General features: G+C 33.7%; 1 protein-coding gene and 1 pseudogene across 1 annotated transcript; one reads left to right on the forward strand and one right to left on the reverse strand.

Annotated features, from left to right (window-relative positions):
• Positions 1-1,713: 1,713 nt before the first annotated feature.
• Positions 1,714-28,254, reverse strand: LOC149555841 (uncharacterized; annotated as a pseudogene).
• An 8,143-nt stretch (positions 28,255-36,397) lies between these two features.
• LOC149555842 (putative UPF0481 protein At3g02645) lies at positions 36,398-37,153 on the forward strand. Its single transcript, XM_089829562.1, has one exon. It carries the CDS (start codon positions 36,398-36,400, stop codon positions 37,151-37,153), a length of 756 nt encoding a protein of 251 aa, XP_089685688.1.
• Positions 37,154-54,271: the final 17,118 nt, after the last annotated feature.

The raw sequence follows: 54,271 nt of genomic DNA on the forward strand, positions 1-54,271 counted from the left end.
AAAGTACAAATCATTTTTATGAAAACCTGAGCCTCCTACTGACACCGACTTAATCGATATTTTCCCCAACACACTAAAATAGCCTAGTCGCTACAATATCAATATATTTTCACTTCCATTTATAGTTATAGTCTTCAAGTTTGTCAATCTACCAATCTCATAACTAAATTTTGAATAGCTAATCTATAGCTAGACTAGTGAGTATCTTCATTTTCCACCTGATTGTTGTACCCATGTAAACATTTTGGTCATGTTCATATGGCTTGCCACTTCCTCCGAAGTTGTTTTTGTCTGCATGATTAGTTTGATTTTATATGATTAGTCTGATGTTTTCATTGTATTTTATCTCTTGATCAGTCCATGGGCCTTTTAATGACTTGGTCAAAAATCCACCAATTATTTTGGTTCATCCAAGTTTTATTTATTCTATTCAACTTTCGTTCCATACTAGAGTGGGCCACTTGTCAGATTTCATGATCTTTTTGAGATACCCTAGTAGGTGAACTATAGCTACTTCTGCAATTCGACAAGTACCCATTTTCTATAAAGGAATCTCATATATGATTTTAATCTTTAATCTTGAATCTGCTTATGGTAACTTGCTTTTGAGTTCTTTTGTCTGCCTACATTTGAGATTCGATTTGCCGCTTATCCAAACATCCCATCCATAAAGCTCCATTGACATGACAAGTAACCCATGTTCTTGGATACCTGCATGCGTTTTGAAGAGTATATAGTGTTTTCCAACCTCCTTTATCTCTCTTCATCCTCTATGATTCGTAACTAAGCTTTTATTATTTAAGATTAGTCCTATGCATAGGTATCCTTATTATGTCATGATCTCCATGGAGCTCCACATAAGTGTGAAAGTTTGTACGTTACCACATTATGTTCCTTTTTAAGTGAAAAGACCAACATCTTGGTTTGTTGAGATTTAGTTACATCCATGTTTCTTTGGAAAATAGATGTGTTCCTTTCAAATCGTCGAGCTTAAGCAACACACTAAGCTTTGACTGCTTAGGTGGTTGTGGGCTCGTTTCTTCCCCTTGCTTCATTTCAGTTTATGAAATAAATGTCATTAATGTTTGAGTTTGTACAATTTTTTGTTCCAACCTGTTCAATTGCATAGAAAAAAGCGAATGACAATATATTGTCATCTAACTTGCCACTGAGATATTTTCAAACATTTCCTACTTAATGCAGCGAATACAAGCCATGGGCGTCCTAACAATTCAGTCACATCAATAGTTTGGTTGGATGCCCCGTGGTCTCATGAAAGGGTGTAGTTACAGGTTGCAGGTCATGGTTTTGCCAAACCCAAGAAAATGTAATATGCGGAAAAGAAAACTTTTGATCTACTAATTTCTTACTCTAGGAAAACACGTTAAAGCACGAGCGAAAGGATTTAATTGTTGCTCAGGCACAATTTACCATGAAAAGAACATTGCAGCATGATCACTCGTGTGTCTGCTGTAGCTAGGGACTAAAACCCTTAATAATTTAAAAACTAAAACATATGACATAAATACAATATTGACGGTAGTGCTAAGCACTCTGTGATCTTGCCATAAGTTTAAAGTGCATAGATAGAACTCCAACCCCAATGACACAAATGGTCTTAATTTCTAACTCCGCTTCTAAAACTAGAAAGAAAATTACTCAACCCATGGTCCACAGTCACTGTTCACAATATAAATGATTGCCAGAGCAAAGTTATGTGTCCAGAAACTCTAAACTAAATGTTGGTTCTGCAATTATCACATTAATCGACTCACGGAAACGAGACCACTCTTTTTTCAATTGCTCATCGTAGATCACATCTGACAAAGACGTAAGGCCATTAACCATTCTAGGAAGTTTCTTGATTTTTTTGCAGTCACCCATGTTGAGAATTTTGAGTCTCTCCAACTTATTGAAGTCACGTGGAAGAGCCTCCAAGCCTTGACAAGGAAATGTAAATTTCCAAGTTCATAAATTGAGGTTGGCAGTTCTTTGAGATTCAGACAAGCAACTAAGCTCAACACTTGAAGAGATCCTGCAAGCTTCCCCAGATTCTCAGGAATCTTACGAAGTTGATGGCAATTTGTTATAGACAGTGTTTTCAGTGAAGTGCAATTGCAAATACCAACAGGAAATTCCACAATATCCTCACAGTAGTCAATATTAATCTCTTCAAGTTTAAGCAGCTTTGAGCACACTTCAATGTCCAATCGTCCCTTATCAGTGCTGCAGAGACTCAGTGAGAGCTTCCTGAGATTTCCTAAATATTGAAAATAATCTAGATCAGGGACAATCAAATTTTCAAGCTGAAGGCTCTTCAGTTGAACCAATGAACAAAAGGTTGACATGCCATCAATTTTAGCCCTACGGGATTTCTGGTTGATTATGATAAGAATTTTCAATCGAGACATTTCCTGCACAAATGGTGGAAGGAAGTATTCATTTCCAACAAATATCAATACAAGAGCACGGGCCTCCGGAAACTCCAACTTAGGCCATTTATTCTCTTTCATTGGACCTGCAAAAGTATTCAAAACCTTTTAAAGAAGGAATATATATATTTTGATGGGCCTCACTCATTTGCTTGAAGCCTGATACTTGTGAATATCAATAAAAAAATTTAAAACAATCAACCTGTGCGAATGGCAATAATCTCAGCGGCTTTTATATCTCCATGTGAGGGATCTTCCCAGCAAGATAATGGAGATAATCTCAACCTTTTGCATATCTTGTCATTTTGGTTGTTGTCCGCAGATTCCGCACAATAAATAGCCAAACGCTGCAACATATCATGTTGAACTGAATATATCTCACAATTGCTGGGAAAGCAAGAGTTAAGATGCATTCAATCTTCAGTGAGACATCTTTTTCAAGTTCTCAAAATGAAGTAGCAACATCTCAATGATTACAAATTTTGAGTTGAAGTAAAACGATTACATGTCCAAACTCCATTTAGATGATGCTGGAAGAAATGGGAGATTTACTCATTCGGCTTGATGATCACTATCTATATCTTTCTGCTACATATTTCAACGCAATTTCAACAAAACAATCTAAAAGAAGACACTCACCTTGAATTATGAGTTAGCTGTACCGAATTCAAGAGCCCTCTTTTTTCAAGATCAACAAGAATCATCGACGCATGCTCTAGGCTTAAGTTGTGAACATGAATCCAAATATCAAACAAAGCATCAACAGGGATTTTTTTAACTTCAGGAAACAATATCAGGTCCAAAAAGCATTTTTTTGTATCATTGTCCAGATCTTCTATGCTCAGTGCTAGGCGCTTGAGAACATCCTCTTCATAAGATCTAATATTGATTCGTCTTCCTTGTGAAAGCTGCCTTTTGGCGTATTCCCAATATGCATTTTCACTGTATTTATGTAAATAACGTCCAATCACCTCCAATACAAGTGGTAATCCTAGACATTCTTTTGCTAGCTGTTAGTACAGACTAGTTAGCCGCAATATAATCTCAAAGAGTGGCCTTCAGATCTACACATATTGAACTAAATGAACCATGCTTCTTAAATTGAAAACACGGAATGGATAGCAGATCTACACAATATCAGCTAGCAAAATATAATGTCGTATTATGGAAAATTTAGCAGACTTCAGGTTCACTAAAATCAACAAATGAGACGTAGATAGACATAGGTATACCTCTTTGACTAGTTGCTTGTTGAACCATCCATCTGGAATGCTTTCTTGTCCAAAGGCCCAATAACAAAAGAGGGATAGAGCATCTCCCTATCCAAGCGAAGACATATAATGAGTGCTATCAAGGTGTATGAAATTGACACTGTCCCTGACTGTAACAACAATCTTGCATCCCTCTGCTTCAAACAACAATTCTTCGAGATTAACATTTGGCCCCACATCATCTAATATGACTAGAATATTTTCTCGCTTAAGCTTTAGTATTTCCTGAAGAGCCTCATGAATGTTCTCACTCTGAGAATCAGGTAACGGTTGATCCCCAGTAATCATTTTCCATATGCTCTCAAGAATCGTCTTGTTATCCGGTAGCTGTGAAACTCTTTGAAAAATTATCTTGTCTCCAAAACGTTCTAAGAAGAAGAATGGAGAACGTAAGGTCAGGGAAATCAGAAAAGAACGCAAGGGTCATTTCCAATAGATAGACAAGTATAAGAAAGGTCTCATTAGTAATTAATTAACAAACATAAATAAATTTATTTGCTAAATTGCTAATTCATTGAGTCTGTATCGTATTTGTGTTGTTTTTTCTTCTCCTACTAAGGGCAGTTTTTTCTGCGATGTGGTGGCCAATAAATTGCAAGGGTTAAGCACATATGCAGATTCGTAATCACCATAGCAATATATGAATTCTTTCAACTCTCCCATTACTACTGTCGTTAGAATGCATTGGGAAGTAAGTTAGGATCAAGATATTGAAATTTGACTTCTTTATTGAGAGGTTGACGGGCAAGTCTAATCACGATTCGGTGATGTTACCAATATACACAAGTGTGAACACAAAGAGCATACTACAGTAAGTGAGATCAGGTCTTATGTTCTAGTCTCCCTAGAAGTTTAACGCAGGACTGTAGGCAGGCTAAAAATCCCCACGCAACTTTGCCAACCAGACTAGAAGCTCTAAACACACCACTTCCTCATTGGAAACATTTTCTAACTTGTCATTTTGATATGAGAGGACAAGCCCACTTCCCAGTGAAAATAAAAGCTATCCTAAGCATAAGTATTCTGCATATTGGCCACTTGACCTGATAGTAAGGTCTTGATAGATCAGGGGCTCGAATGGATGGATCAAAGATGAGAAGGGGAGGACAGATGTCTTCACAGGAGTGACCAAACAGGATAGCTTAAGAGGAAGAGGAGAGCAGAGCAGAAAAGAGTACAAATTAAGGGGAGGAAGAGAGGACTACACCAAGTAAAGCAAGATGATGAATAAATGATCTTCATACGCGTAAAAGAGGAGAAGAGGGGGTTATTGAAGGGAAGAGAGGAGATATGAATGGCCGTTAACCTCTTTAAGAAGAAGGAGAGGAAGAGGATATATTGAGAAGATGGGGGAGAAGATTGCATTAACATAAGCAAGTTGAGGATTTAATTGCCTTTAAGCACTTCAACGAAGACAGAAGAGAAAGAGGGGAAGGGGAGAGGATTTCACATCAAAGGTGGAGGCATGAATGGTGTTCAGAAACTTCGAGGAGGCAAAGACATATCGAGGGAAAGGAGAAGAGAATCCAGAAACCACATTAAGGCATGAATCATTTTTAGGCACTGTGAGGAGTAGAGGATGGAAGAGGACTATCTAGCCTTGTCAACGGGAGATGGTTCAAACAATAAAGAGCTCATCAATAGTAGACAAGACACGGTTAACAAATACCAATGGAAAAGGATTCCCCTACTTGACTAACTGAGGAAGATTTACATGCTAGAGCAGCTCCCTAACTTAAGCATGAGATTATATACTTAAAAAAGGAGGTCGAAACATAACCTATACACAGAGATCGCCACAAACCAGAGGTAAATTGTCTCGTCACACCACGGTTAAGGTTGTGGGTATGATTGATGTTTTGAATATAGGCTTATCTGAGTGCGATGGAACACATACAGTTCCTGCATCTGATTGCTAAAGTGATGCACATTTTACCTAGCAGTGAAATAGGTTGCCCAGCACTTGGGTGAATATAGGCCAGCATTAAAATAGCCTCCTCTTCTCAGATCTAATTCCTATCAAAGCCCAGACAATACAAAAACAAGTATTTAACAAAATTCCTTGATTCCGCACGAATTTTTGTGTGGGTGTGTGTAAATGGTTAACTTATGGTTTCAGCATCCCTCCCTAGAGCAACTCCCAAAAAATGCATTTTACGAGATTACTTGATTCAAAGAGTAAATATATGGTCTACTTACGTTGGACATCAGAATCCCTATAGAGAGCAGCAACCAAGGTCGTTTTGCCACTGCCCGCAATTCCCATCACTCCGATCTTGTTGAAATTATCTTCAAATAACCACCTTTTCAAATCCGCTACTTGATTCTCCAAACCCACGCTATGTTTGGGTAGTTTTGGAATGTATGAGTCTGCAAATGACGATGAGGGTTGCAAGCATAACAACCCCTCGCTCACCCATTGTCCCAATTTTTGATAGCCTGAGAGAAGGGTATCGCCACCTGCATCAACAGCCTAGAGAGAAGCACTCTAACAACCTCTCCAGCAGCTCCTTGAACAAGCACGAGAACGTAGGCGAAAACCATTTTGTTAGCGTATCGGGGGTGATTAGGGCAGCCACTTATTTATCAATGACTCCTAGAGTGAAGTGGAAATGGTAGGATATGAAAGCTGAGAGGAAACTTCTTGCAGTGTTGATTCCACGTTGAATTGTACTCATTTAGCGAGCAAGCAAACAAATTGAACGCGGGATGTTGGAAGCAGAGTGGAAATTTCTCGCACATTTTTCCACGATGAATTGTCTGCATTTAGGGAGCGAGCAAGCAAATTTTCCACATATGGGGCCCTTCTTCCCGTCTTTACCTCTCTTCAGTTTACTGTCTAGGAAAACCCGAAGTCTTTCAAGAAAATTAGAAAAATAAAAGTTTTCAAAATAGTACAAGAGAGGGAGAGTCAGTCAACCATTTTTGTAATTATTAATTAATTAAAAATTAAAAGCCAGAATAGAATCATAATTATAATAATAAATATGATATTTTGAGCACCACAATGGTTTAGCGGGTAATATTATAAACCAATTTAATCCAATGAAATTTTTTTTTGACAAATGACAAATAAAAGAGCCTACTAATAACTTAATAAGGTCGACTGCCATGGCATTCATTTAACCTTTTGTATACCTTAGTCCTTAAAGTTAAATTCTATTAGTAGAAAATCTTTGGAAATCTTTCCCACATATGTAGGATTATAGTTTATAATTTTTCTTCAACACTGAAGAAAAAGTGAATCATTTGAAGTGAATGGTAAAGGGAATGTAATTGACAGTGATGGGACATATAATTAATGCCAACTCACATTACAAGTGTGAAATGGAGGTGGTGGTGAGGATAGTGGACACTTCTCACCATTATGGAAATTAAAATTATATCGATGTTTCATTTCAGGCATTTGACCCGAAATAAGACTTCCACCATTGATATGTAATCATCAAACGATATATTATTGTTTGGTACAACTCCACTGTGTTGTATTTATTACCCATTTCCAATTTGTAGTTGTTACGTAATACATTTTAATATGTACTTTTTTCCAAACAAGGAGGGCCTTCCGAGATAAAGTCTAGTAGGCAAAAAATACCTTGATCAAACATCATCCAGTAAGGCATAAAATAGTCTGGATTTATATTAATTTGAAAAATATGAGTACAATCAAGCTAGAAAATTGAAATAGTTGCATAACCTTATAAATTATATTCTATGAATATTTAACAAACTACAATAACTTATAACTATACGTATTATATGTTGTATATCCTATAAATACAAGTCCCAAAGGGTCTTGGTAACCCTTCTTATGGAAAATGAAGGGGTGCATACAAGCTTCAGTACCTTTGGTAACTAATAACTAATTTGCAAAATTTTCCCAAAAATTTTACAAAATGATTTGGGAAACAAGCAATTAATGAAGTACCCACCGCATAGCTTGAAACATTACCAATAAATTGTCAATGTGTTCTATGTTTGCAGCATGTGGATTGAGCCTCTCTTGTCATCACAAATCATAAATTGCCTGGTCCAACACCTCCCTTTCTACCTCCTGCTCTAGTTCATGTTGGTCACTGATATACCTAGGATAATTTATCTAGAGATTCCACATAATGTTCATCATGCTACTAATAATATCATACTTATCTTCTTCAGACCCAACCTACCCTAGGTGCACTATAGGGTCTGGTGCCTGTCCTTTTGGATGCTCATGAATATGAAGTCCTGGGATGCTCATTAAATTTCCCAACCGCAATTGTTAATCTAGAGAAAACCTTGTGCTTTGAGTACACGTTCTCATTTTTGTCAGCAACTTGGTTTTATAAAGCATGCATTTAATGCCAAAAGGAAATTAATTGTCATGTTTCACATGCTTTGAAAACAATTGTACAACATTCACCAATGTGTTACATTTGTTTGCATTAATCGCCACCAAATTGCCTCATTAATTATGTACCCTTTCTAGCTAAGGGGTAAAATTGCCTCATTAATTATGTATTTTTTTCCATCAAATGGGGAAACATCACCTCATAATTTATATATTATTTCCATTCAAGAGGGAAAAAATTCCTTCCTAGGTTATGTATTTCACTAGAAAAAGGAATTAATCACACTGATTTTATGAAATTCTTCCACATTGGAATTAATCCATAAAAGTTCAAATGTTAGGGCTACAATTTGATCATATCTAATGATCTACCCTGTTAGAGGTATGCTCTATTAAAATCTTTTAAGACTATTAGGTCATACCTTAATTGAAGGATTTAATACTTACAATAAAGTAAGGACTCTGTTAGAAGAATTAAATAGGACTACTAAAACCACTTTGTTAAGAAATTTTCGCTGACTCGGTCTATTAAAATTGATTTAGTACTTGATCCTTTGGTTTTCTCTACAAGATATTTATGGATCTCCTCTCTTCAATATCTCTATTTGACCTTCTTATTTGATATACTCGATTTCATCCTTCACTGCTTTGGTTGCTTTGTCTGATCTCTTATCGGACTTAGCTTTCCTTACTCTGGTCTAAGTTTTTTCACTCCTCCGCTTCTCCATTCATCACACATAATGATTTTACGGTTAGAACCCCCCCTTAAATAGATAATTGTAGGAAGTTGTAGATCATAATCAACGATCCATATTTCATCTTTTTGTCATTTAATCCTTCTAATTTTTTGATTGGTTAATATGCTTATCTTGGGATTAATGTCTTCATCCAAAATGTGTAATTTTCTCCTTAACTATCTCTACAATCATTCAATATCATGTAGAAGTCATCTAAAATGATTTACATAAGTGTTTGCATCATTAAAAACTCATATGTCAAACCTGGTTTACTCGGCACTTGAATGTTCTAACGCTCAATCATAACTAACATTCATGTTGGCACTCAGCTTCTATATGCTCGACATATACTAATTTAATTGAAATTAATTAACTTTCCAAATTCTCAATATCTACTGTTCTACTTGGCATCCTGACACTTTTTCTATTGGGGTACTTGACAACCTTTGACTTGTTCGGCATGTGAAGAAATACAAACAAGTCCTTTGTAGCTTGACCTTCTCTAGATGGCTCAGCCATAGTGATGACTGACCAACACTACCATGGAAATGTCTAAGTGTTAGACACTAATAGCCAACTTGGGCTTAGAGATCAACACGATGTGCATCCATGCTTGACACCCATTTTTGTCCCCCTCTCAAGCCCTGTTCAAGGATTGATTTAAGGAGTTATTTAAGGTTTAGTCAACTTGTGGGATAAAGTTCACTTTGAACCCTTTATAAGCCCATCCATTTGCTCCATTTTGCATCATGCATTCATGACATCATCCCACACACACTAGCACTCAAGCACTCAAGCCTTCAAGTCTTTAGTTCTTAGTTTTTGTAATTATTTGAGTTTATTTTCTTACTTCTATTCATGTTGATTTTGCTAATTAATTTAATTTTTTGATTTCAAAATTAATTTAGTTTCTTTCTTAGATTATTTTAATTCTAATTTTTAAACTAGTTTAATTTTTAATTTTTTTAATTATTTTTTTCTCTTATCTTTATTTGTGCTATTTTGTTCATTTTATTTTTCTATTAATTTTTTGAAACAATTTTTTTACATAGAGGTTTTTTAAATGGTCATTTTATTCATATAAAAAAAAAATAATTAAATAACATATTTAATCTATTTAAAATATATTTTAGAATTAAATTTTTTACTTAAATTGAAAATTATAAATTACTTTCGTGTTAATAGATCTCGTGGGGTTAATCCTCTTAGATTCAACAAGAAAGGAATTTGTGGAAGGTCCTAGAGGAGGGTTGGATCAAAGTCAATTTGGAAAGGACTTCCAAAGGAAACCTGGGACCCTCTGGGATTGGTGTAGTTGTTAGGGATGAGACTAGCAATGCTAGCAATAGCGATAAAAAGGATAGTAGAAAAACCAATAATCAGGCTAAGTGTCTAGTTGTAGTAGAAGTTGTATTGTTGGGCATGAGAATTGGGGTCGAAGAATCCATTTGGAAGGTGAATCACAACTAGTGTTGAATGACATCGCCCAAGGTGAAATTGAAACTTGGTAATTAGATAAACATGGCATGTTGATACAAAGTTCGTTGGACAAATTTGATGAATTATATTAATCACGTGTAATAAGGGAAGCCAACGAGGTGGCATACACATTGTCAAAGTTGGGAGCTAATTTGAAAATTTGTATTTTAGAGGAGGATTTTTGCAACCTAGACCTGTACAAACTGATGCCACCATTGCATCAAAATCTCTAAAAGTAGACATTCCTTATGCAAATGGAGGTAGACGAGATCGTAGATGACTAAGTACCCATTGTTTTGGCATGTGTGGTAGATTGGCAAGATTGGGTAATAATGGTAGTTAACATTAGGAGTTGTTCCTTGTCACAAACTTTCAAATACTCACATTGAGGCACAGAAGAGAGGTGTAGTGGCGAGATGGAGGCAAACTTTTCCTTGGCTACAGATGGGAAAATCCTATGCTTCAAGGGGTTGATTTCAACCATGTGGCTCAAGAATGTGTTCATGTTCGATGGAGAATTTTTCTCGGAGGCGCTAAAGTTATTTTTTAGTGAAGAATATCTACAAAAAGATTAATGTCCAAGGTCAAATTTGGAGATTTCATCTCTGTTTTTGGCTTTATCACTTACGGTGGTTGATTTGAAACTAGAGGTGATGTATTTGGTGAGAGAATGTGTAGAGCCGAAGTGGGGTGGCGGAATTGAAGATATTTTCATAATGGCAGAGTTGGGGGTTATTATCCGCATGGAAAATCAACCTTGATCGATGATTGGTGGTGCCCCAAGTGAGTTGCAACCCTTACCAATGTGGTCGGCTAGCGCTCTTGTTCAAGTACATCTCCCATTTTCTCGAAAAGGGTGGTGCAAGTTGTTGGAGTTCTTGCATGCTATGGAGTTGGATCAGGTTTTCATTAGGTACTGAGTGGTGAGGAAGTGCAAAGTGACAATGTAGATGTCAAATGCGCTTATGGGTGAGGATAGGAAGTTGAGAATCTTAAGGAAAATTTTGGTAAGATAGAGTAAGAGGAGCTTTGAGCGGGATGGTGTTGGTTCTGTTGGGGCCAGGCTTAATCGACTCATACGAACATGGGCCTAGCCACTCTTAGCCAATAGTCTAGGGCCACAGTTATGCATTAGGCTTAGGCTATTGGCTAAGAGTGGGCTGAGCCTACTCTTAGCTAGTATTAGTCAATGGTTCGAGTGTGTCAATTAAGCCCCTTGTTTTGGGGGTGGTTTTTTGTCTATGAATTCATTATGCATTAGGCTTAGGCTATTGGCTAAGAGTGGGCTGAGCCTCTAGTTAGCAGGGAGTTGGGCCAGGTGTTGATCTAGTGATGGGTTCCCTAGCTAAGTTTATAGATGTCTCTAGAACAAGAATTGATGTGTCTTTGCTTCTTCTCATATGAAAGATTCTGGTGGGAGGTAGGCTTATTGCAAGGTTGGTGTTGTTAGGGAAAGCATTGGGTTTCTAAATTTTACCAAAAAAGATGTAGGGAAGTGGTTTTAATAAGTTTAGGTTGAGTAGCGTTTGGTTTGGTTTTGGAAGTCTAGGTGTATGGATCATATTTATGTAAATTATGTGGTCATTTTGCTATGATGTATGTAAAGGGTTGGATGGCAATTTTTGTTGGGAAGGTTTTTTTTTCACTGGGTTGGCATGAATATGTCCATGACATGTGGAAGGGTCTTCTTGCCTCTAATGGCATATCTTGATATATAATTTCTTTTTTAGTATTAATTTAAAGACTTTATTAATTATTAAAAAAAATAATTACAATTTAATTTATTCACATTAAATTATATCTAAAAAATAATTGTATTATTAAAAACGTACTAGTTTATCATTGTAAGCACAAAATAATGATATAATAATTTTTAATGGTACTATATTCTTCATGTACTAACAATTTTAATTAATTGATAAGGAATTCCCTATGTGGGCACTATCCATTGGATTTGTCTCGCATTGGAGATAAACAATGTTTTTCGACCTCTTTCACACTGCCGACAAAAGCAAATGGTTTTTTTTCTGACTTGTTTAACTCTCCCTACAGATGTTCGGGCTGCTAAAGTTTATATATTCGTTTTAATTGTTTGTCAAGTTTCATATAGTAATAAATGCATAGTGAGCAATTACAAAATGCATGCAATTGATTATAGAGAAGTTGAGGAAGCAAATAGAAATGGCAATACATGCATGACAAAAAATAAATATGAACAAGATTAAATCATATTAGTTTTATTTCAATTTATATATTATTCAAATCATTTTTGATAGCCTCGATTTGATTTGCAAATATGTCCATTTCTAAATATATGTACTCATAAATTTGTGTTATTTATGAAAGATCTTAAAAATCTATTATTTTTATTATCAAATATATTGGCAATGATTCATATTTTTTTCAATAAATCTTAAAAATAATAAAGATAGTTAATTTATATACACATTTTGATTTTAAAATTAAAAAATTAAATTATCTTAAATTAAAACTTGAAATGCATAAAGTAAATAGAATACAAAATTTTAAAAGATAAAAAAAGATTGCATTTGTATCTAGATTTTATATTTAGAACTGTTGATCAAGAAAAAATATTGAAAGCCAATTACAATTTGAAATTATATGCATGCAAAAATATAAAATAGAATACAAATATTTATATTGTTAAAAAATATATAAAGTTCGCATTACGTCTAGATTTTTAGTTTTTTGGTTTTAAATTTAAGTTGGTTCATTTTAGAAAATTGAAAATATAATTTAATATAATTCTAATTTTTTAAATAATATATAAGGAAGAAGAAAAATTAAAATATATATATATATATCTAGCACATATATATTTATATTTTTTGGATTTAGTAATTATTAAGATAAAAATAAAATGTATGAAAAAATGTAGTTTACATATCTTCAATAGATATAGACATATTTCCTTTGTAAGTAGATTTTAGTTTTAAATTTGTAGTTTAATGTTATCATTTGATTTTTTACATAAAAATAATTTCAAATTTAGAAAAGTTTGTTATATACATAGATTACTTTCTATATTTTTTATAAATTCTAATACAAATGTTGTTTAGATTATAAATATAAAATAATTGTTTTCTTATCAATATGCATGCAAAAGCATAAAATAAAGTAGAAATGTTTTTAAAAATAAATAAATATAGAAAGGTAACATTTAAGTATAGATTTCAATTTTTTAGTTTTTAATTTATGTTGATTCATTTTGAGAAATAGATATAGAACTTTGTTTAGTTTTAAAATTTGAAATGATTTACAAACTAGAAGAAAAATTAAAATATATGTTATACAAATTTATTTCTATTTTAAAATAAAATCATTTCTATTTCTTAATTTAGTAAGTATTAAGATAAAAATGAAATGCATGCAATTAAATATTGTTTACATACCTTTAATAAATAGAGAGATTTTATTTGTATCTAGGTTTTAGTTGTAAAATTATAGTTTAATTTTATAATTTGAAATTTTTTACATAAAAAGGATTTTAAATTTAGAAATGTTTGTCATATATGTAAATTAATTTGAAATGGTTGTCTTCCGCATACCCATGATCGCCCTGTTCTGGTTATTCCTCCAACGACTGTAATGGAGGACATTGATTATTGGACCAAGCATGCTTTGATATGCATATTTCTTGGAATCCGGATTTCCCTATCCGCTCTTGAGGCATGGATCCGCCGCTCTTGGCAGGTGGAAGGCAATATGGAGATTATGTTGGCAGGGAATAGTTATTTTTTTGTTGTATTCTCTTGCATGTCTGATCATGATCGTGTTTTTGAAGGAGGCCCTTATTTCTACAACAATGTGGGGTTATTTGTCAAACCTTGGCATTCAGGTTTTAATTCTGTTGAGGATCTCCCTTCAACAGTGCCAGTTTGGGTTCGCTTGCCTCGTCTTCCCTTGGAATTTTGGCGTGAAGACATCCTTCGACAAATTGCTACTTTGATGGGGAAGCCAGCTACGATCGCACATCAAACCCTTGATAAAAAGGTTATTTCTTTTGCTAGAATTTGTGTTGAAATTAATTTGAATAACCCATTACCAGATTCTTTTGAAATTTTTTTGGGGGATTCTTCTTGGGTGCAGCAGTTGGATTATGAATCCCTCCCTTTCCGTTGCCGGATTTGTCATGAGTATGGTCATTTACTGCGGTAGTGCCCCCGTAACTCAAGTTTCAAAGGAGTGGATCGGTCTATAGCTGGAAATGCTGGTGGTTTGGCAGATACTACAGGGAAAGGACAATCTCAAATGGTTAATACTACCAAGGGAATGAATCCACAAGATGCTACAGGTAAGGGTAAGGCTCCAATGCAGGATAAGGATGGATTTACCCTTGTTCTTCCTCAAGCTAAGGGACGTGGTCAAAAGAGGCCTTTGAAAGAAAGATTATCTGATTCAGGTTTTAACCGTTTTGAGGTGCTGGATAGTATGGTTCTAGAGGAGGGTATTCCTCCTCCTATCTCTTCTGATCCAACTTGCCCAGATGAGAGATCTGTTCCTAATGATGCTTGTGGGGCATCTCAAGTTGTAGTATATCAGAATTGTGAGGTTCCTGTAGCTCCTGTGATAGCGGCTCTGGTGACTCCTGCAGTGTTGGAAGATGATGATGTTGTTTTGGCTGACTTGGTTAAGGATGTGCTACCATCAGGTAAGGGCAAGGGATCTCCTCTCCCCTTGGGGTTGCTGCCTCAACCCTTTAAGTGGGCTTCTTCTTCTCCCCCTCTAAGGAGTGGGCGCAAAACAGACCAAGAGAAGATTAAACTCACAAGAGATATATTGATTGAGTCTGGTTCAGTGAAACCTTTGGATTATCATTTTCCCAAATCTACCCAATGATGATTATTCTCTCATGGAATGTAAGGGGGTTGAATAGCATCCCTAGACAAAAGGCTATTCATAACTTGGTGGTTGATCATAGTCCTGATGTTTTTTGTATCTAAGAGACTAAGCTCTCTGTGGAGTCTATGGTCCAACATGCCTCTAGTATTTGGTGTCATGGCCAATGCCAGTGTGTTGGGGCAACAGGCAGTGCTAGTGGTTTAGCTATATTTTGGGATCCTCAAAAAATTTCTCCTCTTGGCTGGATGTCTTCTCGCTTAGCTCTCTCTATGGTAGCTTCTACTCTAGACTCAGGAGAGGTAATCATGGTTACTAATGTGTATGCACCTGTTGATCTTGTGGGAAAGGAGGAACTTTGGGAACATATTCATTATGTTAGGAATTGTCATCCTTATCATCCTTAGGTGTTAGCATTGGACTTCAATTCAGTTTTAAGTCTGGAAGAGAAGCATGGTGGTTTGGCTAGATTGGGGCCTTCTTCTGCTCTTCTTCGGCAACACATATCTCTTTTGCATCTCTCTGATGTTAAGCCTTCTAATGGCCTCTATACCTAGAATAATCGCAGGACTGGTGTTGCTGCTATCTCAGAACGCCTGGATAGATTTCTTGTTTCTTGCTTCTGGCTTAGTGGCACCCTTACTATCTCTTCAAAAATCCTTGATTGGAGGGGTTCAGATCATTGGCCAATCAAATTTTCTGCTATAGGGGCTTATGTTCCGAAGCATCCTCCTTTTAAGTTCCAGTTGATGTGGCTTCGTGACTCCTCTCTTCATGATTTTGTTTTTTGTTGGTGGAAAGATGGTGCCCCTGCATATGGTACTGCAATATTCTCATTTTCTAAAAGGCTTCAATATGTTAAAAGGCAGCTCAAGATATGGAATAGGGAATGCTTTGGGAATCTTCACTTTATGAAGAGGCTTGCTCAAGAAAATCTTGATGTCATCACAAGGGAGATTAGAGATCGAGGTTTCTCGAAGGATCTTGACCAGGCTGAATCCCTTACTTCTAGAGCTCTAGAAGAATGGGAACTTCGAGAGGAAATTTTTTGGAAGCAAAAGGCTCGAGTTGATTGGCTCCAGGAAGGTGATCGAAACACTGCCTTTTTCCATAAAACAGTGCAATCTCGTCGGAATCAGAGCACTATCTCTTCTTTGGTTAATTCTTAAGGTATCCAACTGAATTCCTTGCCAGCTTTATTCCAGGAGGCTATTTCGTACTTCTCTATGCTCTTCTCTGAGGACTCTCCTCCTGCTGATAATGAAGAAAATATTATTTTGTCCTGTATTCCTTCCCTTATCACTCAGGAAATGAATGATTATCTCATGCGTCCTATCTCTTTGGAAGAGCTGGAGGCGGTGGTCTTTGGCATGCCTAAGGGGAAGGCTCCTGGTCCTGATGGTTTTCCAGTTGAATTCTTTCAAGAATTTTGGGACATCATTAATCATGATTTGTTGGAGGTGGTTAAAGAATCCTATGCTAGCAAGCAGATGCTTTGAGATTTGAAGTCTACATTCTTGACTCTTATTCCTAAGAGAGAGGGTGCTAATCAATTGGAGTTTTTTAGACCAATTGCCTTATGTAATGTGGTCTACAAAGTTATTACTAAGCTGATTGCTGAGAGACTGAAAAGGTGGCTTCCCATTATTATCTCAGAAGAAAAAGGTGGTTTTGTTGCTGGAAGACAAATTTTGGATGGTGTGGTTATTGCTACTGAGGCTATTCACTCTATGGCTACTTCAAGGGAGAGAGCCATGTTTGTTAAGCTGGATATGGCTAAGGCCTACGATAGAGTTAAATGGAGCTTCCTAAGGAGTATTCTTCTTTCTTTTGGATTTAGCTCTGACTGGGTGAGTTGGATTTTGAGTTGCATTACTTCTGTCTCTTTTTCTATTCTTATTAATGGTCAACCTTCACAACTATTTGGTGCTTCTAGAGGCCTCCGCCAGGGTGACCCTCTCTCCCCATATCTATTCATCTTCATGGCTGAAGGCTTGGGCAGATTCATTAAGCATCAGGTGTCCCAGAATTCTATTCAAGGCTGGCGGTGGGGTAATGGCTTACCTTCTCTTTCCCATCTTCAATTTGTTGATGATTCTGCTCTTGCCAGTCTTGCTAGGATCAAGGAAGCTGAAGCCTTCCGACATGCTTTGGACATTTATTTGGTAGCTTTAGGCCAGAAAGTTAATGAGCACAAATCTTTCATTTACTTTTTTAACACTCCTAATTCTATTCAGCACAGGATTGTTGGTATCCTACAGTTTCAGATAGGTTCACTTCCTTTTACTTATCTTGGCATTCCTATTGCTGTTTCCAGGCAGCCACGTCTCTTCTAGAAAAATTTGATTACCAAGCTTCAGGATAAGGTAAATCATTGGACTCATAGATGGCTTTCTACTGCTGCTCGGGTTACTCTTCTTCAAGATGTTATCCAAGCTCTTCCTACTTATAGAAGCATGGTTCATGCTGCACCTATTTACTTTCTCAAGGAGTTTGATGCTCTTTCTTGACAATTCCTTTGGAGTGGTAATTTGCATAGTACTAAATGGAGCTTGGTTTATTGGGCAACTGTTTGTAGGCCTAAAAAGGAGGGTGGTCTTGGTCTTCATTCTACTCTATTGAGTAGACAAGCTTTGGCTGCTAAACTTTATTGGCGATGGTGCTCTGGACAGCATCAACTTTGGGCTCGTATTATCACTCATAAATATTTTCATGGTGCTGATCCTTGCTCTGTTTCTGCACTTCCTCTTGAAGGTCGTGGCTCAATGGTTTGGCATACTTTGAAGATAGGTGCGATGTTGGTGAAGAGGGGTCTGTTCTGGATATGTAAAGGAGGTTCTCAGGCTTTGTTTTGGTCTGATGCTTGGGATGGATTCCCTTCCATTTTATCCATATACCCTAATCTTTAGCCTCTTTGTGACTCTTTTCTTGCCGCTGGATGGGATAAAGTCGCTCATTACAAGACTCCTTATCAATTGGGACCTGTTGTTGGTTATAGATGGAAGCATTCCTCTGATTGGCCTCCTGGAGGTACAGACATGGATCGTTAGGAGCTTTCTCAAATTCTGGCCTCTAGAGAGTGTTCCTCTTTGCTTGGTCCAGATATATTGGCTTGGGGCGGTACCTTGTCTGGTAAATATCATGTCTCTGCTGGGTATCAGGAGATAACTAGACAATTATTTGGGGATGCTGAGGTCCCTTGGTGGAAGCAAGTCTGGAATAAAGTTTCTTGGTCCAAGTGCAATTTTTTCATGTGGCTAGTGGCTCACAACCATTGTCTTACCTGGGATAATCTTTGTAAATGTGGATTTTAGGGCCCCTCTTATTGTGTTTTGTGTGGTAATGGAGAGGAGTCTGTCTCCCATCTGTTCTTCCATTGCTCCTATTCTACTCAGATATGGCACCTTTGGTGGAGCGCTTGGGGTTGCTCTTGTCGGCATGCTTCCTCTTTGCCTGAGTTCTGGGCTCGCTTGGGTAGTGCTCCCTCCAAGTCTTCTTCTCTCCATGCTGCTTGGATTGCTGGCCCATCTTTCATGCTTTGGCATATCTAGTTGGAGAGGAATCGTCACATATTCCAAGATGTTCAGCTTGGTGTTTTACATCTTTGGTGGAAAATATCACATTCTCTCCAGGAAACTATTCTTGTGAAGTGTGAGCTTGATGGGGGTATGGATCCGGTTGATCTTGCTATCTGTAATCGCCTCAATTTTCATCTGCAGGATGGGGTTGTGGCTCATAGGTTTCCTTCTATGTCTAGGCAGCTTCACCATCAGAGGAAGGGTCGGGTTGACCGGGATGGGCACTAGACTCCTCCTCCCTATGGAGTTCTGAAAATTAACACTGATGGTTCTTCTCGTGGGAATCCTGGTCCGACTGGTATTGGCGGAGTGGCTCATTGTAGTTCTGGGAATGTTAAATTTTTCTTCTCAATTCATAAGGGTGATTATACTAACAATCTCATGGAAGCTCAGGCTATTTTATATGCTGTGGAACAGTGTTGCTTGTGGGGATGGAGTAAGATTATTTGTGAGTCTGATTCCCAGGTGGTGGTGAACATGCTTTCTTCTGAAGAGCTTGAGGATGTTAGTTGGCAGCTGGCCACTGTTGTTAAGCAGATTCTTTTCTTCTCTTCCTCTTTTCAGTTCATTAGGTTCAAGTATATTTTGCGAGAATGGAATAGACCTGTTGATTGTTTAGCCAAATGGGCTTCTAGTCATGATCCGGGTTGGAATATTAGGGATAGGGGGCAACTATCCTTTGAGATGGTGCAAGAATTTGATGATCTTGTTGCTCAGGATCGAGCTCCTTATTGAGCTCTCCTTGTTGTATTCCTTTCTGTCTTAATAAATTTTTACCCCTCTTTTTGCATATATGTAAATTAATTTCTATTTCTTTTTTATTTTCATAATTTTCACAACTATTTATTTATTTAAAATAAATTATTTTATTTTAATTTCAACATAATACATAATATAAGCATTTATTTACCTATATTATAATAATGTATTCTAAGATCATCATATTCTCACAACTTATAGAGATATCCATTATGTAAATCCTAGCAATAACAATAATCTCAATCCTAACTATAGTCATAATCCCAAATTTAACAATAATCATTTTCCCAAACCCTTAAACCTAGGCTGAACCTTAATCCAAACTTTAACTATAATGTAACTACAATGTGACCTTAACTATGGCTTAAACCTTAAACATAATCTTAATCCTAACTTAATTCAATATTGTGTATGGATTGAAAATTGTATTCACCCGCTAAAAATATAAATCCATCTATCTTAATAAATTAACCATTAACCTAAAATTAAGCTTTATTAAATCATACTTAGAAATTGAACCCTTACTCTAGAAATAATGAGTTTTCAATATTGTCCAAAATCTTCTCCAATAAATCAAACTTTTAACCTAACTTGAATACTTACACATAAACAAGTTAACCCTAATCTTACACTATGTAATTGATTTTAAGAAATGTTAGTGTACTATTGCATTAATCCTAAGTGATATTAAAAATTTAAGATATATTTAAATCATAATCTTAAATCTAATCTTGGCCAACTTGAAACATGTAACCTCAAACTTAACTCTAACCCTAATTAAATATTAAGTTAAATTGTAAACCTAATCTAATTATAATTCTAAGTTTAACCATAATACTTCTTTGTTTCCTTTCATTCAATTACGCAAATCATTCCTATCGCTAATCATTGCACATACATAAATGCGCAACTGCTAGTTAATTTAATCTTTCAAATCTAATTGAAGTTTTAATTCAATTAAATCTTCTAAAATCTGAAAAATTAATTTTATGAGAAATGGAAATTTAAAAATTAGAAAATCTTCATAAACTGAAAAATCTATTTTTTCTAAAATTACAAAATCAGAAATGATTCTGAAGTATCAATTTTCAATTTTTTGAAACTTTATCTCTCTAAAATTGAAAATATCTCAAATTTTATCCTTTGTCTTTCTCAATTTAAAATTGGAAACTTTCCAATTTTTCCTCCAGTCTCTTTCATCCTTGTGCATTCATCATGATTTTCCCAAATTGATCTCAACCATTTATGGATTTCCAAAAAATCTATATAAACAATTCTCATATATCTTAATTTCATAACTGACTTTCAGATCGAACCTATGTCATTTTGCTATCATTTGAAATCATATCTTTTTATCATATTTCTTGGAGCTCAGAGTCTAAGTGCTACCAAAATCATAGCTGTGTGCACACTTCATATGACCAAAGAGAAGTAACAAAATCTTGGAGTATTTTATTGGTTTGCATATTTTATTATGTGATTCCAATTATTTAATGCTTCTTATTTTGTTGAACATTCATTGGCTCATGTTTGGTAGCTTATGTGATTTCATTATTAGATCAATTGGTGCTACTAATCCTCATTTATTGAGTGTGTAGATTTAAGCCTATACACTAACTGGTTTTTTTATAGAGGTCTAAATAGAGAGGGGATTGGGGAAGTTATGTCTGAACTAAAGTACAAATCATTTTTATGAAAACCTGAGCCTCCTACTGACACCAAGTCAATCTACCAATCTCATAACTAAATTTTGAATAGCTAATCTATAGCTAGACTAGTGAGTATCTTCATTTTCCACCTGATTGTTGTACCCATGTAAACATTTTGGTCATGTTCATATGGCTTGCCACTTCCTCCCAAGTTGGTTTTGTTTGCATGATTAGTTTGATTTTATATGATTAGTCTGATGTTTCATTGTATTTTATCTCTTGATTAGTCCATGGGCTATCTCTTGATCAGTCCCTGGGCCTTTTAATGACTTGGTCAAAAATCCACCAATTATTTTGGTTCATCCAAGTTTTATTTATTCTATTCAACTTTCGTTGCATACTAGAGTGGGCCACTTGTCAGATTTCATGATCTTTTTGAGATACCCTAGTAGGTGAACTATAGCTACTTCTGCAATTCGACAAGTACCCATTTTCTATAGAGGGATCTCATATAAGATTTTAATATTTAATCTTGAATCTGCTCATGGTAACTTGCTTTTGAGTTCTTTTTTCTGCCTACATTTGAGATTCAATTTGCCGCTTATCCAAACATCCCATCCATAAGGCTCCATTGACATGACAAGTAACCCATGTTCTTGGATACCTGCATGTGTTTTGAAGAGTATATAGTGTTTTCCAACCTCCTTTATCTCTCTTCATCCTCTATGATTCGTAACTAAGCTTTTATTATTTAAGATTTTTCCTATGCATAGGTATCCTTATTATGTCATGATATCCGTGGAGCTCCACATAAGTGTGAAAGTTTGTACGTTACCACATTATGTTCCTTTTTAAGTGAAAAGACCAACATCTTGGTTTGTTGACATTTAGTTACATCCATGTTTCTTTGGAAAATAGATGTGTTCCTTTCAAATCGTCGAGCTTAAGCAACAAACTAAGCTCTGACTGCTTAGGTGGTTGTGGGCTCGTTTCTTCCCCTTGCTTCATTTCAGTTTATAAAATAATTGTCATTAATGTTTGAGTTTGTACAATTTTTTGTTCCAACCTGTTCAATTGCATAGAAAAAAGCGAATGACAATATATTGTCATCTAACTTGCCACTGAGATATTTTCAAATATTTCCTACTTAATGCAGCAAATACAAGCCATGGGCGTCCTAACAATTCAGTCACATCAATAGTTTGGTTGGATGCCCCGTGGTCTCATGAAAGGGTGTAGTTACAGGTTGCAGGTCATGGTTTTGGTCTTTGCATGGAGTAGCATCTATCACCTTTTTAAATATGCTTTATCATGTTTTATTCATATTTGACTAATCTAGAAATTTGTTTCTATTACAGAGTAAGTATTATATTATATTTTATTAGGAAAATGATCTAAGGTAAGGTAAGTGGAGAGATAGAGGGGTACTGAGAAATGTTGTTGGTAAGAGAGACAATATTAATTAATAACAATCAAACCAGAGTACTGATCCAAGTCATAATCTAAGATTGAGGATGAAAAAAATGTCAGTGTATCAGTTGTTATTCTTAGAAGAAGCAGAGCCAAGGCTTTTATTCTCTAATAAGTTAGAGCCACCAAAATTTAATAAGTGCTTGCAAAGTGTGATAATAGGAGGGAAACAATGCAAGAGAAAATGCACCCTCTAGTGGCAAATAACACTTGTGATTTCCTTTCACTTCTCCTAAAGCACTGAGCTTTTAAAAATCAATAGACATTTTGATTGACATAAGAGGACAGGTAAGAAAAGATACAAAACCAAATTGATTGCATAATGTATTGATCAGTACAAGGAAATTGACCAGGGTTCATAATTTTAAAATTAAAAATGTTGATGTTGAAAGAAGATTTCTTCCAATTAAAAAGAGAGAGTTGGACGGGGAAGCAGACGTTGTACCATAAGATTTGCTAATTGGGCTTCATATTAGAAGAAAGGACTTCTCAATTTTCAATTTACAGTGGCTGGTTTTGGGTTGAGGCTAGAAAATCCCCTACCAATTTAAGTGTTGTTTGTAAAAATGATTTGATTTGAGCACACCTAGTAGATTTTGGGTAAGATGTAAGTCCCTAGAATAAAATGATACAGAATATCCAAATTGATGGAGGCTTTTTAGTCCCAGAAAAAATACTTTTAGCTGCTAAAAAAAATATAACAATCTATAAGAATGATGAAATTAGTAAACATAAATATATTTTAAAAATAAATCATTTTCAATTTTGGACTATTAAGATATTTATTTTTTTTTAAATTAATTGTATGCTCGTACATTAATTTCCAAGGACTAATAACAATGTACAAAGCTTTCTAGAATAACAAAAAGATTAACTCACCAACATTGAAATATATATATATATATATTCCACTAATTGTCAAAATAATTTAAAAATGTTAATACAAAATTATAGTATACTATAAAATTAAAAAGTCAAATGTATGATTTATTGAAATAAAATAATAGTATATTAATTGTAAATGAATATATATACAAGTCCCTTATTCAATTAAATTATCAAAAGTAGAACAATGTTCTTAAATTTAGTTACATGATAATAAATTTAAAAATTATGTACCAATCAAAAAATTAAAAATTAAAAACTATCAAACATAAATATAGTCCAAATTGATTTTAATAATATGTTAAACTTGTTATAAAAGTGGTTCCTACTTTTAGAAGGATTTTGACTTCTGTCATACATAGAGTCCCACATCAGAATTTTTTTGGCAAAGGGCGTGATAGAAATTTTGCATGGAGTATTCATTTTTGTCCTCACTATGGATCTTCTTGTTCTCTTGTATCTTGATGATGGATCATGTAGTATGATCCAAAACATTGATGGTAAAAAAACTCTACACAATCAAATCCAGAAAGTACGTATTTATACTGATGAATCATGTACTATGATCCAAAACATTAATGATAAAAAAACTCTACACAATCAAATCCAGAAATTACGTACTTATACTGATTCTGTTTGTTCTCCACCATCTCCCAGATGTATGTTAAGGCTTAAGAATTTATAAATTCCTTTCCATTTGCCAGACCCAAGAAAATGTAATATGCGGAAAAGAAAAATTTTGATCTGCTAATTTCTTACTCTAGGAAAACACGTTAAAACACGAGTGAAAGGATTTAATTGTTGCTCAGGCACAATTTACCATGAAAAGAACATTGGAGCATGATCACTCGTGTGTCTGCTGTAGCTAGGGACTAAAACCCTTAATAATTTAAAAATTAAAACATATGACATAAATACAATATTGACGGTAGTGCTAAGCACTCTGTGATCATCCCATAAGTTTAAAGTGCATAGATAGAACTCCAACCCCAATGACACAAATGGTCTTAATTTCTAACTTCGCTTCTAAAACTAGAAAGAAAATTACTCAAACCATGGTCCACAGTCACTGTTCACAATATAAATGATTGCCGGAGCAAAGTTATGTGTCCAGAAAATCTAAACTAAATGTTGGTTCTACAATTATCACTTTAATCGACTCACGAAAACGAGACCACTCTTTTTTCAATTGCTCATCGTAGATCACATCTGACAAAGACGTAAGGCCATTAACCATTCTAGGAAGTTTCTTGATTTTTTTGCAGTCACCCATGTTGAGAATTTTGAGTCTCTCCAACTTATTGAAGTCACGTGGAAGAGCCTCCAAGCCTTGACAAGGAAATGTAAATTTCCAAGTTCATAAATTGAGGCTGGCAGTTCTTTGAGATTCAAACAAGCAACTAAGCTCAGCACTTGAAGAGATCCTGCAAGCTTCCTCAGATTCTCAGGAATCTTGTGGAGTTGATGGAAATTTGTTATAGACAGTGTTTTCAGTGAAGTGAAATTGCGAATACCAACAGGAAATTCCTCAATATCCTCACAGCAGTGAATGTTAATCTCTTCAAGTTTAAGCAGCTTTGAGCACACTTCAATGTCCAATCGTCCCTTATCAGTGCTACAGAGACTCAGTGAGAGCTTCCTGAGATTTCCTAAATATTGAAAATAATCTAGATCAGGGACAATCAATTTTTCAAGCCGAAGGCTCTTCAGTTGAACCAATGAACTAAAGGTTGACATGCCGTCAATTTTAGCCCTACAGGATTTCTGGTTGATTATGATAAGAATTTTCAACCGAGACATTTCCTGCACAAACGGTGGAAGGAAATATTCATTTCCACCAAATATCAATACAAGAGCACGGGCCTCCAGAAACTCCAACTTAGGCCATTTATTCTCTTTCATCAGACCTGCAAAAGTATTCAAAACCTTTTAAAGAAGGAATATATATATTTTGATGGGCCTCAGTCATTTGCTTGAAGCCTGATACTTGTGAATATCAATAAACCAATTTAAAGCAATCAACCTGTGCGAATGGCAATAATCTCAGCGGCTTTTATATCTCCATGTGAGGGATCTTCCTAGCAAGATAATGGAGATAATCTCAACCTTTTGCATATCTTGTCATTTTGGTTGTTGTGCACAGATTCTGCACAATAAATAGCCAAACGCTGCAACATATCATGTTGCACTGAATATATCTCACAATTGCTGGGAAAGCAAGAGTTAAGATGCATTCAATCTTCAGTGAGACATCTTTTTCAAGTTCTCAAAATGAAGTAGCAACATCCCAATGATTACAAATTTTGAGTTGAAGTAAAACGATTACATGTCCAAACTCCATTTAGATCATGCTGGAAGAAATGGGAGATTTACTCATTCGGCTTGATGATCACTATCTATATCTTTATGCTACATATTTCAACGCAATTTCAACAAAAGAATCTAAAAGAAGACACTCACCTTGAATTATGAGTTAGTTGTACCGAATTCAAGAGCCCTCTTTTTTCGAGATCAACAAGAATCATCGACGCATGCTCTAGGCTTAACTTGTGAACATGAATAAAAATATCAAAAAAAGCATCAACAGAGATTTTTTTAACTTCAGGAAACAATATCAGGTCCAAAAAGCATTTTTTTGTATCATTGTCCAGATCTTCTATGCTCAGTGCTAGGCGCTTGAGAACATCCTGTTCATAAGATCTAATATTGATTCGTCTTCCTTGTGAAAGCTGCCTTTTGGCGTATTCCAAATATGCATTTTTACTGTATTTATGTAAATAACGTCCAATCACCTCCAATACAAGTGGTAATCCTAGACATTCTTTTGCTACCTGTTAGTACAGACTAGTTAGCCGCAATATAATCTCAAAGAGTGGCCTTCAGATCTACACATATTGAACTAAATGAACCATGCTTCTTAAATTGAAAACACGGAATGGATAGCAGATCTACACAATATCAGCTAGCAAAATATAATGTCGTATTATGGAAAATTTAGCAGACTTCAGGTTCACTAAAATCAACAAATGAGACGTAGATAGACATAGGTATACCTCTTTGACTGGTTGCTTGTTGAACCAACCATCTGGAATGCTTTCTTGTCCTAGAAATTTAATGTAGGATTGTAGCCAGGCTAAAAATCCCCACGCAACTTTGCCAACTAGACTAGAAGCTCTAAACACACCACTTCCTCATTGGAAACATTTTCTAACTTGTCATTTTGATATCAGAGGACAAGCCCACTTCCCAGTGAAAATAAAAGCTATTCTAAGCATAAGTATTTTGCATATTGGCCACTTGACCTGATAGTAAGGTCTTGATAGATCAGGGGCTCAAATGGATGGATCAAAGATGAGAAGGGGAGGACAGATGTCTTCACAAGAGTGACCAAACACGATAGCTTAAGAGGAAGAGGAGAGTAGAGCAGAAAAGAGTACAGATTAAGGGGAAGAAGAGAGTACTACACCAAGTAAAGCAAGATGATGAATAAATGCTCTTCATACACATAAAAGAGGAGAAGAGGGGGTTATTGAAGGGAAGAGAGGAGATATGAATGGCCGCTAAGCTCTTTAAGAAGAAGGAGAGGAAGAGGATATATTGAGAAGATGGGGGAGAAGATTGCATTAACATAAGCAAGTTGAGGATTCAATTGCCTTTAAGCACTTCAATGAAGACAGAAGAGAAAGAGGGGAAGGGGAGAGGATTTCACATCAAAGGTGGAGGCATGAATGGTGTTCAGAAACTTTGAGGAGGCAAAGACAGATCGAGGGAAAGGAGAAGAGAATCCAAAAACCACATTAAGGCATGAATCATTTTTAGGCACTGTGAGGAGGAGAGGATGGAAGAGGACTATCTAGCCTTGTCAACGGGAGATGGGTCACACAATGAAGAGCTCATCAATAGTAGACGAGACACAGTTAACAAATACGAATGGAAAAGGATTCCCCTAATTGACTAACTAAGGAAGATTTCCATGCTAGAGCAGCTCCCTAACTCAAGCATGAGATTATATACTTAAAAAAGGAGGTCGAAACATAACCTATACATAGAGATCGCCACAAACCAGAGGTAAATTGTCTCGTCACACCACGGTTAAGGTTGTGGGTATGATTGATGTTTTGAATATAGGCTTATCTGAGTGCGATGGAACACATATAGTTCCTGCATCCAATTGCTAAAGTGATGCACATTTTACCTAGCAGCGAAATAGGTTGCCCAGCACTTGGGCGAATATAGGCCAGCATTAAAATAGCCTCCTCTTCTCAGATCTAATTCCTATCAAAGCCCAGACAATTCAAAAACAAGTATTTAACAAAATTCCTTGATTCAGCATGAATTTTTGTGTGGGTGTGTGTAAATGGTTAACTTATGGTTTCAGCATCCCTCCCGAGAGCAACTCCCAAAAAATGCATTTTACGAGATTACTTGATTCAAAGAGTAAATATATGGTCTACTTATGTTGGACATCAGAATCCCTACAGAGAGTAGCAACCAATGTCGTTTTGCCACTGCCCGCAATTCCCATCACTCCGATCTTATTGAAATTATCTTCAAATAACCACCCTTTCAAATCCGCTACTTGATTCTCCAAACCCACGCTATGTTTGGGTAGTTTTGGAATGTATGAGTCTGCAAATGAAGATGAGGGTTGCAAGCATAACAACCCCTCGCTCACCCATTGTCCCAATTTTTGACAGCCTGAGAGAAGGGTATCGCCACCCGCATCAACAGGCCTAGAGAGAAGCACTCTAACAACCTCTCCAGCAGCTCCTTGAACAAGCACGAGAACATAGGCGAAAACCATTTTGTTAGCGTATCGGGGGTGATTAGGGCAGCCACTTATTTATCAATGACTCCTAGAGTGAAGTGGAAATGGCGGGATATGAAAGCTGAGAGGAAACTTCTTGCAGTGTTGATTCCACATTGAATTGTACTCATTTAGCGAGCAACCAAACAAATTGAACGCGGGATGTTGGAAGCAGAGTGGAAATTTCTCGCACATTTTTTCCACAATGAATTGTCTGCATTTAGGGAGCGAGCAAGCAAATTTTCCACATATGGGGCCCTTCTTCCCGCCTTTACCTCTCTTCAGTTTACTGTCTAGGAAAACCCGAAGTCTTTCAAGAAAATTAGAAAAATAAAAGTTTTCAAAATAGTACAAGAGAGGGAGAGTCAGTCAACCATTTTTGTAATTATTAATTAATTAAAAATTAAAAGCTGGAATAGAATCATAATTATAATAATAAATATGACATTTTGAGCACCACAATGGTTTAGTGGGTAATATTATAAACCAATTTAATCCAATGAAATTTTTTTTTGACAAATGACAAAGAAAAGAGCCTACTAATAACTTAATAAGGTCGACTGCCATGGCATTCATTTAACCTTTTGTGTACCTTAGTCCTTAAAGTTAAATTCTATTAGTAGAAAATTTTTGGAAATCTTTCCCACATATGTAGGATTATAGTTTATAATTTTTCTTCAACACCGAAGAAAAAGTGAATCATTTGAAGTGAATGGTAAAGGGAATGTAATTGACAGTGATGGGACATATAATTAATGCCAACTCACATTACAAGTGTGAAGTGGAGGTGGTGGTGAGGATAGTGGACACTTCTCACCATTATGGAAATTAAAATCAGATCGATGTTTCATTTCAGGCATTCGACCCGAAATAAGACTTCCACCATTGATATCTAATCATCAAACGATATATTATTGTTTGGTACAACTCCACTGTGTTGTATTTATTACCCATTTCCATTTTGTATTTGTTACGTAATACATTTTAATATGTACTTTTTTCCAAACAAGGAGGGCCTTTCAAGATAAAGTCTAGTAGGCAAAAAATACGTTGATCAAACATAATCCAGTAAGGCATAAAATAGTCTGGATTTATATTAATTTGAAAAGTATGAGTACAATCAAGCTAGAAAATTGAAATAGTTGCATAACCTTATAAATTATATTCTATGAACATTTAACAAAGTACAATAACTTATAGCTATACGTATTATATGTTGTATATCCTATAAATAGAAGTCCCAAAGGGTCTTGGTACCCCTTCTTATAGAAAATGAAGGGGTGCATACAAGCTTCAGTACCTTTGGTAACTAATAACTAATTTGCAGAATTTTCCCAAAAATTTTACAAAATGATTTGGGAAACAAGCAATTAATGAAGTACCCACCGCATAGCTTGAAACATTACCAATAAATTGTCAAGGTGTTCTATGTTTGCAGCATGTGGATTGAGCCTCTTTTGTCATCACAAATCATGAATTGCCTAGTCCAACACCTCCCTTTCTACCTCCTGCTCTAGTTCATGTTGGTCACTGATATACCTAGGATAATTTATCTAGAGATTCCACATAATGTTCATCATGCTACTAATAATATCATACTAATCTTCTTCAAACCCAACCTACCCTAGGTGCACTATAGGGTCTGGTGCCTATCCTTTTGGATGCTCATGAATATGAATTCCTGGGATGCTCATCAAATTTCCCAACCGCAATTGTTAATCTAGAGAAAATCTTGTGCTTTGAGTACACGTTCTTTTTTTTGTCAGCAACTTGGTTTTATAAAGCACGCATTTAATTCCAAAAGGAAATTAATTGTCATGTTTCACATGCTTTGAAAACAATTGTACAACATTCACCAATGTGTTACATTTGTTTGCATTAATAGCCACCAAATTGCCTCATTAATTATGTACCCTTTCCAGCTAAGGGGAAAAATTGCCTCATTAATTATGTATTTTTTTCCATCAAATGGGGAAACATCACCTCATAATTTATATATTATTTCCATTCAAGAGGGAAAAAATTGCTTCCTAAGTTATGTATTTCACTAAAAAAAAGGAATTAATCACACTGATTTTATGAAATTCTTCCACATTGGAAAAAAATAGTCAATTAAAACAAAGTTTTTGTACATTGAAAATTTTGCCAAGTGAAAATATTTTTTTTCCTCTTGAAAAATGATGGATTTGCCAACATTTTATAATTTTTTTGGGTAGGGGGTTTCTTAAAGTTATCCTTGGATGAAACCCATAACTCTTTATTGTTGCAATAATAAAAGTTCACCTATTAGGGCTACAATTTGATCATATCTAATGATCTACCCTATTAGAGGTATGCTCTATTAAAATCTTTTAAGACTATTAGGTCATACCTTAATTGAAGGATTTAATACTTACAATAAAGTAAGGACTCTGTTAGAAGAATTAAATAGGACTACTAGAACCACTTTGTTAAGAAATTTTCCTTGACTTGGTCTATTAAAATTGATTTAGTACTTGATCCTTTGGATTTCTCTACAAGATATTTATGGATCTCCTCTCTTCAATATCTCTATTTGACCTTCTTATCTGATATACTCTGTTTCATCCTTCACTGCTTTGGTTGCTTTGTCTGATCTCTTATCTGACTTAGGTTTCCTTACTCTGGTCTAAGTTTTTTCACTCCTCCGCTTCTCCATTCATCACACATAATGATTTTACGGTTAGAAACCCCCCTTAAATAGATAATTGTAGAAAGTTGTAGATCATAATCAACGATCCATATTTCATCTTTTTGTCATTTAATCCTTAACTATCTCTACAATCATTCAATGTCATGTAATTTTCTCCTTAACTATCTCTACAATCATTCAATATCATGTAGAAGTCAGCTGAAATGATTTACATAAGTGTTTGCATCATTACAAACTCATATGTCAAACCTGGTTTACTCGGCACTTGAATGTTCTAACACTAATCATAACTAACATTCATGTTGGCACTCAGCTTCTATATGCTCGACATTTACTAATTCAGTTGACATTAATTAACTTTCCAAATTCTCAATATCTACTCTTCTACTTGGCATCCTGACACTTTCTCTACTGGGGTACTTGACAACCTTTGACTTGTTCGGCATGTGAAGAAATATAAAAAAGCTCTTTGTAGCTTGACCTTCTCTAGATGGCTCAGCCATAGTGATGACTGACCAACACTACCATGGAAATGACTAAGTGTTAGACACTAATAGGAAACTTGGGCTTAGAGATCAACACGATGTGCATCCATTCTTGAGACCCATTTTTGTCCCCCTCTCAAGCCCTATTCAAGGATTGATTTAAGGAGTTATTTAAGGTTTAGTCAACTTGTGGGATATAGTTCACTTTGAACCCTTTATAAGCCCATCCATTTGCTCCATTTTGCATCATGCATTCATGACATCATCCCACACACACTAGCACTCAAGCACTCAAGCCTTCAAGTCTTTAGTTCTTAGTTTTTGTAATTATTTGAGTATATTTTCTTACTTCTATTCGTGTTGATTTTGCTAATTAATTTAATTTTTTGATTTCAAAATTAATTTAGTTTCTTTCTTAGATTATTTTAATTCTAATTTGTAAACTAGTTTAATTTTTAATTTTTATAATTATTTTTTTCTCTTATCTTTATTTGTGTTATTTTGTTCATTTTATTTTTCTATTAGTTTTTTGAAACAATTTTTTTACATAGAGGTTTTTTAAATGGTTATTTTATTCATATAAAAAAATAAATAATTAAATAACATATTTAATCTATTTAAAATATATTTTAGAAGTAAATTTTTTACTTAAATTGAAAATTATAAATTACTTATAATTTTTGTGTTAATAGATCTCGTGGGGTTAATCCTCTTAGATTCAACAAGAAAAGAATTTGTGGAAGGTCCTAGAGGAAGGTTGGATCAAAGTCAATTTGGAAAGGACTTCCAAAGGAAATCTGGGACCCTCTGGGATTGGTGTAGTTGTTAGGGATGAGACTGGCAATACTAGCAATAGCGATAAAAAGGATAGTAGAAAAACCAATAATCAGGCTGAGTGTCTAGTTGTAGTAGAAGCAGTATTGTTGGGCATGAGAATTGGGGTTGAAGAATCCATTTGGAAGGTGAATCGCAACTAGTGTTGAATGACATCGCCCAAGGTGAAATGGAAACTTGGTAATTAGATAAACATGGCATGTTGATACAAAGTTCGTTGGAAAAATTTGATGAATTATATTAATCACATGTAATAAGGGAAGCCAACGAGGTGGCATACACATTGTCAAAGTTGGGAGCTAATTTGAAAATTTGTATTTTAGAGGAGGATTTTTGCAACCTAGACCTGTACAAACTGATGCCACCATTGCATCAAAATCTCTAAAAGTAGACATTCCTTATGCAAATGGAGGTAGACGAGATCGTAGATGACTAAGTACCCATAGTTTTGGCATGTGTGGTAGATTGGCAAGATTGGGTAATAATGGTAGTTAACATTAGGAGTTGTTCCTTGTCACAAACTTTCAAATACTCACATTGAGGCACGGAAGAGAGGTGTAGTGGCAAGATGGAGGCAAACTTTTCCTTGGCTACAGATGGGAAAATCCTATGCTTCAAGGGGTTGATTTCAACCATGTGGCTCAAGAATGTGTTCATGTTCGATGGAGAATTTTTCTAGGAGGTGCTAAAGTTATTTTTTAGTGAAGAATATCTACAAAAAGATTAACGTCCAAGGTCAAATTTGGAGATTTCATCTCTGTTTTTGGCTTTATCACTTACGGTGGTTGATTTGAAACTAGAGGTGATGTATTTGGTGAGAGAATGTGTAGAGCCCAAGTGGGGTGGTGAAATTGAAGATATTTTCATAATGGCAGACTTGGGGGTTATTATCCGCATGGAAAATCAACCGCGGTGGATGATTGGTGGTGCCCCAAGTGACTTGCAACCCTTACTAGTGTGGTTGGCTAGCGCTCTTGTTGAAGTACATCTCCCATTTTCTCGAAAAGGATCGTGCAAGTTGCTGGAGTTCTTGCATGCTATGGAGTTGGATCAGGTTTTCATTAGGTACTGAGTGGTGAGGAAGTGCAAAGTGACAACCTAGAAATCAAATGCGCTTATGGGTGAGGATAGGAAGTTGAGAATCTGAAGGAAAATTTTAGTAAGATAGAGTAAGAGGAGCTTTGAGCGGGATGGTGGTTGTTCTGTTGGGGCTATGTTTAATCGACTCATACGAACATGGGTCTAGCCACTCTTAGCCAATAGCCTAGGGCCACTGTTATGCATTAGGCTCAGGCTATTGGCTAAGAGTGGGCTGAGCCTACTCTTAGCCAGTATTAGTCAATGGTTCGAGTGTGTCAGTTAAGCCCCTTGTTTTGGGGGTGGTTTTTTGTCTATGGATTCAAATGCCTCTAGTTAGTAGGGAGTTGGGCCAGGTGTTGATCTCGTGATGGGTTCCCTAGCTAAGTTTATAGATGTCTCTGGAACAAGCATTGATGTGTCTTGGCTTCTTCTCGTATGAAAGATTCTTGTGGGAGGTAGGCTTATTGCAAGGCTGGTGTATGGATCATATTTATGTAAATTATATTGCTATGATGTATGTAAAGGGTTGGGTGGCAATTTTTTTTGGGAAGGTTTTTTTTCATTGGGTTGGCATGGATATGTCCATAACATATGGAAGGGTCTTCTTGCCTCTAATGGCATATCTTGATATATAATTTCTTTTTTAGTATTAATATAAAGACTTTATTAATGATTAAAAAAGTTAATTACAATTTAATTTATTCACATTAAATTATATCTAAAAAATAATTGTATTATTAAAAATGTACTAGTTTATCATTGTAAGCACAAAATAATGATATAATAATTTTTAATGATACTATATTCTTCATGTACTAACAATTTTAATTAATTGATAAGGAATTCCCTATGTGGGCACTACCCACTGGATTTTTCTCGCATTGGAGATAAACAATGTTTTTCGACCTCTTTCACACTGTTGACAAAATCAAAGGGTTTTTTTTCGACTTGTTTAACTCTCCCTACAAATGTTCATGCTGCTAAAGTTGGGTTTCACACTAGAAATGCGATTTCCTGGTTGTTGGGAAAGGTTTTCTGATTTATCTTATCCAACTGATAGTGGTTTTTTGTTTTCAAGGATTTTGAACGTTACACAGGTCGAACCTCATGCATGGTTGATCTTCATTAAAATGAGAAGTTTCTTGAGGAGATTGTAGTGATTTGTATCAGCAATAGTTTTTACATGAAGGAGAAATATTGCCATGAAGAAGAAGTTCGTCACATGATTTCTCACGGCATAGGCTTTGCTTCTCTGATATTTTTTTAATTCCCTTTAATTTTTAGATTAATCATGCATACTTTAAAATTGTTTATTATACATGAGGTAAATGAGATTAATATTTTGAATATAATATTCCACCTCATTCGTTGCATGGGATTTAATTTCGATTGTTGCCAACCTGTCCAAGAATCCCTGGATTCGGCTACAAATGCATCATTTGTCTTTCAACATTCCTCTCTGCTTTTGAGTCACTTGCTTTCAACCAAGTTAACCGGATTCTTATTATAATAAAAAGGTGTTCCCAGGAGAAGCAGCAGGAGTATTCTTCTCACAGAATATGAGGCTAAGAGTTCTTTTGGTTCTTTGAAGATGACAGGGATTAGCTTTTCTAAATCTGGATTTGAAATTTTTTGTGTTTGTTTCAAAATTGGAAAAATGGAATTAACGAACCGGACTTCCAATTTTGCCTCAAAACCAGGTTTTCCAACTTCCTACTAGCAAGTAGGAATTGAAAATCAAAACTTGGTTATGTCTTTTAAGGAGTGTGAAAACAATAGATTGGACTACTTTTTGAAATTTGTCTTCAACTCTAAGCTTACTCATAAAAATGTACCTCCACATGCATCTTCCAAGTGAAACAAACCGTTTAAGTAAAATCCCAAAAATTAGAATGAAGATTTGCAAAACCTTGATTTGTCTAAACCAAGATTCGTAGAAATTCCAGTTTTTTAAATTCCAGGAACCAAACAGACCTTAAGCATAAAGCCACAGAATACGATTCGCCTTAAAACAACATAATAACTATGCGATTATTTCACAAGCTAAGTAAAAGACAACAAAATATCATTTGCGAGCGTTCCAAAACAAAGTACACTATTTCCACAAACCGAAAGGAAGGAATTTGAAGTCTCTGTTATTAATAAATTTAAAATGACTTGACTTCAAAGATAAAATCAAAGAGATAATCTAGTGAGGGAGAAGGTAATTGTAATATTCACAACTATGGGGGTGTTTAAAAAATAAATACAGAATGAACGTGCCTTTCAATAGAGCGAAGTAATCAAATAATTGTTGTTGCTTGTGTTGAGATTGTGAGAACTGCGCTGGGGCAAAATGGAATCCAGTCTTGAAGTCGGTAAGGCTTTTCTCGCCGTCTGTGTGTTTTTAGCATTTTCTCTTGATGCCAACATTAATTAAAGATCATAAAGAGAGGTTCTTATATTTTCTTTGAATCAGCTATTCCACATTTAGGTCTTCGTGCCTGTCAATCACTATCCAGGCAAAACACGCGATGGATAGGATCATTTCTGTGGTCATGCCGATGATGTACAACATTATCCATCGTTAGATGGAAAAATCAGCTTCTTCAAATAGAAAAATGCCTTGGGCATAATAACCTTAAGCCCATTACTGCATCTTGGTGAAGTCTGTGCACATCTAAGCTGAAAGATATCATGAATAGTCAAGATCCCATTGACGTTTCACAATGGTTGGCCAAAAACCAACAAGATTCATACATCTTACAAGTGGGTAGCGATAAAGGGCTTGCTAGCATTTTCATGGTGCCAATTACTCTCAGAGAAAATGATGCCATCTTCATTCCTCAGGCGATATTGTTAGGGCCCTCTCACTTCCTCAAACCACACCTTTCTGAAATGGAGTTTGAGAAATCTCAAGTCATTGCACGGATGGTTATCAGCAAGCTTCTCGAAGATTTCTTTGACCCACATTAAAAAGTTCAAAATGGCGGGAGTCTTTCAGATCTTAAGGATGACAATTTCTTTGCAAGTGCAGTCCCTCGTTGCAGGGACTTCTACGGGGACGCTCATTTATTCAAAAATCTGAACGATGAGGCTTTTGTCACGATGCTGTTTAGGGATGCTTCCTTCCTCCTCCTTTTCCTCTGCCACCATCGACCAAAAAAGAATCTCAGATAAGTATAGCAACCCATTCCATGATCTAAAGTCAAGTGAAGGTCTGTGGTTTGCTATGATGAAAGATGTCTTCAAATTGGAGAATCAAATCCCTCTGCTTGACTTAGAGTCGCTCTATGATTTTATTTGTGGTCCACTAAATCAGTCTAATTTCAAGAACTTTGTTGAAGGCATATGCTCTAGATACTCCCCCTTGTGGATTGAACACGGACATGAAGAGCCACTAGATGTAGATAGCTGTCGACATCTCCTGCATTCCATCCATGCGAGGCTCTATAGGAAGCGTCATCATGAGGGCTCTGACCAATGCCCTACTCAAAATGGCTGGTCTTCTCTTGCATTGCTTAGAAACAGAAATCACAAGGAGCGACAATCGAAAGAGGTCAGGCTTCACAACCAACAAAAGATTGGTATTCCGTCCACTTCAGACTTGAGCAAAATCGGAGTAAAATTCAGCCGTTTCGATGGAGGCATTGAGCTGATACGGTTTGACACCACTCATTCTACTTTATATCTTCCAGTGCTAAAGATTGGTATTATGACTGAGATGATCGTTAGAAACTTGATAGCATTTGAGGTATGCTCACCAGAGATTAAAGAAAACGTTGTTACTTCTTTTATTCGGCTGTTGAAGGAGCTAATCCATGACACCAATGACTACTTACTATAGGCCTTTTGAGTCTTACACCCGTTGTATTAGATTGTTGTGCATGCAGCACTAGTCCCTATCTGGGGTGGGGTTAGCACTAGTCCACTAGTCCCTGAATGATATCATACTCTGGTTTCTTTGTTTATGCTACATCTGTTAGTGGTTTCTATGAAATTTTCTTTGTGAAGGAAAATGATCTTCGTAATGTGGTTAAATTTTAGAACAAAGCACCCTCCTCTAGATGGATGATTTGCAAGTTTTGGTAATGGATTTAGTGGTTTCCTTGCTGCTCTTCTTGATTGTTATTTGATATCATACTAGATGCTCTATCCTACACTGTAAAATGGTCTCACACCTTTGAAAATCTTTTATTGCGTAATAAACTATTATCATAATAGAAAAATAGATGTTTGAATTACTATTTAAAATACAATTTTCTTCCACTTTTTAAAAACCATGTCCCTCGTCTTCTACTTCCACATTTTCCAAGCATTCTGTTCGAATAATTTTATGGTCATTCCTGTGCGTTTTAAAGGTAACAGTGCAGTTTTACCACTGTTTCAGCTCTGTTTCATGGACTCTTTTTGCACGCAAAGCTTCCATGTCTAGCTCCACTTCAAACTGGAGTCTTATAATAAGGAACAATAAGCATCGTTTCCATAGGAATCGTTCATTTCATTTCATCAGAAAATATATTATTATTATTTCTAGGTTTTTCTTTTCATTCCCCGTTTCTCTAGTATAGAGAACAAGTTATTACCAGTGTAAAATTCGTAATATTCATATTGGGGTACAACGGGATGTTTTGGACAAGTTTTTGGGATGGCAACAACGGGTCTCAATTTTGGAGGGGATGGTGACAAGGTCATTGATCATTTAACATGGTAACATATTACATATCTATTAGTAACATTCAAAAATTAAAATTCAATTAGATATTCAAGTACTTATCTTAGTTGCACCATGGTTGTAGAATGGCAGAGGTTGGGGTAGTCCAATGCTCCAAGTATCTAGCATGGTGATGTCTCGAGATGGGTACTTTGAGGTTTAGGGTGGAGTCCACATGTTTCACTGGTTATTACATTAAGCAATAAGATGTTATTGAAACACCTCTTTCACAAGGTATCGATCATCTCATTTAAGGTTTTTTTTTGTTCAATTTGTTTCCATTGTCATTATGGTTTTTTAGACATTCAAAAATTTTAAATAATGTTTATTCAATTTTGATTTTTTCACGGCCGATATTTTTTTTAAATCTATGCTAATTTTTCTCAAATTTAGTGCTAGTAGCTTCACATGTCATAGTGCTAGTTTTTATGTATTCTACTTCTACTGAACTTAAAGCCACAAACTTTTGTTTCCTATTGAACCAAGAAACAACTACTAATCCCAAACTGAAAAAACACCTTGAAGTTGTAATGTCCTACCATGTGACCCAAAAGAAGTTAACCTAAAGTTTTGCTAAGTTTGTCAAGCATTTTTTTTTAAAGTTAAAGATAATAACTTAACAACAATAGTTACAACATAGCAGAAGCAATTAACATACATCAACAACACATAAACAAGTTACAACTCTTAAGGTTTCCATGACGTTGAATCACATTTAAGTTTAATTAATCATAAATCTAGTATATAATAAATCCACATCAAATAATAGTATACTAGTATGAATCCATTTAAATAATATACAATTATATATGATGCCACTTGGCAATAAACAAAATGCACAATCATCCATTGTACATGCCATAGGGTATGAAAGGCTGAAATAATATACATCATGAAATAAATTGCATCATCTCTTAAGATATTAAAAAATTAAATACAATACAATAGTACAACCATCTATCATAGAAATACAAGAATAGATAGAAAGGAACATCTGCACAAACACATCCACTAGCAATATTTGACAGTCAGATCTCAATGGTATAAGAAAAAGTACTACCACCCGACCTCATGGAACCCAAAAAGGCCCACTCCCACCACGCTGAGGAGATAGTCTCAAGTCCCAAACATGATATCAAACTCAATAATCAAATCCAACATCTAGGTTCAAGGAATCACCTAAAAGCAATCTAACTCAAAGGTACCGAGACACAAGTATCAACTAATCGTAGAGGCAACAGATACACGTAAGAAATCTACTATGCAAGTGGGCAAGTGTCATCGCATGAATAAATGCTAGAGTTACCCTAGCAATCTAACTTGACCTCGGCCCCCTAGTGATTCTATGCGACACTAGTATCCTTTCGTACTGACAAGGCATACTAACAATTCATGGTCACAACCAAGCATCCTCTCTACTCCCATCCTAGTCTATACTAGAACTCGAGCCATGGGTGAGGAAATACAAAGACTCTTATTAGGTTCATTTTATTCCCATTTATTGTAATGTTTTCACTTATTAAACAACTTACAATGGGTTACCCTAGCAGTCACTTTGGGCCCTCACCTCCATTGTAAGCCACTTCTCGACATGACTTTATAAATAACTTACTCTAAGCTCAATAAAATCAAAAGATCACAAAAGACCACATACCATACATCAGTTCTTAAACAAGCAACTACGAAGTACTAAAACAACACTGATCATAATCACAGATTCCACCAATACGATCATCCTAACGGGACTGACCAATACAAACACCTCAGTCCTATAAAAGCGACTGGAAAGCAATCCAAATACAACTGATTGAAGACTCAAAGGTTATATTAGATAAGTCACACCATTCACCTCAGTTTCACAAAAGAACATTGGAAAGCAACAATCAATGCATCAAAACATCTCATAGAGCATACCAGACACATTATTGTGGTTGAGTATAAAATATTGAGATCAAAACATCATCATGACATCACAAAATAGAACTCTCGAGCCTCTGGTAAACATCTTGACTGGCCAAATCTAAGTCAAACCCGAAAACCCAAACACCAGTAAATCACACGTTACATAAAGTGTATACAAAAGAGAATTTCATAATTCATTAGGTTTTGAAAACCCTAAAGTTCAATATTTACTAAAAGTTTTTAGATTAAATCCCAAACAATTCTATAACAGAAATCAATTTCTCAAACAAGAGTTTCAACCCAAAGAACTTCTGAAAATAGAAACACAACAGACATGAAGAAGACATGAATTTGAAAAATGAGCAACTACTGCACAAACCCACATTATCCTACATGGATATGATGCTAAAACAATGAATGCAAAAACACACAAGAATCTTCCTTTTCCTTCGAAAACTCTATTTTAAAAAATTGGCTCCTCCAAACCTGTGTATCTAGAAATGAGCTCTAATTTCTTTAATAAAAAGTTTTTCCCCTAAATCAAGGCTTTGATCATGCAATCATGTGAAAAGCCTTTGTCTTTAATTACTATATTTTAATTTTCATGCACACACTTTATGCAATTTAATTAAAATAAACTTTATTAAATTAAAGCTTTCTCTCCCTTATCAAATCATGGGACAATTTTTTATATAATATTTATTAATTTAACTAATAATATTATTTAGAATTTATTAAAAATAAAACTCTTAAATAAATTATTATCAAATTAAATAAATATAAATATGCTTAGATTAGAACTTTAATCAAATCTTTTAAACTTAATTCTTTCATGCACATTAAATAAACTTTTTAATTAAAATATTCTTTTATATTTTCTTTTCCTCCACTTATTAATTAGTGTAAGCACTATTTAAAGCATAATTTATTATTTAAATTAATAAGAATAATTAGCGCTCATTATTTAAATGCAACTCTAATTTAATATTTATTAATTAAATAATCATAATAAAATAATATTTAATATTTAATCTTTTAATCTTTTAATTCTATTTTTATCCAACTTCTTAAATTAGACTTTTAAACTAAATATTTTAAACTGAAGTACATATTTAATTAATTTCTAATTAATTTTAAAACAACATATTCTAATCTTTCTTTAACCAATTTTCTAAATTTAGACTTTTTATTTAAATCATAAATTTAATTAGCTTTTAATTAATCAAATATTCACATATTCTAATATTTCTTTTTAATCAAATAATATTTATTCCTCAACTAATAATATTATTTAGAGTTTATTATTAAAATAAACCTCTTAAATAATTATTTTTAAATGGAATAAATATAAATATGCTAAAATTAGAACTTTAATTTAATCTTTTAAGTTGAATTATATTATTTAATTATTTTTTCAATTAATTAAATATTGAATTTTCTATATACAATTTTAATGCAACAACTTTAAGAAATTTAAATTAAAATATATTTATTAATTTAATTTTTTTATCACTTTAATTAACCATGAGACGTTTTTAATATCATATTCATTAATTTAACTAATAATATTATTTAGAGTTTATTAATAAAACTCCTAAATAAATTATTATTGAATTAAATATTCATAAATATGCCAAAATTAGAACTATAACTTTATCTTTAAATTTTATTCTTTTATTTAACTAATTCACGAGACATTTTTAATAATATATTTATTAACTTAATTAATAAAATTATTTAGAGTTTATTATTAAAATAAAACTCCTAAATAATTATCATTAAATTAAATAAATATAAATACATCAAAAATAAAACTTTAATAAAATATTCAAATTTAATTTTTTTATTTAATTAATCCACGAGACACTTTTAATAATATATTTATTAACTTAATTATTAATATTATTTAGAGTTTATTATTAAAATAAAACTCGTAAGTAATTATCGTTAAATTAAATAAATATAAATACGTCAAAATAGAACTTTAATAAAATCTTTAAATTTAATTCATTTATTTAATTAATTTCTCAATTAATTAAATATAATTGAATATCAAATTTATTTATAAATTTTTTATTACATTAAATCATTAATTTATATTTTAATTTGATTTAATTATAACAAAAAATCACCACATACCCATAAAACAAAAAATGACAACTCAACTGAAGGCAAAGAACACTTGAATCAAACACCAGGGTCAAATTCACAAATTCACATCACTTGACAAATTCGGATGGGTCAACTAACTCGAATATTTGTCCTATTTTCTAGGATAATTAGCTTAGGGTTTAGGATTTGGACTCAAGAGTTATATCCCCACTTATACCATTGAAATACTATGATAAGGTGCACTCATCTTGGCAATTCAGGGAAGTCGATACCCAGTACCTATAATCTACATAAAATCCACACATGTACAAACACAATATTCTAAACTAAACAAGCAATGGTAGAAAGTGGTTCATCGTGCCGATCTCGACTAGCAGGTGACTATGACTCTCTTCCTCAACCACATCAGAAACATCAAACATAAAGAAAACATACACGCACACCATACACATGCAACTATGGGATAAGTATCCCTAGAAACTGCATAAAAATCATTCCTTTAACTAACATCGTTCAATAACTAAAATAATTGGCACTAAGTACCTCAATATATATATATATATAGATAGATAGATAGATAGATAGATAGATAGATAGATAGATAGATAGATAGATAGATAGATAGATAGATAGATAGATAGATAGATATCAACTGAATATGAAATACAACTAATCAATTCCAGTAATCTAACACTGCTAATCATAAAACATAACAATAGAACATGCCTAAAAGAATCCAATCAAAACAAATCAGAAAAGTCAAGTAGGGGTAGGCATTACAGAAGTGCTCCTTATGTCTGTCACACTACCTATCAAATCTGTGTCAATATAGCCCATCAACTTGATACCTTCACCTTGAACATATCTAGTCCCATACTCAACTTGATGTTTTGCAACCTCCTGATAACTGGAAGGCTCATTGTCTATCAATTGACTAACTAATGCCACATAGTCATTGAACTTGGATGGTTGCCTGCATTGTATAGTACTCTTCCTAGGAGATCCCACAAACTCCTGAGTATCCCTTTGTGCCTCTTGAACCTCATGGTTCCTATTGCCAACTATAGAGGATGAAATATCAACCTCTAAGTCTTCTAGATGCTTTTCCTATTGCACATGTTACTCCATACTCTGTGAATCTTCACCACCTAAGTCTATGCTCGTATTAGTAACTATACTTCAGCTTTGTTACCCTTGACTATGTTAGTGTAGTTTTTTATTTTTCCTATTTTGATAGGTTTTTCCTACACTTTTAATAATCTCGCTTAGGTTAATAAAGCATGTCTTATTAGGTGAATGGTTGTGAGAGGTCACCTTCCTACATGTGAGCATCCATTAGCTATCTTGGGAAGATACTTTGCTATCTTTAGTCCAATAGATGGTTGCTCCTCATTGGTTGGTGTTTCCACCTCCTCCCTCTTCCTAGCCTATATAAGCATGCTACCTGGCTTGTATTTGAAGCTCTTGTTTTTGCATCCTCTTAATGCTATTTTGCTTTCAGCATTTGCATTACTCTCTTGGAGACTAACTCTATGATGCTATTTTGATTTTGTATCATTTGCATTCATAGTTTATATATTTACTCTTTGCACTAGTTTTCTGGGTTATTAATCTTTTCAGATTCTAACAGACTAGAGGTCTTGGAGCTTCTGTTGGTTGCTCACTTTGATCATCTAGAAGAAAAAATGTGGACCTTCTAAATATCTTGTCCTCCATGAACTTAACATCACATCTAACTATAATTATTTTGATCCATAGATTAAAAATCCTATATGCCTTTGAGGTTTCATTGTACCCAACAAAGTACCCCCTCTCTATTGTCTGATCTAACTTGTTATGTGTATCACCTAGAATATGAGAAATGTCAAACTCTAAAATATTCTAAAGTGACCAACATTTGGTTTCTTTCCTATGAAAGCTTCCTCTAGTATCATCTTCCCTAGCACCTTGCGTTGAACCCTATTCTTAATGTAAAGTGTTGTACTACATGCTTTTGCCCATTAATAGTCAAGCATGTCTTGGTCATGTAGCATAGCCCTTGCCACCTCTGATATAGAATGGTTTTCCCTCTCAGCAACTCCCTTCTATTGTGGATTGTAAGGAACAATCCACTCTCTCTTGATTCCTTCCTTAGTACAGAACTCTTTGAAGATGTTTCCTTTGTACTTGTCACCATTGTCTGACTAAAGAACCTTTATCTTCTTTCTGTCACATTCTCCACAAGAGCCTTCAACTCTTAGAATCGACTAAAAACCTAATCTTTGGTCTTTAAGAAGTATATCTAGGTCTTCTTAGAGAAATCATCAATAAAAGAAACATTGTACTCATATCCTTTGAGAGACTTTATCGACATCAGTCCACATACATCTAAATGCACTAGATCAAGAACACCCTCAAATTTGGTATCGCTCCTTGGAAATGATGCTTTCACAAACTTTTCCAACACACATCGCTTGCATCCATCATCATGCTTTGTGCTCACCTCTATAACACCTATCACTGTCTCACAAAGAAATTTAAGTGCTCCACAATGAATATGGCCCATCCTCCTATGTCATAACTCTCAAAGATCTCTAGGATTATTTCTACTTATGAGTGCCTTAGGAGTATCAAACTACAACCTATAAAGGTGACCACTCCTAATTCTAATAGTTATGGGTGATTTCCAATCCTTATGCTTAATCAACACATGAGTCCCTCTAAAGAGTACACTATACCCCTTATCTTGAAGAACATATATAGAAATCAGATTCATACCTAAGCTAAGAACATGCAACAAACCATGAAGTGGAATTATCTTTCCATTCTCCCTTTAAAACTAAGCAATCCCTTTCCCAACTGGGTTGAGTTTGGACAAATTTCCCATAGAAATCTGGATATTGGTGTTCTTATAATTGGAGAAGTACTCTCTAACTCGTATCACATGACATAATGCCTCATCTATATATCGAAAACACTGTGAGGTTGAACTAACCAAACAAGCTATGAGTGCAAACTCATCTTCCATTCTACTAGCGAGTTCTTTTGCACTTGTTGAAGTTGCTACCCACTTCTTTGCCTTCTTCTTTTTTGAGCGATCACTGACTTAGTGACCATACTCATGACAACCAAAGACTTGACTTTACAAAGGTCCTTTTTCTTCTCACTTTGTGAATTCGATCCTTTGCTAGACCCCTTCTTTTCTTTCCCTTTTCCTGCTAGGGCAACACTTTCATGTTCCACCTCATTTTTCTGTCTCTTGTTGGCCTCATTGACAAGACATAGTCTAAAATCCTCCTGAGTGAAATCAATCCATAGTCGATCCCAACTTGATAAGGTGCATCGTCAACTAATAACTTGAACAAAGACACTCCACTACTTAGTAAACCCATTTAGGGCTATTCTCACTAGCTCATCATCACTAAGACTATCTCCAACAAATGTTAACTCATGGGTAAAAGCACAGATCTGTGTCACCGTTTGTGATACAAAAACCTGTTTTGGTCAAATCTCATTTCTCTATCAAAACTCAATTAAAAAAATAAACTAAAAATACCCTTTTATAGATCTTAGAGTCAATATCATCATTATATAAATTTTTAAGTGTTTTGATTAGTTATAATATGTTATAATCTCAAAATATTATAAGTCGATATTTCAACATTCTAGAATATGCTCTCTCAAAAAATGAAAAAAATAGTAAATCATATCAAAAAAATAAAAAAATTATATTTATCACTAGAGGAGAGAATCCTCTTCACAAATATGTAATTTTTTTTCAAGAAGGTATAGATTTGATAGGGAAGTTTTGACAGGAGGAAAAAACTGTTGGATTCTGGAAATGTCAAACTTGAGTACTTATAACAAAGAAAATATACATCAAAAAAAATTATTTCTTTTTTTTTTCACTTGCTATACATGTCATCTATAAAATATTTTCAAAACAAAACAAAAAAAGATGATTTGCACATACTTGTTTGACGGGAACTACATCCTATAATTTTTATAGTTAAAAAAGGGACTTCAAAATAAAATAAATTGAATAAATTCTTAGTCAAAAAAATTCATACAATTCTACACATTTCATCAATTTACATCATCTTCATATTTAAAACTCAAATACCATTTTTTTTGTCATTAATGTTGAACTGTAACATTCTGATATCACATTTTATTATAAAAGGTGACACAGGTTTGTGCTTTTACCCTCATCCTTGACAAGTCTAATCTTGGTGAGGTAACTTGTGACATCTTCTCTTTGGTTCATCAGGGTATTCTTCAACTTTTCTCTAAGAATCATCTTCATGTTGGTGGTAGCATTCTGGTGCATATTCAAAATGGCACCCCACATCTTCTTTGATGTATCTAGCTCTAAGATATGTGGAACAATATGATCCTTGACACCATCAAGGATTATAGTCCTCACGTTGGCATCGTCCTTCTTGTATGTTGCGAGTTGTGTTACATTTGTAGGTATAGGTACAATACTGCTAACATAATTGTTAATACCATTCTCTTCCAACAATAAAGAAAGTCTAGCCTTCCAGACACCAAATTTTGAGGCACCATCCAATCTATCTCGATCTCTCACAAAAGCTGAAGCCATCTTAAGGGATTAAAGCAATAATAAATCTAAAGAGATCAGGTTTTAATAAACCCTTAATTTCTTTACTAGGATAGATTATTTCTACAGGGGGTTGGGGGTAGCACCCCTGCAAGGTCCTAGGGTAGCACCCCAAGTGTGCTCCCTATCACATTACAAGGTGGGGTCAAGAGGCAATGCCCCCCAAAAACCAAAAATGCCCTTATATTGTAAAAGGCATAGGCTACTATTTTTCTATTATTCTAGCACTAATTTTGTAAACAACAAAAGCTTGTATAAAAATGCTTAGGGTTAGGGATTTCATGATGAATAGTGATATTGTAGCTTCTTGCGGAGGTATTGATCTGTAGGGAATCACGAATCATAATTAAATTGTAATCACTGGATAATAATAATATTGGACTTCTTGTTGCTGGACATAGCCCAAGGATTGGGTGAACCACGTTAACTCTTGGTGTCGTGTGTTCTCTTTTATTCAATCTACAATTTTCTGGTATTGGTTATATTTGCATGTAATTGTTATTTATGTCTGAGGTTAATCCTAACATTCTTTACCCTCAAAATTGCTCTAATACTCTATGAAAAAGAGCTATTGTAATCATTGATTATTAATCTCCTATCTTGAAAGATTATTTAATTGTCAAAAACTAATTCACAACCAAATATTGAATAACAACACAATTGCAAGTTCGTAAAAATTACATGAAAAGAAATTTGAACACAGTGACACAATATTTTTGAACAAAATTATCCTTGGAAAAACACCTAAGGGAAAGCCAGTTCTTCAGATGGAAAATATATTAATCTTCAACAATATTAGATTTAAAAAAGAATCCCTTGCCTCTCACTGGCAGAACTTTGACAAACTCCCAATGTCTCCCGTTGATATTCCCCACTACTATCCCAACGCTAGCATTGCGCCCTCACTTCCGCTATAAGATTATTCACTTTCACTGCAAATGATTTCACAAAACTTGATCTTCTACTTGATCTGCTAAAAGTGCAAACACATATGCTATTACTACAAATCTTTCTTCAAGACTTGATCTTCAAACTTGATGGTTACAAAAACCACTTAGCCCTCCTTTTATTCTACTCTCATTGAAAATAAAATAACAACTGACATTGGCTGAGATAAAATAAATCTTAACAACCATAATTAAATTGGTTGTAAGCATCTAATAATTAAACAAGTATTTAATTAACCAAGGTTCTCGGTATAATAAATAATTATTTAAGTAGGGCTAGACAACTTTTTCGCTAAAAAATTTAACACTAGGGTCATGGGGAATGTGAGGACCCTAGGCAATGTGAGGTAAAAGGCAGAGTTATCAAGAAATTAATAAAAGTTAAGGATTTGGGCATCCTTAAATCACTTCTATTTCTTTTCGGTACATGTGTATGTATACAATAATTTTTTTCACTAATATGGGGTCTAATTGTAGACACCCAAAAATGGACAGACTTGCAAATTTACATTTAACAGGCTTATTATTCTTCTATTACTTATTAATTCTTTAATTATTAATTAATCATCTTATTTGTTCTATAATAAAATCTTTGCATCATTTAATCATTCCCTAATTTTAATTAAATTAATTAAATTTATTTAATTATTTAACCTTTAATTAATTGATCATTATTAGTTAATTAAATTCAATTTCCCACAATTTCAATAATAATTATTGATTTTTTAAATTAACTAATCTATTCCTCTTTATTAAATTTAATTTAATTTCATCTTCATTTCACATCAATTTCAATTTTAATTAAGCTGATAGGCTTATTGTGGGAGCTTTGCTCATCAATTTACTTTTTTTGCATGGAAATGTTGTAAGAATGGATGGAAATATTGTAAGACTTCACGGTTTTATGATTTTCCATTGATCTAAAAGACTCTGTTAAAAAAATTTGGAGTTTCCTTTATCACTGTTACTTTTGTAGGAAAGTTTCTAACTTTTATTTCTTCTTCAAAAGTTTCTATTTCTTCTTCTAATTAACTTAAATGTTTATCAATCAACCTATTTTTTCTCTCATTTCTGACATTGTGTAGGTTCTATTGGATTTCCTATCAATAATTTTGGTTATTTTATCTTCTGTGCCATAAGTTTATATACTGGTTTGAATTGCTTGACAAGTTTATCATAATAATAAGTACATAATGAGTAGTTACAAAATGTATGCATATAGATTATAACAAGTTTATATATTCGTTTGAATTGTTTGACAAGTTTCATATAGTAATAAATGCATAGTGAGCAATTACAAAATGCATGCCTAATGATTATAGAGAAGTTGAGGAAGCAAATAGAAATGGTAATACATGCATGAAAAAAAAAATATGAACAAGATTAAATCATATTAGTTTTGTTTCAATTTATATATTATTCAAATCATTTTTGATAGCCTCGATTTGATTTGCAAATATATCCATTTCCAAATATATGTACTCATAAATCTGTGTTATTTATGAAAGATCTTAAAAATCTATTATTTTTATTATCAAATATATTAGCAATGATTCATATGTTTTTTCAATAAATCTTAAAAATAATAAAGATAGTTAATTTACATACACATTTTGATTTTAAAATTAAAAAATTAAATTATCTTAAATTAAAACTTGAAATGCATAAAGTAAATAGAATACAAAATTTTAAAAGATAAAAAAAGATTGCATTTGTATCTAGATTTTATATTTAGAACTCTTGATCAAGAAAAAATATTGAAAGTCAATTACAATTTGAAATTATATGCATGCAAAAATATAAAATAGAATACAAATATTTATATTGTTAAAAAATATATAAAGTTCGCATTAAGTCTAGATTTTTAGCTTTTTGGTTTTAAATTTAAGCTGGTTCATTTGAGAAAATTGAAAATATAATTTAATATAATTCTAATTTTTTAAATAATATATAAGGAAGAAGAAAAATTAAAATATATATATCTAGCACATATATATTTATATTTTTTGGATTTAGTAATTATTAAGATAAAAATAAAATATATGAAAAAATGTAGTTTACATATCTTCAATAGATATAGAGATATTTCCTTTGTAAGTAGATTTTAGTTTTAAATTTGTAGTTTAATGTTATCATTTGATTTTTTACACAAAAATAATTTCAAATTTATAAAAGTTTGTTATATACATAGATTACTTTCTATATTTTTTTATAAATTCTAATACAAATGTTGGTTAGAGTATAAATATAAAATAATTGTTTTCTTATCAATATGCATGCAAAAGCATAAAATAAAGTAGAAATGTTTTTAAAAATAAATAAATATAGAAAGGTAACATTTAAGTATAGATTTCAATTTTTTAGTTTTTAATTTATGTTGATTCATTTTGAGAAATAGATATAGAACTTTGTTTAGTTTTAAAATTTGAAATGATTTACAAACTAGAAGAAAAATTAGAATATATGTTATACAAATTTATTTCTATTTTAAAATAAAATCATTTCTATTTATTAATTTAGTAAGTATTAAGATAAAAACGAAATGCATGCAATTAAATATTGTTTACATACCTTTACTAAATAGAGAGATTTTATTTGTATCTAGGTTTTAGTTGTGAAATTATAGTTTAATTTTATAATTTAAAATTTTTTACATTAAAAGGATTTGAAATTTAGAAATGTTTGTCATATATGTAAATTAATTTCTATTTCTTTTTTATTTCCATAATTTTCACAATTATTTATTTATTTAAAATAAATTATTTTATTTTAATTTCAACATAATACATAATATAAGCATTTATTTACCTATATTATAATAATGTATTCTAAGATCATCATATTCTCACAACTTATAGAGCTATCCATTATGTAAATCGTAGCAATAACCATAATCTCAATCCTAACTATAATCATAATCCCAATTTTAACAATAATCATTTTCCCAAACGCTTAACCCTAGGCTAAACCTTAATCCAAACTTTAACCATAATGTAACTACAATGTGACCTTAACTATGGCTTAAACCTTAAACATAATCTTAATCCTAACTTAATTCAATATTGTCTATGGATTGAAATTTGTATTCACCTGCTCAAAATATAAATCCATCTATCTTAATAAATTAACCGTTAACCTAAAATTAAGCTTTATTAAATCATACTTAGAAATTGAACCCTTACTCTAGAAATAATGAGTTTTCAATATTGTCCAAAATCTTCTCCAATAAATTAAGCTTTTAACCTAACTTGAATACTTACACATAAACAAGTTAACCCTAATCTTACACTATGTAATTGATTTTAAGAAATGTTAGTGTACTATTGCATTAATCCTAAGTGATATTAAAAATTTAAGATATATTTAAATCATAATCCTAAATCTAATCTTGGCCCACTTGAAACATGTAACCTCAAACTTAACTCTAACCCTAATTAAATATTAAGTTAAATTGTAAACCTAATCTAATTATAATTCTAAATTTAACCATAATAGTTCTTTGTTTCCTTTCATTCAATTACACAAATCATTCCTATCGCTAATTGCTGCATGTACATAAATGTGCAACTGCTAGTTAATTTCATCTTTGAAATCTAATTGAAGTTTTAATTCAATTAAATCTTCTAAAATCTGAAAAATTAATTTTATGATAAATTGAAATTTAAAAATTAGAAAATCTTCATAAACTGAAAAATCTATTATTTCTAAAAATTCAAAATTAGAAATGATTCTGAAGTATCAATTTTAGATTTTTGGAAACTTTATCTCTCCGAAATTGAAAATATCTCAAATTTTATCCTTTGTCTTTTTCAATTTAAAATTGGAAACTTTCCAATTTTTCCTCCAGTCTCTTTCATCCTTGTCCATTCATCATGATTTTCCCAAATTGATCTCAACCATTTATGGATTTTCAAAAAATCTATATAAACAATTCTCATATATCTTAATTTCATAACTGACTTTCAGATCGAACCTATGTCATTTTGCTATCATTTGAAATCCTATCTTTTTATCATATTTCTTGGAGCTCGGAGTCTAAGTGCTACCAAAATCACAGCTGTGTGCACACTTCATATGACCAAAGAGAAGTAACAAAATCTTGGAGCATTTGATTGGTTTGCATATTTTATTATGTGATTCCAATTATTTAATGCTTCTTATTTATTTGAACATTCATAGGCTCATGTTTGGTAGCTTATGTGATTTCATTATTAGATCATTTGGTGCTAGTAATCCTCATTTATTGAGTGTGTAGATTTAAGCCTATACACTAACTAGTTTTTTTATAGAGGTCTAAATAGAGAGGGGATTGGGGAAGTTATGTTTGAACTAAAGTACAAATCATTTTTATGAAAACCTGAGCCTCCTATTGACACCGAGTTAATCGATATTTTCCCCAATACACTAAAATAGCCTAGTCGCTATAATATCAATATATTTTCACTTCCATTTATAGTTATAGTCTTCAAGTTTGTCAATCTACCAATCTCATAACTAAATTTTGAATACCTAATCTATAGCTAGACTAGTGAGTATCTTCATTTTCCACCTGATTGTTGTACCCATGTAAACATTTTGGTCATGTTCATATGGCTTGCCACTTCCTCCCAAGTTGTTTTTGTCTGCATGATTAGTTTGATTTTATATGATTAGTCTGATGTTTTCATTGTATTTTATCTCTTGATCAGTCCATGGGCCTTTTAATGACTTGGTCAAAAATCGTCCAATTATTTTGGTTCATCCAAGTTTTATTTATTCCATTCAACTTTCGTTCCATACAAGAATGGGCCACTTTTCAGATTTCATGATCTTTTTGAGATACCCTAGTAGGTGAACTATAGCTACTTCTGCAATTCGACAAGTACCCATTTTCTATACAGGGATCTCATATAAGATTTTAATCTTTAATCCTAAATCTTCTCATGGTAACTTGCTTTTGAGTTCTTTTTTCTGCCAACATTTGAGATTCGATTTGTTGCTTATCCAAACATCCCATCCATAAAGATCCATTGACATGACAATTAACCCATGTTCTTGGATACCTGCATGTGTTTTGAAGAGTATATAGTGTTTTCCAACCTCCTTTATATCTCTTCATCCTCTATGATTCCCAACTAAGATTTTATTATTTAATATTAGTCGTATGCATAGGTATCCTTATTATGTCATGATCTCCGTGGAGCTCCACATAAGTGTGAAAGTTTGTATGTTACCACATTATGTTCCTTTTTAAGTGAAAAGACCAACATCTTGGTATGTTGACGTTTAGTTACATCCATGTTTCTTTTGAAAATAGATGTGTTTTTCAAATGGTTGAGCTTAAGCAACACACTAAACTTTGACTGCTTAGGTGGTTGTGCGCTCATTTCTTCCCCTTGCTTCATTTTAGTTTATAAAATAATTTTCATTAATGTTTGAGTTTGTACATTTTTTTGTTCCAACCTGTTCAATTGCATAGAAAAAAGCGAATGACAATATATGTTCATCTAACTTGCCACTGAAATATTTTCAAACATTTCCTACTTAATGCAGTGAATACAAGCCATGGGCGTCCTAACAATTCAGTCACATCAATAGTTTTGTTGGATGCCCTGTGGTCTCATGAAAGGGTGTAGTTACAGGTTGCAGGTCATGGTTTTGGTCTTTGCACGGAGTAGCATCTATCACCTTTTTAAATATGTTTTATCATGTTTTATTCATATCTGACTAATCTAGAAATTTGTTACTATTACAGAGTAAGTATTGTATTATATTTTATTAGGAAAATGATCTAAGGTAAGGTAAGTGGAGAGATAGAGGGGTACTGAGAAATGTTGTTGGTAAGAGAGACAATATTAATTAATAACAATCAAACCAGAGTACTGATCCAAGCCATAATCTAAGATTGAGGATGAAAAAAATGTTAGTGTATGAGTTGTAATTCTTAGAAGAAGCAGAGCCAAGGCTTTTATTCTCTAATCAGTTAGAGCCACCAAAATTTAATAAGTGCTTGCAAAGTGTGACAATAGGAGGGAAACAATACAAGAGAAAATGCACCCTCTAGTGGCAAATAACACTTGTGATTTCCTTTCATTTCTCCTAAAGCACTAATCTTTTAAAAATCAATAGACATTTTGATTGACATAAGAGGACTGGTAAGAAAAGATACAAAAGAAAATTGATTGCAGAAGGCATTGATCAGTACAAATAAATTGACCAGGGTTCATAATTTTAAAATTAAAAATTTTGATGTTGAAAGAAGATTTCTTCCAATTAAAAAGAGAGAGTTACACAAGGAAGTAGACGTCGTACCATAAGATTTGCTAATTGGGCCTCATATTAGAAGAAAGGACTTCTCAATTTTCAATTTACAATGGCTGGTTTTGGGTTGAGGCTAGAAAATCCCCTACCAATTTAAGTGTTGTTTGTAAAAACGATTTGATTTGAACACACCTAGTAGATTTTGGGTAAGATGTAAGTCCCTAGAATAAAATGATACAGAATATCCAGATTGATGGAGGCTTTTTAGTCCTAGAAAAAATACTTTTAGCCCCTAACAAAAATATAACAATCAATAAGAATATTAAAATTAGTAAACATAAATATATTTTAAAACTAAATCATTTTCAATTTTGGACTATTAAGATATTTCTTTTTTTTAAAATTAATTGTATGGCCATACATTAATTTGCAAGGACTAATAACAAT

Source organism: Cupressus sempervirens, chromosome 5 (genome assembly GCF_028749045.1).
Source record: "Cupressus sempervirens isolate cs-2001-9-10 chromosome 5, ASM2874904v1, whole genome shotgun sequence".
Taxonomy (NCBI): Eukaryota; Viridiplantae; Streptophyta; class Pinopsida; order Cupressales; family Cupressaceae; genus Cupressus; species Cupressus sempervirens.

Coding starts and splice junctions, on each gene's coding strand:
- LOC149555842 (XM_089829562.1), top strand. CDS start 36,398: ATGAGGCTTTTGTCACGATGCTGTTTAGGGATGCTTCCTTCCTCCTCC.